The sequence below is a fragment of the Pseudonaja textilis genome, chromosome 3 (genome assembly GCF_049901715.1).
Source record: "Pseudonaja textilis isolate UNSWEBS1 chromosome 3, rPseTex1.2, whole genome shotgun sequence".
Taxonomy (NCBI): Eukaryota; Metazoa; Chordata; class Lepidosauria; order Squamata; family Elapidae; genus Pseudonaja; species Pseudonaja textilis.
The window spans coordinates 57,863,716-57,919,801 of record NC_141992.1 but is presented as its reverse complement, the minus strand read 5'-3'; the positions used below and the strand labels follow the sequence as shown (position 1 = coordinate 57,919,801).

The window sequence follows — 56,086 nt, the reverse complement described above, 5'->3', positions numbered from 1 at the left end:
GTAAGAAGTACCATGTCTAGTTCCTCATCCAAGATATTCCAAAACTTTGGCAAAAGAAAGCAAAAATAATACCAACAGTAATAGATTCCTTGGATCCAATCTCAAAATTTCTGGAGCAGCCCTTGAACACCATCAGCATTGACAAAATTATCAATGGCAAAAGGCAGATTTACTTGGAACAGTTTACATCCTGTCATGATACTTTTAACTCCATGAATATCTTTCTAGCCAAACTTCTTAGGTGTCATGCCCCTGTTGGAGACTGACTCCAAGGGAGAGGAGGAAGAGCTAATAGGGAGTGGAAGTGTAGCTACAGAGGTTGTGGAGGAGGCTGGGGAAAGGCAGAGGCCGGCTGGGCAGTCAGAGGAAGATCCAGGCCCATCCCCTCTCCATCCTAGGGCATGCAGGGATGAGAGGATCAGGGAAAAGCGAGGTCTACTCAGGAGGATCCTCCTCGTGGCTTGCAGCTGGGAGCTATGTATATAAGTTTGTAACTGCATAGTCAGAATTGCTGGAGTCAGCAGTTTAGTGTTTACTTTGAAAGAGGTTTATCTTTGCTGGCATTCTTCCCATGGACTCTCCTCAGTTATCTTCCTGGAATGTACGATTAATTATCTTGGCTTGCTTCGGAACTCTCGTCAATGCAGTTTGTTTTGGTTTTCTTTTTGCCTCATTATTTATGACTTTAAACTGTACCTAATAAAACAGTGAAGTTAAGTTGAAGGCATTACCAGACTTTAATGTATGTTTGGGGTTATTTTGAGAGACTATGGGTCATCACAACTGGTTAAAAGGACGGACATGCGTATGGGCGGGTGCTGGAAACAAAGTGTGGAAATATCTCTAGTTTGTCATTCCTCTCTGAGTTTGGCGTCCTTCCCAGTGTTTGTTCGATTTCTGTGGAGTCTTCACGCCCTTATCTTGCCTGGTTCCCTTAATTGCTTCTGTGTGATTTGTTTTTACTCTTTATAATTTATAGGCATTTTTAGTTTAAATGGCATTTCCTCCTTTTCGTAACTGTTTGTGGAGGAGTTTTTTGTCTCCAGTCAAGGATATTTGGAGCTTTGAAGCAAAGTGAAGGAATAAAAGGAGCTTCACCTATTTTTGTAACTGTGTTTATTTTGTATCCCACCCTGGTTCATCATACTGGGAATGACTTGATAGGTGGATAAAAATGCCAAATCTAATCTAAATATCTGATAGTGCAACCAACATTCACAATCATCCTGCCCATAGTTATGCCTTTTTGATATTCTGATGTTTGAGAACTATGCTGGCAGTGATATACAGCTAGTCCTCAACTTACAACAGTTCGTTTAGTGACCATTCACATTTACAACCATTGTAGGATCCCCATGGTCATGTGATTTACATTTGGATCAACTGGTTCATATTTATGGTGGTTGCAGTGTCCTGGGGTCATGCAATCCCCCTTTTCAACCTTCTGAGCAAAAGTCAATGGGGAAGCCAGATTCACTTAACAACGGTGTTATTAATTTAACAACAGACTCACTGAACAACTGTGGTAAGAAAAGTCATAAAATGGGGCAAAAGTTACTTAACAAATGTCTCACTTAGCAATGTAAGTTTTGGGTTCAATTGTGGTCATAAGTTGAGGACTACCTGTGTTCTCCTTAGATGGGTCACTCACATCAGACAAATCTCCGAAGAACCAGACTAAACCTATCCATTTATTCATTTACTACACAATGGTGGGAAAACAGTAGGCAATGGGACTCAGAAGCTATGTCTTGGCAACTAAGGCTCACCCTGAATCATTACTGGAAGAAAAACTACAACTACAGACAAAATAAAAGTATATTCTGTTTGAAAATCATATCATTATGGCCTGCTTTTATAAATAGGAACCAACAAAGTAGGGCTATTTAAAGCAAATGTTTGAACTGTGGGAAAGAATTTATCCAGACTCAAATATCACTGAATGATTTCCAGATCAAAGGAAATCCATTATCAGAAATAAACTATTGAAAGATACAGAAAAACTGTGAAAATGTAAGATGGCGGAAACAATAGTAGAACAGTAGAAGAAACTCGGATAACAACAATTGGAAATATAAAGAAAATAGCTGATGTTGACTACAGAAATTAAGACTTATAACAAGTCATAATATCAGAGCAGGCAGAGGCCAGCATTGAAACAACACATGAATTTATCCCTCGACAAGAATAATTAAAATGAAAAAAATGATGGCAAATGCAGAATTATCCAGTAGAAAGAGACTCTCAGCAATGAAAGCAGCACCTTAAAAACAGCCTGCCACCAATAATGAAGGTGTGAATAAGGAAACTGCAAGGATAAAAATGCCAAATCTAAACATCTGGGTGACTACACAACCAACCACAATAAACCACCAGACTTTCTCCATCACAATTTGTTCCCAGCCTGGTTTTCAAATCTTCCAATGGTGTAATCATTGCTGCTTTAATGGAGTCCATTCACACTGTCGCTGGTCATCATTTTCTCTTTCCTTCCACCATTCTCGGCATCACAGACTTCTCCAGGGCACTAGATCTTCATCTAATATATCCAAAGTATGATACTTTGAATATGGTCATTTGGAGCATATTGGAGCCTTGACTGAGAACTCTGGGTTGATTTGTTCAATGATTCATCCATTTAGGGGGATCTTTGGGGATATCCCTAGTATTCTGTGGAATTTTCTCTAGCGTTAAAGTTGAAATGTGAATATGTTTTTTGGGCTGCTTGTTCAAATTCCAAGTTTCATTTTCACAGAGTGTCAAAGGTAAAAACCATTGCCTACATGATTCTAATCCCAGCATGTGATTATCTTTTCCAAGGCCTTCAGAACTGCTCTATCAAGTCATGTCAATTCATTTACTGTTAACAGTTCATCCTAAAAGTTGGAAGCTATTTGCCTTTTTGAATACTTAATCTTACTCCCGTTTCTTACTGCATGTTTGATTTTCATTACTAGAATGGCCAGTGAGCAAGATTACCTGTGTTTCAATACAAAAAATAGCTTTTCAAATGAACTGGTAATGGTGGATACATTTATAAAATTCTAAGAAAATAGCAGTATTACACAGGTCTCATGATGAGCAAATTATATCCAAATATTAACCTTTTAAACTTTGGGTGACTATAGAAATTGAATTAAATCAATCAATCAATCAATCAATTATATCTTCATAGTCACCAATATGTAGTATTATAAAACTGAAGGCAATCCACATGTTTACTTTATTTGATTAACACATTACTGAGATTTTTTTTTTCATAATTTTAATTATAGAAGTACACTCAACCTGTAGTGTGCAATACGGAAGAGGCTTCTGCGTGATCAATTTTCATGCCCTCTTGTGGGTTTTTCTGGCTGGCAAGAGTTGGAACACAGAGCTTTCCATCCACTGCAACAGTTTTCAAGCATCTCAGTGTGATGCAGAATTGATCCATACAGAGAGATTGCACAAACTGTTTCAGAAAATACAAGCTATGTACACAGCTTCCTTTTGGAGCATGTTTTCATTGACCTTGAGTCCAACGGTGCTTTTAACACATTTTATTTATTGTTCCATCACATTTGGGATTTTGTCCTCAGATGGTACTCTTTAAAGGAAATTTCACTCCAGTCTCTATTCTGGGTATTTTCAGCCTATTCAGGATCATTGTTTTTGTTTCAAGGAATAACAGAATAACATAGTAGGAGCAGGGGTGGGTTTCTACCGGTTCTGTCTACCTTTGTAGAACCAGTAGCTCTGAAGAGCAGCAGACATGTCTGCTGATGTTTTTGCCCACCCACCCACCCAGGCTTTTACCTGATCTTTATTTCCTGATTTTTCAACTTCAGCTGCTGAACGAGGCACAGCTGCAGTTTAAAAAGCAGGAAAAGAGGGCTGTTTCAAAGGCTGCGTCTCTGCACACAGCATGCTGATGACGATTTACAGGTGCACGGCTCACAGCGTGCAGCGAAGCTCGTAAATCCTGAACCGGTAGTTAACCCTGTCATATCCCACCCCTCAGTAGGAGGTATCTTGGAGGTCTTTAAGTCCAATTCCCTGTTCAAGCAGGAGACTCTACACCATTCTGGACAAATGGCTGTCCAATCTCTTCTTTAAAAACCCCAATGATGGAGCATCTATAATGTCTGGAGGGGAGCCATTCCAATTATTAATTGTTCTCACTGTTAGGAAATTTCCCCATAGTTCTAAGTTGGATCTCTCCTTTGTAAGTTTCCATTTGTTACTTCTTGTCCTGCCCTTAAGTGCTTTGTAGAATAGGTTGACCCTCTCTTCTTTGTGACAATACCTCAAATATTGAAAAACTTTTATCATATCACCCCTCATCCTTCTTTGTTAGACTAGACATATCCAGTTCCTGTAACCATATGGGCCTTCAGCCCACTAATACGCTGTGTTGCTTTTCTCTGCCACTCTTTCTAGAATCTCAACATCTTTTTTGTATTGTGGTCACCAAAACTGGATGCATTATTCCAAGAGTGGTCTTACCAGTGCAATATAAAATGGTGCTAACACTCCCTGTGATCTTGATGCTATGCCCTCTGTGGATTCAGCTTAGGACTGCACTGGCTTTTTTCGCTGCAGCAGCACACTGCTGGCTGTTATTTAAGCGATGGTCCATTGCAACAGTTGCCAACCGGTGGGCCACAGCCCACCGGTGGGTCGTGAGAAAATTTTGGTGGGCTGCAGAGAAATCTCTCCCCCAGAGCACCCCCCCAAAGCAATTAATCCAGGCTGCGCAGAAACACAAGGCTGCGCTGCCCACATGGCCCGCGGGAACCCTCCCCGCCCACTCACTCCTTACCCAGTAAACTTGCCTGCTAAATTGCTATTTTTCCTTTTTGACCATCATCTGTTCTGCTGTGCCGGGAGATTTAGATTAGCTAGGAAGCAGGAAATGGTTGGATTTCTTGCTTTCTAGCTAGTTTTTAGATCTTCAGCTCTACTTCCCTTAGGACTGAAGGTTTGCTTGCAAGCAAATTCAGTGCAGACTCATGGCAAGCAAATTTGAGAGACTGAGCTAGCTGATGGCAGATAGATAGACCACTGAATGATTCTGTGAGCAACTCAATCTGCCTGCTTTGCCTGATTTTGGGTAAAAGTTGTTCTTTTTTATAAAAAAAATATCAATATTTACATGCATGGTGTGTTGTGAGTTAATTTTATGAGTTTGCTTGCAAGGAAATTTTATGTGACAGACTGTGCTAGCCAATGGCAGATAGATAGATCTCTGAATGAATCTGTGATTCTGTGAGCAACTCAATCTGCCTGCTTTGCCTGATTTTGGGTAAAAGTTGCTCTTTTTTTATAAAAAATTCAATATTTATAGAAATATTTATAATATTTACATACAAGCCATGCCCAGCCAGTCACATGACCACCAAGCTACACCCACAAATTAGGTCATGCCCACAGAACTGGTTAGTGGTCCCTGGGATCTAGAGTTATGAGTTTGGTGGTCCCTGAGGTCCAAAAGGTTGGCAACCCCTGGTCCATTGTACTCCCCTATCCTTCTTTCAGCTATTACTACTGAGCCATGTACCACCTATTCTATACCCGTTTTATAATTATAATTTATACCTGTTTATGTATTCTATATCTATTCTATACCTGAGGGTGGTAGGAAAATGTTAGAGAATATTAGAAAAAAATATTCTTTTAAAGAGTATGGATCAGGCTAATTAGCCAGATTAGGCTAATAATAGCAAAAACATTTTTTGTTTGATTCATTGACATTAAGAAGAGTCTAGACAGTCACTTATCTGAAATGGTATAGGTTCTCCTGCTTCAGCAGGGGGCTGGACTAGAAGACCTCCAAGGTCCCTTCCAACTCATTCATTCACTTTTAATTCACTTTTAATTTAATATCTTTTAATTGTGTATTAATAATTAATATATGATTAATTCATGAAAATATGATATGGCCTCAATGCTGTTTTCAAACCTATTTCTCCTGGACTTCACACCGGTGTGACATAGGCACATATAGACAACTTAATGTAGTCCAGCACTAAGTTTTAAGCTATTTACTCTGTGAAAAAAGAGAACAGGAACCTAGGAAGATAACTTGAGCACCTGGAGATCAACAGGGGACAGTATAGAACCACAGCTGGGCTTCAAACAAACAGCTACCCAGAATCTCACTCTTTAGTTATCCTTCTTTGTACATTTCTTGCTGGTGAAGATTTACCAAATATTTGAATTGCCCCTAACAAATTGAGCTTGGATTTTATTGTTTATAATTTGCTTTGCATTCAGAAAGAAGAGTTTACATTCTCATTTCTGAAACAGAAAATAAAATATCTTGCTATTAGTCATATGTGAAATGTTGCTCAAATGTTTTCCCAAACTGACTTGCAAAGAAACGGTTTCCCTGTGTCAGAATCTTCAGGAGTACGGGAATTAACTAGATAATGTTTGGCTATCAACTTCTAACTTTGGCTAATTTTTAAAATTGTAACTTTTCAGAAAAAGAATAAGAAGAATAAGTAGTTATTTAAAAATCCAATTCAACCTACATTCTAAAAGTTGGGAGGGGCACAGGGATGGGATTCTACCAGTTCGCACCTATTTGCTAGAACTAGTTGTTAACATTCTAGGCAGTTCAGAGAACCAGTTGTTAGAAGAAATTACTGGCCTTATCCTGTAAGGAAGGCAGGAAGGAAACATTCTGGTGTTGCTTACAGAAACTGCCTCTCCATTAAACCTTATTAAATTCTTGGCAGGACTAGACTTCCTGTCTCAGGAACATCTCTGGAGTTTTTTTCCTCTCCTTTGCTGGTACTTTGCTTGTGTGGAGTGACCATTCAAAGTTGCAATGGCACTGAAAAAAGTGACTTATGACCATTTTTCACACTTACGGCTGTTTCAGCATCCCCACAGTCATGAGAGGCCAGGTGAGGAGATGCGTGCCTCGATGTGAGTGATGTTGAGTTGGCCACACCCAGCCAATAGCATGACCACCAAGCCACATCCACCAACTTAGCCACACCCACAGAACCAGTTGTTAAAAAAAATGAATCCCACCTCTGGAGGGGCAGCAAAAAGTACAGGAGGAAGTCTTGCCACTTTAATTGCACTCTATTATATAACAAAATTAGAACATTACAATTACAACACTAGAAAATCAATTACAGAGATGATGAGTGCATCGTGGGAAGACTCAAAAGAACAGGTTAGATACAGATTATCATGGAGAAATTTTTTCTATGTGGCCGTTACAAGTTTGGAAACAACGATGGGACACAATTGGATCAGCCAAAAACATTATGAAATAACAGCTTTAACATAAATTCTTTATAAAAATGTTTGGGATGAGACTTAGGGAAGAAAGATGGTGGGTCTCTTAATGCGAGAATTACAAATCCCAAAGATCTTTAGTGTGTGTTGGACTTTTCTGTACAGCTAAGAATTCAGTAAGGGACTAACAATTTGTCTGCCGGAAAGAAACACGCTGGTACAGTAACCTGCTAGACTTTAGAAAGTAAGAAAGATAGCCTTATTTTCCTGTAAGTTAAGGTTTCTAGATTTTGCCCAATGAATGTTTTTGTTTAAACAAGATAAAGAACACTCCTAGATTAAGGTTTTGTGCTCTTAAGAAGAAAGTAAGTACAGCCCTGTTGAATCATGCCTAAGGCCAATGTAGCCTAACGATTTCTAAACACCTCTCTGTTGGAATATGGTGATAGCCATCAAATTGGATGGCTTTAAATTCATCCTATGAATTGGCAGTAGACTGAAAACTAGGATCCTTCTCATCAATAGATGTGGGGGAGAAACAGCAGAAGAGTGAATATGCCTTTGTCTATGGGTTTTCCAGAAAGCATTTTATGAGCTACTGTGTTTTTGTGTGAGACAAAATGCTGGACTAGACAGGCCAGCTGGTCTTATGTTGTTGGAGCTCCACATGACTGCTTGAACTCGACTGCAGACCTGCAGAAGTATTGCACATCATTTTTTCTTTTGCTTCCTCTTTGCTCTTATTTCCGCCCCAGCCTTGTTGTAGGAAAGGGATCAAGGTGACTTTTGGCAAATTAAACACTAAAAGTGCATAATGCGGCATTCTGGAAATAGGAAAGTCAAGAAGAGATTCCTTCCTCTTAAGAACAGGTAAAATACATGGCTGTTTCCAGTATCAATAACATTGCTAATTGCTGAAAAGTGGTAAATCTGTCATTACGAGGTGTTTCATATGCACTGCACCCTGAACAATGAATCAATTCAACAGAATATGACAAACCAAGTCAATTCCTAAAAGAACGCATTTCAATGAGAAAAAATGGTGTTTCGCAAGTCAGCAAAGAGAGGTGCAGTTTATAAATACTGAATATCATTAATCAAATACATTTGAACCCACCAATATTTCTAACCACAGAAGCCAAACCATTTTTTTTCTAGTGGACTGCTATTTTCAGGATTTAATGCATAATGTTAATGGATAACATTTCACAATTAAGAAGCAATAATTAATGCTTCTTTTCAAGTTCCTACGATATAAAATTAATTCCTCAGTGCCTGTGAAGTATGAGAACTTTGCATAGAATAAAAGACATTGCAATGCCAATGGTGAGTTGTCTCAACCATTGCAATGGATTCACATACTTAATATTTATTAGTGAACTGGTTATCAGCAATTTATCATTGCCGTATTTGTTAGCATCACTGCCTTGGCTCTACCTCAGATCATCACATGTTAGATTTTCTTTCCTTTTAAAAAAATGTTTTTATTGGTTTTTAAAACAAACATGAACAAACAAAACATAAAAACATCAAGCCATCTTCCATATATATATATATATATACAATGTGCTGGTTGGTTTGCAAATTGTTTTGTGCTTCCATTTCGTAGTCTTCAATTACAATTACATTGTATATACTCTCGTACTTTCAATCAAATATTAAATACATTAATATCATCATGAATCAATCATTTGACTATACTTTTATTCATTCATGTTTTACGAAATAATCATATTTTACTTAATTTGTTTTATAACGGTTCATATTATCATCCCAAATCTCTCCTAAAATCATTTTGTAGATATAATAAGAAAAGAATACATCTTTATATATTTATTATTTTTTAAGAATCTATATATTTCATTACTATATTTTATTGTCTAACCATTGATAGAATAGATCCCAAATTCTATAAAATTGTTTATCATCTTGTTCTCTAATTTCAAGTGTCAATCTACTCATTTCAGCACATTCCAATATTTTCTTAATGATTTCCTCCTGTGATGGTGTTTTCTCATTTTTCCAGTTTTTAGCAAATACATTCCTAGCCGCTGTTAATACATTTACATTCAGCTATTTCAAGTCTTTACCATATATTTCAGGTAAAATTCCCAATAAAAATATCTCTGGTTTCAAATCTATATGTTTTTTTGTCATTTTTTCCAACCACGTGTGGATTTTAGTCCAATATTTTTTAGCATCCACACATGTCCACCACATATGGTAAATGTGAGCCAGGTGTCTGATGACATTTCCAACATTTTTCGGATTTATTCTTGAACATTCTTGGTATTCTTGTCAGGGGGGGGGGGAATGCCACCTGTAAAACATCTTATACAAATTTTCTTTATATGCTGTTGACATTGTCATTTTATAATTTTGAGACCACAGTTTTTGCCATTTCTCTAGATCAATCCCATATCCAAAATTCTTCCCCCAAGCAATCATAGTTTCTTTAACTTGTTCTTCTTCTAGTTTAATTTCTAATAAATATCCATACAATTTTTTAATCAGCTTTTCATCAGTACCTGTCAAAATCTTATCTAAGTCAGTCAGTTTATCATAGAAACCTTCTGTTTTAGAGTCTTTATCATACCTTGAATGTATTTGCGCATATGAAAACCAATTCATCTTTATACCTTGTTCCTCTAGTTTTTGCATAGATTTAAGTTCACCCTTTTCATTCAACATTTCACCATATCTAACTGTTTGTTCCTTTTTGTATATTATAGGATAAGAAAATGCTTCAATAGTCGATAACCAGACTGGAATTTTCAAATAACATTGTCTTTTAATCTTCTCCCAGTTTAACCATAGAGACTCCCATATATAATGTCTTCTAAAGTACCCCTGTGTTTTAGTTCCTTTATACCACAAAAAAGCATGCCACCCCAACAACAGATCATGTCCTTCTAATGTCAACAATCTAGTATTTCTTAATGTTATCCATTCCTTAACCCACATCAAATTTGTAGCTTGGTAGTACAACTCCCAATTAGGCAAACCAAATCCTTCTCTTATTGTGGCATCTTGCAAAAGTTTTAACTTTATTCTCGCTTTCTTACCTTGCCATATATATTTCAACACAATTTTATTTAAATCTTCAAAGTAATCTCTTCCAAGCCTAATTGGAATTTCCATGTGGAAAAGTGAAAAATAAAAAGCTAAAAAAGAGAAAGGGAAAATTCTTCAGGTTCTTCAACACCTTAATCCAATTAACAGGTCTCAAATATAAAAGGATGCATAAGAGAAAAAAAGGCCAGAAAAATAAACAAAAAAGAAAAAGAAAAAAAGCCAATATGGAAGGTAGATGGAAAAACAAAAATACCAGGGAGGGGCAGGGGAAAAAAAGAAAAAAAAAGACTACTCCCTTAAAAAGAAAAGGAAGGAAATCATTAATACTAAAGCTTTTCCTTTAAAATAAAGAGCAAGCATAGAAATTTAACTTCCAAAGACAAGGAAAAAAAAAGACAAGTTCCAAAGGGCCAAAAATCCAAATAGCTATTACAAAAAGTAATCTGATGAGGGGGGGTAGCACAGCTTAGAAAAAATAAAGAGCACACTGCACCTTTTCTTTTCCTATAAGCTTCAACACCAGACTGCAGCTATTGATAGAAACCCAGAAGAGCACCTCTAATAATACTCTCCCACGCTCTTCCCTCTATCTTATCAAATAGTGATGTCCTTGAAAAGAAGTCTCAGTTCTTTCTCAGCTTTGTCTGGTCAAAAGAGAAATAGAATATTTCCAAGCCTCTAGTTGGCAGTGTTACAAAGTTTCTTTTGCTTTCACTTTCCCGCTCCTTTTCCAAGCAAAATATAATAAGAATTAATTAAAAAAAGAAAAAGATATTAAAAAAATAACTAAAAGGGAGTCTCTAGCCTAAAATATTATAAAATCAAAAAGGAGAAAAAGAATAGATAAAAGAAGAGAATAAACCAGTCCAGTTTCAAAATATAAGATCATGTGTAAAAAATCCAGTAACGAGAAAAAATAAAAATATTACTTTGACATTCCTGTTTAAAATCACCGCTTAGTCACTTCTATCAAAACTTTTACAGATTCTTCCTTTTCCTTAGGGTGTCCTTTCAAATCTTAAAATAAAGAAAAAGTTCTCACCAAACCGGCACACTCTCTCTTTCCGTTCTCTTTCGTTTCGGAGCTGTCCCAACTTCAGCAGCTTTAATGGCTGCCTCTTTGCCGCTGGCAAAAAGAGCTTCTCCTGGATCTACCAGGGACTTTGTGGTATCCCTGGGATCAACAGGATGCGCTCTTTACTTTCACCGTCTCTTCGGGACAGGTTAGATCTGATTGGACCATCCAGGAGCAAAGATATTGGCATCGATTTCAGACCTCCAAGATCGCATGCTGTATCGTCGCAATGCCAGCTCCGCCCTCTCCATGCCAGCTCTGCCCTCTCCACGCATTAGATTTTCATAGAAGCACAAACCGTATTGTAAACTGCATGTGTGAGGGACCTAGGCTGTGTGCTCTTCCTCCTCCACCCTTCAGTCTGTGGAAAAATTGTCTTCCATGAAACCGATCCCTGGTGCCAATATCTTAAGGTTCCAAATGACTCACTCACTCAAGGCCCTTCTAATCCTGGGTAATGTTTTGCCTTTCTTGTAAATGGAGTTTTCTGACTGACTTTATGATATTTGTTTTGTAAAAATCCTTAATGCCATCATTTTGAGAGAATGCCTACAAATTATGTTCTCCAAAATGTAAATAGCCCATCCATTTACTAACTTCTGTGCTAGGTCAATGAATTTTGATAAAAAAAGATCTTATACCTTAGAAATAAGTGTTGTGTACTTATACTTCTTTGTACCAACTTTAACTTGAATCCAGTCATGAATCCAAATAAGATCGATCTCTCTGTCTCTCTCTCTCTCTGGAGAGGGCGTTATTGTTCCCTAAGGCTTTGAACACATAATACTTTCTTTGCCAAGAAGGATGAAATATCTGAATGAATAACACAGGAATTGTGAGAAGCATCCTTCAGCTTTCAGATATTGTTTTAGAAAGTTAGTTGAATGTCCATGGAGATTCTCAGTCATCCAAGTCTTGGTTGTCTCAAAGGTGCTTTTTCAAGAGGCAACTGGGCTTTCTTATTTTTCTTTGAAGACATTTCGCTTCTCATCCAGGAAGCTTCTTCAGTTGTTGCCTGCTGTTCACCACAAGGCGTGCGGCCCCATTCTTAACAGGTCCATGGCCCAGGGATTGGGGATCTCTGTCTTAAAAGATGGTATTATATTGCCTTGCTTTTAGCATTTTCTAAATCAACATGTCATACCCAGGACAAGAACAAGCAGTAGCATTTTATTTCATGCCCATACACTTTACAAAATAATTTTCTCCTATTAATACTAATTAGAGGGAAAAAAATCTGACAAAATAATTGTAACAGGTTCCACAGACTATCACTGGTTGTTTGTTTCTGAGGGAAAGAAGTACGAAATCAGTTTAGTTACTTCTATTTAGCTTCTTTTGTTCCAAATTTCAGTAATTGTAAAATTAGATATATTACAAGAACGAGAAAAGCAGAAGGTTGTAGCATTTAATTACAGATAGTAACATTTCCTGTTTTCCGTTTATGGAAAGAAGAAAAGCTGCAGCTTTTACTGAGGGTTACATTGTTAGCCAGTCTATTTCTGTGATACATCTTGAATATCTATGTTAGTGAAGATATTCTTTTCAAAGTTGTTAATTAGAAATGATATAATAGCAAAAACCATGCAGGAAATTAGTTGTTTTATGATGTGAGTAGGTAATGCAGTGCTAGCGGACTGAAATATTGGATGAGTTGCTCTTTTGCTAGAAAATTGGTATAATTATTTCCTAAAAGCAGTATTCCCACTCTACAAATTAATGTGTGCTTTGAAAGAGATGTGAAATAAAGTACAAAGAAGATTCTGATTTTCTTTTTAGTAAAAAGAAGTTGGCAATTATTTTTGTGAAAATGGTAGTAGGTTAGCATCACTTTAAAATCTATAATTCAAAAATTCAAACTAATGTTTCTGCACGGCTGCTTACAGTATTGCCAGCATGGGAACATTTTGCTTTTCACTTATCTTCATGATTCCTCTACTTATGACATTACGAAGAGATTTCATTGAGATATATGATTTTTACATGCCTAGTGGCACCTTTTGGAAACTCTTTAAACTAAGTACAAATAGTCCTCGACTTACAACCATAATTGAGCTCAAAATTTCTGTTGTTAAGTGAGACATTTGTTAAGTAAGCTTTGCCGCATTTTACGACCTTTCTTGAATCGCTATCGTTGATAAGTTATTAACCCGGTTGTTAAGCGAATCTGGCTTCCCCATTGACTTTGCTTGTGAGAATGTTACAGAAGGTGATGACATGACCCCAGGACACTGCAACAGTCATAAATATGAACCAGTTGCCAAGCATCTAAATTTTGATCACATGATTATGCTGCAAAGATCCTAACTGTGAAAAATGGTCCTGTCACATTTTTCAGTGCCCTTGTAACTTTGAATGGTCACTAAATGAACTGTTGTAAGTCAAGGACTACCTATATGTTTTTCCTGCAGTCAGAGGTGTCTGTAGGGGGTCAAATAAGTTAGAATGGTTGAGTTAGCCTGAAATACTGTGTTCTAACCACGGCACCACAACCGTTCCAATACAATAAAGGAGAAAATATATTAAATTAAGACAAAATCGTACTAAAATCACCATAATATGGAGCCATACAATTGCAATGGGATAGATGTTATACTTCAATATCTATGGAAGCTAAACTTCTAATGGCTTCTGGTGTGGCTGTGGTGAGATCATCCCAGTGCCTTGAAATTTCCTGAGTAGGCATTATTGAACTATATTTTTATGAATTATGACCAATGTAAAAAGAGGCAAAGGTTGGGTTATGTGGCTGGGGCTGTCATGTTGAAATTTTTACCTCTCTCCTTGTGGACACCCCTGTCTATGGTCATTGCAGAAGGTACGAGAAGCAGCTGTACAAGCCTCAGACAAGATCAAGCTGCTTTAAGAGGTTTGAACCTTCTTTCTCTCTTGGAATTCAAAGCACAAACTGCCGTATTGTTAATTTCCTAAAATAAGTCAAACTGCATTTTTTCCTTGCCAGTTCATAACAGAGGGGAAAAAGGATTGTGTCCCACTGTGCAGGGGGAAAAAGGAATTGCATTGAAGGACTGGAGGAATGAAGCTTGAGTCTAGGCCAAGGAATTAACAAATGCTTCAAACAAGCTCTTCCTTAGTTCACAGGAAAATTAAGTGAAGAAAGGAGAAGCACATTCAGGCTCAAGCAAGATAACTGCTCTCTTTCTCAATCTTACTTCCTTATCTTCAAAATATACCTTAGATAGAAGCAAGACTCTTCAGACTTCTTGTGTATCTTAATACACGTACCTTTTATTCAATTGTAATAAATCGCTGTTAATATGCATTGATAGCTGATATTATGCATCCAAGGCAACAACTTTATGCAAATTTTACCGTTTTCAGCACCACGTTCTACTCAATTACATTGTTTTAAGTTCAGCATTGTATCTTCTAACAAGATGAATTGAAACCTCTAGTATTAAGGATTATTATTAGTACTGGTCACTTGTTTTTAACAGGAGTGAGCAGTAAGGTATCCAAGTTTGCAAATGGGAGTAAGTTCAAAAGCAAGAGCAACATTATAGCATGAATTGTTTTGCTTAATGTTCTTGCTATGCACTGCAATCATACTTTCTTTGAAGTTATTTAATTTTTCTCCTTGTCAGCTTTGTATTTGTGGTTAATAAATATGTTGAGTCCTTATTGGGCAGTTTTAAACTTTGTATATCCCATGCATAGCCTCTGTTTGATACTGGTAAATTATCTTTCTTGGAGTATCTACAAATGTGTTGTGCTATATTATGCTTTGGCTGAAAGTTTCAGATGATTACTGTTAGGGTTTCCTATCTTTTTCTCTCCTTCCACTAGCTAACTTTCCATGGCTACTGAATATGCCAGACTTTTACTTTATGTGTTTAAGTGAGATTCCCACTTTAAGAATGTTAATATGAATATAATCTCCAAAACTGAAATCCTTCAAATTTAAGCCCAAGGCCTAACTGAGCTTGCAAACATCCTCAGGCAACCTATATTTTAGTAGTGAAGCCTGAAAGCATAAATAAATGTTTAGGGTATAAACCTCACTTGACACAATACCACTTCTGAAAGAAATTTCCCAGAAATACATATAAAATAAACTATTTTATAATTCAAAGAAGCATTTGAATGCACATACTTAATATATATACAATGCAAATTTTGCTTAAATGTTTACCACTATCTAGAATTAGTATATTGCTGAGATGTACTCTACAATGGCCTATTCGCACAAACCACTCTGAATAATCACTACAGGGAGAGACAGAGAGAAAGAGAATCCAGTAAGAAGCATATAAATATTCCAATCCACAAAACGACTATAATGAAAACATAGTACTGATATCTAATAGCAGTGCTATTTTTGTACTTTTTCCCCCTGAAAATGATTGTTTTGTTATTTATTTTACTCTCAAGATTATGAATTGAAATGCAACACAGAACATTTTTTTTGCAGAGGCCAGCTTACAGAGATACAAAACTTTTATAATGCTCTTGATATTTGACTATTAGTGCTAGCCCTGAAATATATGCCTGAAATGGCTTAATTCGTTGCCAAGCCCTCTCTGGAATTCTTTGTAGATGAAGATGAGTTATGTGCTCTTTTTCTTAACATTGGAAGGGTAGAGTTTGAGGACACTTGGGACCTCCCCTATGGAAAAACTTTTTAACATTTTGTTTCATTTTATTAATACACACACATACATGTTGCAATACCTTGTAAACTGGTTATCTTAGGAAATTCTTCTACAATTGCTAATACACTTGGCATGACAGATGGCTTTAAGAACCCTCTTCTATAGTGGTTCCCACATCTGTGAAATGTCGTTTTGGTAATCCATCTGGCCACTACACATATTGTATACGCTAAACTTTCTTTTTGTAGTATTTTGTCTTCAATACGTTTAATTTTAACTGCTGACTTTTTGATATTTATCAATTTTAATACTTATATCAGTTTTCTTATTTATAAACTTTGACAATATTCGCTACTTAGATCATACATGCACTTCTATGTTAATATCTTTAAGTTCTGAGAGCCATCTTTTATGTGGGTGTCTACTATAAACCTACGGTGGTCAATCTATGGCTCTTATATCGCAGGATACTTTCTTCCTTAGTTCATGAAAACAAGACCGAAGGAATATTTTTTTCCTTTTGTTTCCTCTACACTCTCTTGATACTGGTTTAAGTTACAAGACTATTTCAACTCATCCCCAGTAGGCTGAGAAAGGATGACCGGTGTGATCTGCATGACTAGGAATTTTGAAAAAGGAGATCACTAATACTAATTCGATCGCTACACTCATCCTTTCACTCCTACTGCCACATGATCCTCCTTAACACCCTAAAATTAGAGAAGATCGTCAGCGTGTGATTGTCCCGTGCCATTTCCCCATTCTTAAAGCAGTAGCTAGCAGGAAGGGGAGCAATCTACAGATCTTCTGCGGTCCTACCCGCAAAACTTTTTTTTTTTAAACAGCATCCGGTTTCTTCACCCCTTTAAACCACCCGAGTCCATTAGAAAACCGAGAGCGAGGAACATTTCTCCCTACTTTCGCGTGTTCTGCGCATGGGCACTCCCGGCACCCAGCCCAGCCTAGCCTTCCCGGAACCGATTCCAAAAGCTACTACGAAAGCGTGATTCTCACGCCCGGCCAAGTGTGAGCATGCGCACACAACTCCTAGCTTGAAAAGCTAATAAGGGGTTGGGGCAATTGCTCCTAGCTCCTCCTTTGTCGAGAGCGTGTCGTTTTGTGGCTGTTGGAGCCGGCTGTGAGTAGGAAGGGATGCCCTTTGGCAACCGCAGAGGTGGATGAAGCGGCTGAGTGCTTGGGGAGGAGCGGGAGTAGAACTACCGGAGTCAGGAGCGGTGCCAAGGCTGCTGCTGCTGCTGCTGGGAGAAATCTTGGCTGGGACTGGGAGATGTCAAAGGAGGGGTTCGGGTACCGGGTGGGGCATTTGGCTTACTCCTGGAGTGGGGAGTGGCCATAGTTTCTCCAGTAATGCAGAGGGTTGGTTGAGCAAGTTTGGGGTGTGGTGGGGGAAGAAGGAAAGAGAAAATGGGGTGCCACGTGTTGCAAAATTTGGCGTTCGTTTGCAAGCTTTCCTCCAGACTCCTGTGTTCCCAGGAAGTCAGGTTCTTGTGGGTCCATTGTGATGTGTGTGTGTGTGTGCGAGCGAGAGAGATGAAAGAAAGGAGATGTTGTGAGAACCTAGTTGCAATATTATTGCCCAACTACCTATTAAGCATGGGGTTTGTAAGGGCATTATTTAAAGGGCCTGGGCCTGTATTCGTTTTTTTATATTCAGACACTTTTTTAAAAAAAATCTGGGATAGGTATTTTTACAAAAAGAAGTTTGCCTCATGGTGTCTGAACTGGGGATATATTTGCAAGTTATTGGGCCAAGGCCTTTTTACAAATTATTTTACAGCAGTATATGGAGATTGGTTGTGTTAATCCATTGCAATAAAAAAAACATGGCATCTTCAAAAACACATTATACTATAAATATCTGTACTTGGATAGTTTTCTCAATTCAAATTTCACTCCTGGTGGTGAAATGACCACATATGTGAACATCATTTGGCCAAAATCTGAAAGTGGTTTGTTATTGCTTTCTCTTTTTTTAAAACATTTCCCAATCTAGTCTACAAAGTGGATTTTCTGGTGGTCACCCATCAGTTTAACTAACCTGGTTTGAGCATGCTTATTTTTTTCTGAGCTGAGGTCAGCCACAATCTGCTAGGTGGTTGGCTGGACATTTTAGATTAGGGATGTCAAAACTCATGTTGTCATGGTGTTGTCAGGTAACGAATCACAACTCCCCCCGCTTTGTTAAACTAGCCATGGGCATGGCCAGTGCATGATGCATCTGTGAGTTTGACACCCCTGCTTTATATGGATAAATATTTAAATGGGAATTCTGGGTACCTCACAGTTCACCTGTGTTACACTGATGCCTCTAGTTTCCAGTTGCTTTCTGGGTACATTTCAAGATACTGGTTATCACTATTAAAGCTACTACCTGGCAAGGACCAGTTTCTTTGCAGGACTGCCTCTCTCTGAGGGAACCTATCTACCCCACCAGGTTAGATAGGTGGATGCTCCAGGCCCCTTCCTTTGAATGCTGTCACGTGGTGGCACCTTGGAGGCATGCCTTCTTTGTAGATGGCTCTGACTTTTTGGAATAGGCTCCCATTGAGATCTGCACCTTCTATCCTTAATCTTGTTAGCCTTCCTGAAGGCTGTGAAGACTTTGGTGTTCCCCAAAGCTCTTAGCTAGGATGGGGATGAACCAATGGAGTATGGAATATGGGTTTTCATGGCGCCATGGAAGGAAGGATACAAAGCATGTTTATGTTTTTTAATGATTTTGCTGTGAGCAACCTATGTCATATGTCTCATAAATAAATACATTTTAATTCTATATTACAGATCTCAAGGGGCCATCCTTGAGCAAAATATTTCACTGGAATAATATTTCAATGGAAGGAAGCTGAATTCAATTTATTATGAAAGTTAACATGTAGAGCGATAAGAAACCTGCTTCTCTACTATTTTTACCATGTTACAGATACTTATTAAATCCAATTTATCATGTTTTACATTTTCATAGAATAAGCAAACTCTTCTACAAAGATGAAGTACTCTTTGAGCAATATACTTACTTTGATGGTTATGGGAAATCGAATAGTAAAAGGAAAGATCAGAGGGATGAAAAAGATGCTCACAATACAAAATATCTATATTACATCAAATGACAGTTTTGTGAATGGCCATTTTTATTGGCAATTATTATTGGATCTTTTTAATTTTATTTCCCTCTGCTCTTTCCATTTATTGTTCATTTTCCCACAACCATCAACATAAATAAACTCAGAGTATTTGATATCTGTAGAAGCTTACTCTATGAAAATGTAAAATATGTTAAATTGGATTTAACAGGTATCTGTAACATGGTAAAAATAGTAGAGAAGGAGTTTGATAATAAATTAGCTTCTTGCAAAACACATTTGCATATATGCATGCATTTTTTGCTGTAAGCCTATTAGTTCTGTAAAGAGAATACTAAAATGAATTGTTTGTTTCTTTTAATTTTAATTTAAAGGAACCATGTTAGAGTATTCATTATAGAGAGGTCCTTGTTTTGGAGAGGCTTTTTTATTAGCTATTAAAAGATGGTATCTAAATAATATTAAAGGGATAAGGAGAATGAAGAAACTATAGATGAATGAACAAGGGATTTAAAAATTTCATGGAGGTTAGGGCATCATTCATTAAAATAACCACATATATTGCTTTAAAAGAATAAAAGCTAATGAATATCAAGAGCTGATATAACACAGTATAAATCATCTGGTAAATTTGTTGGCTATGACTTCCAGTAATGAAATAAAAGTTGGCTATATCTTCCAGTAATGGAATAAAAGTATCTTCAATTTTTCTCAATGGTATCTTACAAATCTTGTGGATTCCATCCAAGGAGATAACATTCTGAGAATTTCAGCTATATTAAGAGTTTTCTGAAGGTTGGGGCTAATTCTGATATTTTCATTGTTTCCAGATGTCAACTTTGACGAGACCCAATAATAGTTCGGACCTGAAGAGTTTCCCTACTCCCATTAAGGTATAATGCAAAGAACATCCAGCTGTTTGTGTTAGAACTATTTAGGTTCAGTTTGATGTTTTGATGTTTTCTTGTTCCATGTTATTTCTTTTAAAAAGTTATAGTTAAGCTTGGGGAGTGGGGAATCTGGTAAATTTTTGCTGTTGATTCTTTCTGTTCTCAGAGATGAGTTCTCCAGAGACTAGTACATTTTATTGAAGGTTTATGACACATAGAAATCCTCACCAAAACTGTTTCATTTTCTTTGGAGAGTGAGGAGGGGACACACACACACATGCACACACACACACACACACACACACAAGACTTAAGTTTTATGACTAAGAAGAGGTTCCCCTTCCTCCCAAGGACATTGTTTTGTATTCCTGGAATACCACAACACTGAATATTCCTTAAGTCTGGCCAACAAAATGTTGCACTTAATTTAAACATCAAGGGAGGAGGAGGATTTGTCATATCATATTATAATTTGTATATATTGTGAATAAAAGGCAGTCAATAAATACTGTAAATATAGACTTCAGCATGCTAATATTCTTAAATTATTCCTAATAGTCTTGTCTAGATTTGCAGTTGTTTTAGCCAGTAAAAGTATAACCTTCCAGGTTAACCATGCTTTGGAAAACTATTTTCAAATCTTTACTGTTTTTCTTTGAGCAGTGCACCCTCAGTCAAGCTTTGTATGTCTCATTTATCAGACTATTCGTTATCCTTTCCAGCTGCTTCATGTCTGGTTTTTAAATGTGACCAGAACTGAACGTACTCTTCCAGCAGAGATTTTTCCACTGTAAAGTGAGAGAAACAATTTCTGTGTCATGCTTGCCTAATACCTAACCACTATAGTGTACCTTAGCATCAGATGTGTTTGGACATCATGAAGACTGTAAACCTCTGGTGATTCAATATGATTAAATAGCTGAAGTTTTATAGACTTATGCTGTCTTTTAGATAACATTGCATCTTACTTATTCTTTCAATACATTTTATAACTGCAAAAATCCTCAAGCAGGTTTAATGAATTCCATCTCATGAGACAAATATTAAGGTAGAGCAGGGGTGGGCAAACTATGGCCCGGGGGCCACATCCGGCCCGTTGGTCTTTTTAATCTGGCCCGTTGAAGATTGGTACAGAATTAAGGTTTGATGTGAATGATTGAATGATTGCATTCATTTGATTTTGACTTGTAATGACAGGCATTTCGACACCAGCTGGCGGCCTGTGTGTCAAATTTTAAAAGTCAAATGAGGCCCCCGAGCCAAAAAGTTTGCCCACCCCTGAGGTAGAGTAACACAGATAATGCCTTGGTGGTAGATGGCAGAGGCCTAACTTTTTCTGTTCAACAGTTGCTTCTGGAATTAATTTTGTGTGCTCTTTGGAGTAGGTACAGGTATCTCTAGGGCTTGTAATACCACATGTATGATGGGAATCCTTGGAGTTGTAATCTAAATCTGGAGGATACTGGATTGGAAAAAGCTTGTATATCTTCAATTTGTTTTGTTTTTCTGACCAGTTGGCTGGGATGTTTTAACAGGTGAGCTTGAAAAACAAGTTTAAGGCAGAAATCCTTATACATATTTGAAACAAAACCTGTTGAATTAAATGGGACTTATTTCTCAGAAATGAGTTTTCTCACCCCAGTCTCTAAAGTGCTATTGAATTCCAGTGTTTAGAAAATTTATAATTCTTGATTCAGTTTTCCAATAAAATGTATACAAGTGGGACTTACAAAGTGAGCCCAAATAAATAGTTTTTTCATGTTGGAATTTTTATAAAACTTAATAAACACAATATTTGATTATTGTAATAGAACAACATGGCCAAGTTCTAAAATGATTGGAAAATGGGTAAAGATAAAACATGGCAATGGGCTTAAAACCAAAACCTTAAAAAAAAGAAACAGAAGGTTTTATTTTGGCTGTTTAAGAATAAACTGTTCAAACAAAGGGGGGACGCGGTGGCTCAGTGGCTAAGATGCTGAACTTGGTTGATCAGAAATGTCAGCATTTCGTCAGTTTGAATCCCTAGCACCGCGTAAGAGTGAGCTCCCATTACTTATCCCAGCTTCTGCCAACCTAGCAATTCTAAAGCATGTAAAAATGCAAGTAGAAAAATAGGGAATACCTTGGTGGGAAGGTAACAGAGTTCCGTGAGCCTTCAGCATTTAGTCAAGCCAGCCACATGACCATGGAGATGTCTTTGGACAGCACTAACTCTTCAGCTTTGTAACAGAGATGAGCACCACCCCCTAGAGCCAGAAACGACTAGCACGTATGTGCGAGGGGAACCTTCACCTTATTCAAACTAATGCAATCAAAGCCAGAATTGAAAAATCATTAAATGATTCAAAGTACATATTGTGCAAAGAGGCAGAAGAAGGTATAGATTATATATTCAGCTCATGCAAGAAGTTTTCACAAACTGATTATGAACATCATAACCCAGTTGCCAATATGATTCTCTGGAACATCTCTAAAATTATGTGCCGTTAATGAATAATTGGTGGGAATATATATGTCTATATATGAAGATTCTCAGTCATCCAAATCATTGTTGTCCCAGAGGTGCTTTTTCAAGAGGCAACTGGATCTTTTTTGTTTGGTTTTTCTTTGAAGATGTTTTGCTTCTTATCCAAAAGCTTCTTCAGCTCTGGTTCAGTTCTCATTCTTCAGAGTTGAACAAGCTTCTTAGATGAGAAGTAAAATGTCTTCAAAGGGAAAAAAAAGTCCAGTAGCCTTTCGAAAAAGCACAATTGGGATGTGGGAATATATAGTTAAAAAATAGTCAAAAACAAGTAAGTTAAAATATTGTGGGGTTTTCAAATTAAAAAAGATGATAACATCTTGGCTCACATCAGACTTAACTGTGGTTAAAAAGAAGAAACTATGGATAATTGATGAGGCAATACGCCTGGAATGGTAGAATAGAAGATTAAGAATTGAAGATCACAAAGTATCACCATCTAAAAATCAGGATTGAAAGATTGTGGCCTAAACTGGCTGTGATTGTCCCAGTGGTTGTCAGCACACTGGGTATCATACCAAAATATATTGGACAGCATTTAGAAAATTTGTGCATTGACAAAATTTCCACCTGCCTATTACAAAAGGTCACATTGCTTGGATGTGCACGTCATCCTAGGTTCTTGGGAAGAATTTGTTGTGTATGAAGGCCAACACCAGTTAACAAACTGGCAGTTATGGTTTCACATTGTAATATATTTGATAATATTTCAGTCAGGCAGATGTTTAGACTGTATTTGGCTTTTCTAACTAGGTCATTGTGAAGGACTTGATAGGTGGAAATAAATGCCAAATGCAATCAACATTTGGCTGATTGTACAGCCAACTATAAATAAACCACATAGATAGATTTTCTCCATGACATTCTGTTCCCAACTTGGTCTTTACCTCTTCCAACAATGTGCCCATTGATGCTGTAATTTAGTCCATTCACGTTATTGCTGACTCTTTCTTCTACCATTCTCACCATTGTAGACCTTTCCAGAGAGTTAGACCTCAATTTACAGCAGTTTGTTTAGTGACTGCTCAAAGTTATAATAGTACTGAAAAATGTGACTTATGACTGTTTTTCATAGTTATGACCTTTGCAGCACCCCCAACATAATGTGATCAAAATTCAGATGCTTGACAACTGGTTCATATTTATGACTGCTTCTGTGTCCCAAGGTCATGTGATCATCTGATCACCTTTTGCAACCTTTATACAAGCAAAGTCAATGGGAAAACTAGATTCTTTTTTTATTTTTTTAAAAAAATAGATTTTATTAAATTTACAATTTAAAAACACATCGACAATACATTTACAAAGTAGAAAGAAAGACGGGTAGGGGGAAAGAAGGAAAACACCCGGCCTAGCACACCGGATAAAGGCTGGTTGGGTGAAAGAGAAAGGATATAGAGGGAGAGAAGGGAAGGGAAGGGGAGGGAGAATAGGGTAGAAATACAATTAAAAACGAATGATATCTTTTTGTGACAGTCTGTAAGGATCATTTCTCTTCATCATATCCAATCTACTTCTCTTTTCCATTATGTTTAGGTTACTTTTTATCATTTACATAATTTGTCTCTATGTAAGCCAATTATACCATGAGTCCCAGTTGTCGTAAAATGTTGAGGACTCTTTGTTTTTTAATGCTATCGTTAATTTATCCATTTCAGCACACTCACAAATTTTCTGAATAACCGTTTGCTCTGAAGGTGTATGAGGTAATTTCCAACATTGAGCAAAGGCTAATCTAGCTGCGGTTAGAATATGGATTATTACATATTTTGTCTTTTTGGATAAATATCTATCAGAGATCCCTAACAGGAAGAACTCTGGTTTATAGTCTATTTGTTCTTTAGTTATCTCCTCCAACCATTTTCTGATTTTTTGCCAAAATTTTTGGGTAGTTTTACAAGACCACCACGTGTGGAAAAATGTTCCTTCAGTGCTTTTGCATTTCCAACACCTTGAGCTCATGTTAGGGTTCATCTTCGCCAACCTCGAAGGGGGTAAGTGCCATCTATATAACATTTTATACATATTTTCTTTGTACGCCGCGGATTTCGTAATCTTGATGTTTCTATTCCAGATCTTTTCCCATTCTGTTAATGTAATGCTTCTTCCAATATTCCTACTCCACGTTATCATGTTCCCTTTCACTATCTCTTGCTCTAATTCTACCTCCAATAAATATTTATAAAATTTGGAGATATTCTTTTTATTTGATCCTAATAAGATTTTATCTAAATATTGTAATTTGCTATAGATTCCAAACTCTTTGATATCTTGTTTGTATCTGCTATGGATTTGTATATATAACCACTGGTCAATTTTAAATCCCTGTTTCTGTAAGTCCTGTCGAGTTCTTAATTTTCCTAAAGGGTCTAATAAATCTTTATATTTAGTCATTTTTGTTATATCCAAATTGTTGGGATGAACCATTGCCTCCATTGTTGAAAGCCAAATCGGAATTTTTGAATAATGTTTTTTGCATATTTTTTTCCAATTAGTTAATAATGAATCTCTAATAAGGTGTCTATGAAAATACGACTGTTTAGTTTTCCCCACATCCCATAGAAATGCGTGCCACCCCCTCTGAAGATCGTGCCCTTCTAAGGCTAAAGTTCTTTTATTGAGTAAATTGACCCAGTCTTTTAACCATAATAAGTTGGCTGCCCAATAATATAATTCCCAATTTGGGAGCGCTAGCCCCCCTCTACTTTTTGCATCTTGTAAAGCCTTAATATTGATTCTAGCTTTTTTCCCTTGCCAAATAAATTTAAGAGTTACCTTATTTATATCTTCAAAAAATTTTTTTGGTAATTTAATTGGGATTGTCTGGAATAAGTAAAGGAGTTTTGGTAAGATGTTCATTTTGATCGTGGCAATCCTGCCCAGTAGAGAAAGCTTCAACTTATTCCAAGATTCTAGTTCTTTCTTAATTTGCTGTAATAGTTTATCATAATTATTCTCTTTGAGTGATTTACTATGTGGTGTTAACCATATGCCTAAATATTTGACCTTTTTTGTTGCCTGTATCCCCATGGTTTTTTCTAATTCTTTCCTCTGATTCTCTGTTAGATTTTTAGTCAGTAATTTTGTCTTATTTCTATTAATCTTTAATCCTGCTACTGAACCAAATTGTTCTAGTTCTTTTATTAGGTTATGTCCTTTTTCCATGGGTTCCTCTGGGAAGAAAACCATATCGTCTGCAAACGCCTGTAGTTTATATTCCTCTGCTTTGACCCTAACTCCTTGGATTTCAGAGTTTTGTCTTATCCGCGTTAACAGTGATTCTAAAGCAAGTATAAATAGGAGGGGTGAGAGGGGGCAACCCTGTCTAACGCCCTTTTCAATGTTTAATGGGCCTGTTTGTTCACCATTAATTAGTATATTGGCCTGTTGGATATTGTAAATTGTTGTGATAATGTTCTCAAATTTAGTGCCCAGACTCATGTTATAGATTTTTTGTATTAAAAAGTGCCAATGTAAATTATCAAATGCTTTCTCCGCTTCTAAAAACATGAGTGCAAATTGTTTCTCTGGATGAACTTCATAATATTCTAAGACGTCAATAACGGTTCTTAAATTATTTTTGATTTGGCGGGATGGAAGGAAACCATTTTGTTCTTCATGAATGTATAAATTTAAAACTTGTTTTACTCTATTCGCTATAATTGAGGTAAATAATTTATAATCAGCGTTTAAAAGTGAGATTGGTCTATAATTGTTGATATATCTGGCATCTACATCCTCCTTCGGAATTAATGAAATCAACGCCCCCCTCCATGAGTCTGGCATTTTGGCTGCCAAAAGTACTTCGTTAAACACTTCCAGCATCAGTGGCCCTACTAACTCTATTGTGGCTTTGTACAATTCTACTGGAATCCCATCTGGACCAGGGGATTTATTATTACTTTGATTCTCCATTGCAGATTTCAACTCAGACCATGTAATATCCTTATTTAATAATTCTTTGTCTCCTTCCCCTATTGTTTTATCATTCGTATTCTCCAGATAAGTTCTTATTTTGTCTTCATTGATTTCTTCTTTTTTATATAATCTTTGAAAATAGTTTATTATAATATCTTTTTTCTTCTCAATCTCATGTTGTGGTATGCCTTTCTCGTCTATTAGTTGGTGTATCAGTCTCTTTTCTTTTTCTTTTTTAAGTTTATAAGATAGCCATTGTTAGTGTTTGGGGATAAACCCCCAAGCAGAGTATGCAGCAGCAGTCAAGCCAGGCAGGCAAATGAGAGAGAGAGTGGGCCCAAGAGTTTACACACACTGGAGACAAAAACACTGTTTGTAGTTATAAAATAGTTATTTATTGCACACAGAGATTAAGAAGTGTCATTCAGTCCATATATCATTATCCAGTATATCCATCCAGTTATCAAGTCCATTAAACAGTAAATACAATGTCTTTATCTGCTAGTAAATCTTCTTCTTAAGATACCTTTCTCTCAAAGACAATGCTGAATCCACAGCTCACCAAGCAAACAGTCCTTGTGTTCAGTAGAGAGAGGTATCTTGCACAGTAGACATCTCATACAGGAGTATACAGCAGTAGGCAGGCAGACAGCAGACAGACCAGACACCAGTAACACCAGGAACCAGGAACTCGAAACCAGGATCAGAAACCAGGTGCATCCAGAAGCAGCAGGGTCTATTACGTTTCCCTTCCTACCTTTATTAGTGCCTGCAACCGCACCCACAATGACATTGCAGTTTCTTGCTTAAAGCTACATAGACACTTAATCCTAGGTTTACATATTTATTCAACCCAAACCTGGTTGGTGTATCCATATACCCAACATTCTCCCCTTTTGGGTGATATAAATATGTAATGCCTTTACATCCTAAACCCATATTTTTCACAACTCTCTAGGTGCTTAATAGTACCTTGGGCTTTAGTAAAATGATCAGCTACATTGTCCTCCGACATGCAGTACTCCAGCTGTATCAATTTACTCTGTACAGATTGTCTTACATTAAGATACCTCAAATCTGTATGTTTACTTCTCGTTTTAACTGCAATATTAGTGGCCATTTGAATTGCTGTCTGATTATCTTCATGTACTACTATAGGGTAATTTACAATTATACCCATATCCTTCAACATTTGTTTGTACATAATCAACTCAGTACACAATAAAGATAAACAGGAGAATTCTGCCTCCATAGTAGACAAACTTATATGCTGTTGCCTTATAGACTTCCAGCCTATTAATGTCTTACCCAGCATTATGGCTGTTCCTGAAGTCGACTTTCTTGTATCTCTTTCTGATGCAAAACTAGCATCTGCATAAGCACTCAATATGAGATCACCTTTTGGCTCTAAATACAATGCATAGTGTAATGTACCTTTTAGATATCTTAGGATTCTTTTCAATGCTATCCAGTGACATTGAAGCGGATCATTATTGTGTCGTGCCAGCTGATTAATACTAAAAGCAATATCTGGCCTTGACCAATTGCTAATATATGATAAGCTACCAATCAAAGATTGATATAATGCCTTATCACATTTGGGACTTTGAGTATCCATTTTGCAAATATCCTGACTCATAGGAGTCTTTACAGGCTTACAAAGTTCCATCTTATAATCTAATAGCAATTTAGATATCTTATCTTCTTGAGATATCTTATACCCTTTCTGTGTTTTCATTATATTCAAACCTAGATATCTCTTTATCTCACCTAATTGCTTGATTTTTATTTTCTTGGCTAATGATGCAATTATTTCATTTGCTTCATCATTAGTCTTAGTTATCAGAGCAATATCATCAGTAAACAACAATAATAATGATACTTTCCCATTCTTTTCTCTCTTAAATAGACATGGGTCGGCTAAACCAGCTTTAAACCCTATATTGGTCAGTTCCTTCACAATATACTGGTTCCATTCATAGCCCGATTGTTTAAGACCATAAAGGCTCTTCTTTAATAACCAACAATCATTATTATTGTCTCCTTTAAATCCATTAGGCCTTTTCATATAAACAGTATGTCTTAGTGGAGCATGCAAGTAAGCAGTTTCCACATCTAAATGGTTAACTATATATTGCTTGCTTGCTGCCCACACTAATGCTGCCCTTAAAGTTGCTGCTTTCAGACTAGGTGCAAATACTTCATCATAGTCTTTTGCACTTTGTCTAAAGCCTTGGGCTACTAACCTTGCCTTATGGATTGTGTTTCCATCCTTATCTGTTTTTATTTTAAAAATCCATTTGCAGCCGATGGGTTTTTCATTACTAGGTAATCTCACGTTTTCATAAACTTGCATATCCTTCAAGGATTTCAATTCCTTATTAATTGCTGCATACCATTTTTCTTTCTCTTTAGAAGGATATCTTTTTATCTCATCCACAGTACTTGGGATTCTATTTTCCTGGCACACTATATTAGCCTGGTATCTATCAGGCGGTCTAGAAATACGTGTAGTCCTTCTGGGTATTACTGGGCTTGGTTGAGTTACTACCTGTTCCTCATCCTCAGCTATTTCTTCCTCTAGGGGCTGTACTTCTTCCTGTACTTCTTCCTTTACATTATTTTTAAAGTTACAGGGATACTTAATGGGATTTCTGTAGGATTCAATAACCACCTCGTTATTGTTATCCTGCTCTAACTTATCCCATCCTACGTGCTCTAGAAATTGGGCATTAGCACTACATAACACCTTAGATGTGCCTTTCTCCCAAAATCTATATGCCCTATGGTTAGCTTGGTAACCAACGAAGAATAATTGTTTAGCTCTATGTTGCCCTTTACGCCTGAGTTGTGTAGGGATATGCACCCATGCTGGTGCACCAAATGTGTGCAGGTAACTCAAATCAGGCTTCCTGCCATGCCACATGGTGAATGGTATTTCACCAGTGGTTGAGTTAACAACGTTATTTAATAAATTATTAGCACACATTGTGGCCTCCCCCCACAAAGAATCAGGTAACCCAGAATCAGTTAACATAGTACGGGTCATTGCCTGCAATGTTTGGCCTCGCCTTTCAATATATGCATTGTGCTGTGGTCTGTATGGTGCAGATGTCTTATGAGCTATTCCAGCTGCCTTTAATCTACTCTGGAATTTGCTATTGACAAATTCCATACCATTATCTGTCACCAGGGTTATAATTTGCCGTTTGGTTTTTCTTTCTGCAAACTTTAACCAGTTGAAGAAATGTTGATATGTTTCAGTTTTGCTTTTCATTAAGTAGCAAAACCCATATCTAGAGTAATGGTCCATAATGCTCAGTATATACCGAGCACCCCCCATGCTGGGTTTCTTTGGACCTAAAATGTCTGCAAATACTACTTCTAAAGGTTCTTTAGTTTTGAAACCATTTAGCCTATTTGCAGGCAATATTTTACTCTTATCTTCACAACAGACATTACAACGCAAATACTTATCACAGGGTTTTAGCCTTATCCCTTCAGATAACTCTACTGTACGTTTTAGCATTTTAAAATTTACATGCCCCAAACGCCTATGCAATAAATGGATACATTCATCATGAGGCTTGATATTATTAAATACAGTCTGTGCCTCCCCTTTCTTACTATCACGTAAGACATATAATGCTCCATTTAAAGCTGCAGTTACCTTTTTGCCGTCTCTTTCCAGTATGCACTTATTATTCTTAAATGTAACTACATATCCTAGTTTATCTAATACTCTTACAGAAAGTAAGTTCATTTTTAACTGTGGTACATACAACATGTTTATATTCTGGTTTAAACATGGACAATTAGCAATACCTTCACCCTTGGCCTTGAGATGCCAACCGTTAGCAAGTGATATACGTTGTGAGCTTGTAGACATTTTTATAAACTTTGCCTTATCTCTCGTGATGCAGTGGGATGCACCACTGTCCACCACCCATAAATCATTCTTCATATCACAATTGCCAAGCATGGCCAGTTCAAAGGATTTCTTTGGCTTCTTTAAATTCTGGCTTTTTTCTTTTCTGCAGAATCTTGCCAAATGTCCTCTGCCTCCACAATTAAAACGCTTTTTAATTGTGTATGCCGTTGAAGATAACTTCTCTTCCTCCGGGTGCTTCAGCTTACATAGCTGGTTTCTTTCAGGCTTTGAAGATAATTTCTCTTCATTAGGCTTATCTGCTCTCAGCTGGTCACGTTCACACCTTCTCCTGGCTTCCTCTAATAGCCTGCCGGTTATCTCAGTTACTGATAAGCTGTCTTTTGGTAACACCTCTAATGCAGTCACAAAATCATCATAGCTTCGATCCAAAGAAGACAGTATGATATATACTTGTTGCAACTCATTAAATATAAGCTCTTTTTCTTGCAATTCTTGAAAAATGCTTTTCATACAGTTTAAATGAGTTAACATGTCTCCATTCTTCTCAAGATGTGTTCTAAACAGCTTCCGTGTAAGATTGATATGAGCTCCTACACTGTCTCGAACATAAATCCTTTTGAGATTATTCCAGCAGTCTGCAGCATTTTCCACTCCACGGATATGAATGAGTTGCTGGTCAGACAGGGTGAGACCTATGATGCACAAAGCCTGTTCATTCTTTCGTTCATAGTCCTGTATCAGTTTATAATCCTCTTCATCATTGGGATTTAAATTAGATACATCTGGTGGGTTTGTTATTATGTTCCACAAACCTTCTCTTCGTAGAAGTAAACTACATTTCATTGACCATGAAACATAGTTTGTTCCATCTAGTCTGGATATCATGGACAGACTTGGCAAATTTACTTGTGCCATTGCTCTTGTGAAAAATAACTATTTAACAAACAGTTTGTATTTACAGTAATGTGCAACTCCCACCAGCTCTCACTGCTATATCCTGGTTAGTTAGACTGTGCACACTGCTGGGCCCATAACCAATGTTAGTGTTTGGGGATAAACCCCCAAGCAGAGTATGCAGCAGCAGTCAAGTCAGGCAGGCAAATGAGAGAGAGAGTGGGCCCAAGAGTTTACACACATTGGAGACAAAAACACTGTTTGTAGTTATAAAATAGTTATTTATTGCACACAGAGATTAAGAAGTGTCATTCAGTCCATATATCATTATCCAGTATATCCATCCAGTTATCAAGTCCATTAAACAGTAAATACAATGTCTTTATCTGCTAGTAAATCTTCTTCTTAAGATACCTTTCTCTCAAAGACAATGCTGAATCCACAGCTCACCAAGCAAACAGTCCTTGTGTTCAGTAGAGAGAGGTATCTTGCACAGTAGACATCTCATACAGGAGTATACAGCAGTAGGCAGGCAGACAGCAGACAGACCAGACACCAGTAACACCAGGAACCAGGAACTCGAAACCAGGATCAGAAACCAGGTGCATCCAGAAGCAGCAGGGTCTATTACGTTTCCCTTCCTACCTTTATTAGTGCCTGCAACCGCACCCACAATGACATTGCAGTTTCTTGCTTAAAGCTACATAGACACTTAATCCTAGGTTTACATATTTATTCAACCCAAACCTGGTTGGTGTATCCATATACCCAACAGCCATCTTCCTGGTTTATTGGCGTGTTCAAAATAATTTTGTTTGGACCTTCTCAAGCTAACTTCTATTTTATCTTGTTCAATTAAATTCAGCTTATGTTTGGCTAATATTAACTGGTTTTGTAGTCCTTGGATCTTAGGGTTTTTTTGTAATTGTGTTTCTAAGTCTTTGTTGTTGTAATACGTTTTGTCGGGCATAAGTTCTCTTGTTTCTCATAGCATTATAGGAAATTGTTGTACCTCTTATAATTGCTTTCATAGTATCCCAAATATTCTGTTTTGAAGTTGTTTCATTATTATTATCTTTTAGGAAATAGTTTAGCTCCTCTTTCAGCTTATTAATATACTCTTCTTCATTTACTATTTGGGTGTTGAGTGTCCATCTTTTTTTTATTCCTCTCCTATCTCTCCAAATTAGCTGTATTGGGTTGTGGTCAGCCCATTCATTTGGTAGGATTTTAATTTCTTTTATTTCATTAGCCAAATCCAAATCCATCCAAGCCATATCTATTCTAGTCCAAGTCTTATGTGGATTAGAATAGTATGTAAATTGTTTCTCTTCAAGATTCCGTTCCCTCCATAAATCTTTTAAATTTAACTCTTTCATCATTTCCTTACATGCCGCAGAAAGTTCCCTTTTCCCCTTCTTGTTTTTTCCCATATTACTGTGGTCTTTTTGGTAGTCTGCAATGGAGTTAAAATCGCCAATCAAGCAAATGTTCCTTTTTTCAAAGCCTACTATTTTTTGGTGGAGGTGTTTAAAAAATTTCCCCTGGTCTTCATTTGGGGCATAGATTGCTACAAGTAAAAATGTGATGTGGTTTATCCAAACTTGTATAACCAGAGTTCTTCCTTTGGGATCCGACCAGGTTAATTCTGCCTTTACATCTTGTTTTACATAAATTGCAATTCCTTTTTTCTTGTGTTTATTGGCCGGTGCTGTAAAAAGTTTCCCTAATTTTGGACAAATTAGATGTCTTTCATCATTTTTTGAAATATGTGTTTCTTGAAGACATATTATATCTGCGTTATGTCGAATAAGTTTTGAAAATATTCTTTTTCTTTTTGATATTGAATTTAATCCGTTTATATTGATGGAGAGCAACTTCTTCCCCTCCACCATTTATCTACGTCTGCTTAGATTTTTGCCTAGTAATGATTCGGTTCTCTTGTTGTTGTTGTTGTGGGATTTGCTCTTCTCTCCCAGGTTGTGGTTTATCACTTCCTGAAATTGGAGAAAGTCGTTCCTTTTGGGTTCTGTGATGATATCGGTCCTCCTGTGGTCTCCTTTTAAGTTCTTCTTTAGTGGATTGACCATTCGTATCCGTGAGCTGTTGATAAAAATCTTGGGCCTGTTCTCTCGATTCTATTTTGATTTTCCTCTCTTTCCACGTAATTAACATCCCTTCCGGGATTAACCATTTAAATTGGATTTCTTTTTTATTTAAATCATTAGCTAGAAATTTATAATCTTGTCTTATCATCCTCACTTTCTTTGGAATTTGTTTTAAAATCATAATTTCTCTGCCTTTATATGATATTGTTTCCTCCCTAGACATTTTCAAACTTAAATCCCTCAGACATCTCCTAGAGAAGCAGATATGGATTTCTTTTGGACAGTTGTTGCGTCTGGCATAGCTTGTGCTATCCCTATATACCTCATCAAACTCTTTAATTAGATCATCTTTTTCCTTTCCTAACCATTCAGCCAATATTTCTGCCATCAAATGTTCCAATTCTTCATTTTTTGCTTCAGCCACATTCTGGAACCTTAAATACGCCATTGCTTTGTCCATCTCGAGGTGGACCAGTGAGTCTTCCGTTTCTCTAAGTACATTTTTAAATTCCTCATCCATCCTTTCAAAGTTAGTCTCCATGCGTGTTGTTCTACTCTCTATATCTTTTATTTTCACTTCGTTTTTCTCCATGGCTTGCTGTAGAGACCCTATCTTACCCTCCACCTTCGATATATCCGCTTTCATTTCAGCCTTCAGTTTCCCCATCTCATCTTTCAATTCGCTTATATCTGCTCTAGTTTCATTGTGATTTTTAATCATCATTTCTTGCATTTTAGATATAGCTTCCTGCAAGGATAATAGGGAAGTTTGTATATTAATGTTGGGGACATTAGGCTGCTTTTCCCCTGTTAAGGACTCCTCAATAGTTTTTTGAGTTGTTGGTGGGGTGGGTGTTAACGTAGTCGATAGAGTTGGGGTAGCCTTCCTTCCTGTTTTTAAGGCCATAGTTGTCGTGGATGTCATCTCTCTAAGTATTTGTTTTTGTTGATGCACAATTTTAGATATATTATCCCAAATCACCATTCAGTGTTTGGGTCTTGTATTTGAAAGTCTATTCGCGTATTTCAATTTAATATCTCACTCCACAGTCTTTTCCCCTATATCATAAATAGATATCTGCTACAGTATTCTAGTCTATGTAATAAGAAAATTGGTCAGCAATAGTACATCAATTAACACTTTAAGGAATTAATCTTAAATGTCTTAAGTAGCCTAAATAATTTATAAATAGTTTATATCAACAGAGTTTATCCCTCTTTACTATTAATACTTACAACAGTAATCTCTTAACTCTATAATAATAGTATATCCCCCTCTTTTTCCCCCCCCAAATAAGTAGAATTATGTAAGCTATTTAGGAGATACAATAGGGAGGCAGGGGGCAAAACAATAAGAGAAAGGGTAGGAGAGAGATTACCACAGCTTCAGAGAATCAACAAACAAAAAGCAAGGAAGTCATCTTAAAGAGAAAGTAGTGTCAAATTAGTAATATTAAGTAGTACCACGTAATAAAGAAAGCAAGTTGGGTGAGCTAAAAGTCCATCCTCCAGCTAGAGAATTCTTTTCAGCCTTCCAATCAGCAAATGTTGTAATGTGCTGACTAATCTGCAGTCCCAAAACCGTCTTTCCCAGCCTTCTGTTCGCCTCTGCCTTCTTCCTCTTGCTGCTTCTTCTTTCTTTGCTTTCCAACTATTAAATCAACATACAAATCTTCCAAAGTCCAATATAATGCTCAGTTTGTCTTCTCCACAGTATTAAAAAGATGTAATAGTCATGTTGTGCTCAGATCTGAGGATTCATAAGACTCAATCAGTGTCAGTATTCTTTCACCTCCGTCGCCTCCCTCTTCTCAAATAAAGTCAAAAAGAAAGGTCCAAAAATCAGATGAAGCCCCTCACCAATTCCGGACCTCCGATCTCCTGGTTTTAGCAATCTCCCTCTTTCCCCAGAGCTTCCCTTTCACAGGGTAAATCTGTGCTTTCCCTTTTGTGCTTAGGCTTTTCCGCTGTCCATTATAATCCTTTCATTTTCTCAACTGCTTTTCTGGCCGCTCTCCGCCCGACTTCTGAGAGGTGCTAATCACAACCAGGAGAGAAGAATTTATGCTGTCATTCTTCTGTCATTCTGCTCTCTTCAGTCTTCAAAGGATCGAAGTTATAAACTGTTTCTCTGTTCCTGTTACTCTCGGCCTCGCAGGCTGTCACTGTTTGCTTATTCACTCAAGTGGCAGACCGAACTTGAAGCCGCCATAGGATGACAGCTTACTCTTTTGCGCCGGGCTCGGGAGCTTCCCTCTTCACTGTCGGGGGGTTGCCTTCCCCCCTCTGCAGCTCGAGGTTCTCCACGTTGACACGAACCTCTCCGGGGTTCGTGTATCCCTGGGGGATCGCTCCTGGCGCCAGAAAAGGTGTTCAAAGACTGCAACAGTCTTCTTCACCTCCGTTCTCCCTGTCCTGCCACCGGAAACCTCCCCTAATTCCTTAATTTTCCGGGAAAACTAGATTCATTTAACAACTGGGTTACTAACTTATCAACCTGCAGTGATTCATTCAGCAACTGAGGCATGAAAAGTCATAAAATGAGGTAAAACTCCCTTAACAAATGTCTTACTTAACAACAGAAAGCTTGAGCTCAATTGTAGTCGTAAGTCGAGGACTGCCTGTATATCCATAGTATGATAATTTGAATCTGGCCATTTGTGCCAAGGGTTGCTAAAAACTGGTAACTTAGATTTCCCATTTTTGTATATATAATAATGTAAAATGTATGCCCAAATCCCAGTGAACCTAGGTGGTTTAGAATGGCTACATTTAGGAACAAAAACCAATGCTACTATTGCTTTGGTTGAACAAATTTAAAAGAAAAAAAGTACAAGATAGTACAATGAACTCAAAGAAAGGATATCTGGAGGGGAACCAAAAAGAAGAAGTGGCATCAGTCATCCTCATCAAAAGCCTGAGTGAGAGCAGCCAGATACTTAAAGTTCTTTGGAATAGCAGTAGATAGGAATCCATTTGAATTTTGTAGGGATTCTCATTCTAGAGGGCAGATACTGCTACAAAGAAGTCCCATACCCAGAGTCCTGACAGATAATCATTGTTTATTTGATGGAACCCAGAGCATGCCAAACCTAGATCAAACTGACTGGGAAGATATGATGGGACACAGATAATACCTGAGGTGACCATGTTGGGCTTTACAGGTGATGGATCAGTGCCTTGAATCATGCTCAGAAGTTGAAGTCTTTTGTGTTTATAGTATAGGAATGTATAGGTTATGTTATCTCACTAATGTATAAAATATATTTTGACAATGCATGTTTGATATAAATGGAGAGTATGTTTGATAGCTATTGAGCAATTGAAAGATCAAGTAATGTGTTGTAGAAGTTAATTGAAAACGTTTTAACTGTCTTCTGGAATTTGTGAACTCTTAAAGTGTGGCTATTATAGTCTCAAATTGTTGTTGCCATCCCCGTAGAATCATGGCACTAATACAAATTGTGTTGTCACTGAATATGGCTGACAACATTAGGGAGATACTTACCCCTGGTGAATATATAACATGAGATAGAGAAGAACTGAACAGGGAGGGTACAGAAACTTGGTTGTGGGTTTACTTTATATGTGCATACTGTACATAGTAATTCTGCAATAATAAACAAGTCATAATGTTTTGTATAAATTAATAAAGAACAGATTTGCCATCTGTTGTATCTCCTCTTATAGACCATAATGAGCACAGAGAGAACTAAACAGAGACCCTTTTTGTTTACTTTCAGTCACAAAGTAATCCTTCATCAGGTTCATTTATGAATGAGGCGTGTTGCCAGGCTCCACCAGCCTTCTATTCAGTGAAACCCATCCAGCATAAATCAGGTATCCGATTTGAAGATTAAACCACTGAGCTGAAATGTATTTCTTCTGTGGGTCTTGCCCTTAAAGTGTTCAATATATTGACTTTAGTGCAGAATTCTTGGCGCTGTCTGTGCTTGGTTGTTGCAGATGTTCATTAACCAATTAGGTAACATCACCAGTGCAAGTAAGTGTGGGGTTTGCTTCCTGTTTATATACAGTAGCTTGCTCTATCAGTGTTGGTAAATGCTGGAAACTGGGGAAAGTTACCGTATTTTTCGGAGTATAAGACGCTCTGACTTATAAGACGCACCTAGCTTTTGGGGAGGAAAACAAGAAAAAAAAATCTGCCTCTGTCTCCCAGCAATTTGTGTCCTTGCAACAAATAGCGAATAGCTTCAGGACAGCCTGATTTAGCACGAGCAACTGATTGTAGGTGGGATCTGCTTCCCAGAATACTGACGATCAGCTGTTCCAGTCTGCAGGGATCACCTATCACCACCTCTGCGTGCCCCATTTTCAGCCCCCGCGCGCCCTGTTTTCAGCCTCTGCGCGCCCTGTTTTCAGCCTCCGCACATCCCGATATACCCCAGAGATATAAATATAGTGAAGATAGGGGAAGCAAGGCTTCTCTTTGCCACCCACATCTTGCCCAATATTTTCAAGAATACCAGTTGCACAAAATGTACAGGTAGTCCTTGACTTATGACCAGAATTGAGTCCCAAAATTATTGTTGCTAAGGGAGACATTTGTTAAGTGAATTTAGCCCCATTTTGTGACCTTTCTTGCCACAATTGTTAAATGAATCACTACAGTTGTTAAGTTAGGAATGGAGTTGTTAAGTGAATTTGGCTTCCCCATTGACATAGCTTGTCAGAAAGTCACAAAAGCTGATCACGTGACTGTCATACATATAAGTCCATTGCCAAGTGGCTGAATTTTGATCATGTGACCCCTGGGATGCTGCAATGGTGGTTCAGTGTGCAAAAATGGTCATAAGTCACTTTTTTCATTGTAATTTTGAATGGTCAGTAAATGAACTGTTTTTAAAGTTGAGTACTACCTGTACTGCAGAAGTCCAGATAACCATTAGATGGCAGCAGAGAGTACTAAATGGTTCTCTGCTACAAACTAGAGGTCAAGGTCTATTCAATCAAGTCTTCATTTTGTATGTTCCTATCTTTTTTAGTAAGCATTAGCTAAATCATTGGGGCATCTAATGCAGAAAATGATAGCATAGCAAAAACAACTATGCTTGGTAAGATCGAGGGGCGTAAGAAGAAGGAGACAACAATGGGCAAGAGGAATGAATGTACTCATTGCTAGTGCAATGTTGGAAACATTGTTGGTTGCTGTCGGGCACAGGTCAAAGTTGTGGACAGTTGTCCATACAGTTTCCAAGAGTCAGCCCCAATGCAGTCCAGATGATGCTCTACTAATGCCCTTGAGTTTCCTTAGATAATTTGTGAAGATGAATACAGATTGCTCCTAGGCTCATTTAATATAATTTTAAAGCAAACCTACTCTAAGATAATTTAGAAGGAAAGGGGCTACAATAATTACATTGTGGTAAGACAATTGATTGCCATCTTACACATTTTTAAAAAATGGCGAGGTCATTCGGGGTTATTCTAGCAGAAAGTATCTTAGGAAAGTGCAGGTTATATAAGGATATGTCTTGCATTTCTGATTAAAACCACAGGCAGAATAAATAGCAAAAGTAACACTTGTTTTATGGCTGTCTGAGCACAACTTGGACATAGCAATGAGTTAAGCTTTTTTTCTGGTGTGAAAGAAAGCTGTTTAACCTTTGATGTGTCAGATGGGAAAAACTGATTGAAAAAGCCTGCACACTGGCTAACCCAGCACAGATAGTATAGACAAGAAATATATTTCGTGGACCAAGATTGGTCAAAACTTAATAAAACAGTCATTTCCAGAGTGGACAAACTATGAACTTGGTATGGGAAGGTATTACACTTTTTAATTTACTTAATAAATATTTTTTAACAATACATCTGCTAAAAACCTTCTCTGTTTTATGCAAATAAACCTCAGCATGTTAGTACACCTATGCAGTTCACTAAACGTTATAAGTTTAGTAGTCATTCAACAAATACAACATTTATCTTTTAGAAATAAAAATATTCAGGAATTGTAAAAAATCTCATCTGGATTTATTTTGAACGTTATTTAGTGTTATAGAAAGGCTAGAATGAAAATATTGTATGTGAATACTATAAACTGGCTTTACACTTTGTATTAAATAATGGTTTATTTTAATTTGGTTTACTAAATAAGCTCATTCTCTCGATTGACAGAACATAATATGTCCAAATCAACCAAATAATAATTCTTCATACAGCATGTTGAGACACTCATTGTCTTTTAGTTTCTGATGAATTTGTTTACATGTATTTTATCCTGCATTTAATAAAAATAAAGAAGTGATACTTAATTCCTCCAGTTTATCTACAAAGACATGAAGAGTTTGTCAATACTTGTAGAAATGATGGAAAATAAACTTAGATCAGTATGTGGAAGCTTTTTGTGCTTATATGAAGGAAAAACAATTCTTTAAGACCTTTATGATATTCTTATGAGCATTAGTAATGACATTAATTATAGTTTCAATCATAAATCAAAAAGCATATTGAGTTATCATTGTAAACTACTGCAGAACTGATTGCTGCTTTGCTTCAAAAATATCTTGTCAAAGCAAAGAATTATCATGCAGAGACTGAAATCTGACTGTTCCAGCTTCATTTTTTTCTTTCAGGAAAACTTAATTATCTTGATATCATAAGAGAATCTCAAATTCTTTTCAGTTCAGATTTGAAAAATTAAACAGAAGTAATGAAGTGCTCTCACCTTCAGATATTTTTATAAAACATAAAAAGCCATAAGGGTAATCAACTTGAAGAAATTCTAAAGTGAAAGTTTTAATTTACAACAGGATACACATACTAAAACTAAAAAGCAGGATGGTAGAAGTCTTGCACCACTCTCAGTTTTTTATTTCTATTGAAGACCTCAGAAATGTTAAGCTTTTTAAAGTAGGCTAAATTTTACTCTTCATCAGTTTTAGAAAGCATAATGTCATAGCATGTACCATATACAGATAATAAAATGTGCAAATATCTGGAAGCACTTAAATAAAAACCCAAGTTTCAATTCAAGAATCAATCATCATAGAATTCATCATCCATAATCAGGAACTAATCAAACCACAACAAAAACCACCGAGATACCTTGAAAATGGAATAGAACAACTTAATTCTTTCTGCTGAACTTCATATCCCTATCCATCCTTCCTTCACCAGGGTAACACATGAGAATTTAGATCAAATGTGCCATCTTTATTACTAGTGCTGCTCTCTTACATTGTTAATAAATTTAATCAAATGAAGGAAGCAACTGAAGTAAAGTTAATTGAATAAAACATTTTCAGAAGAGAGTTACAAATATTTATGATTCAAACAACAAGCACAAAAGGTTAAAAAAAAATGTAATGATACCACAAAGTCAAAGTAAAACATCATAAATCCAGTGAAAAAAATCTATATGCAGATAGATTGAAGACCAAAATATAAAACATATAATAAATGTAAATAAACTACAATGTTTGTAAAGTGTAAGCAAGCCAAATAAAGAAATGATAAACTATGACCAGAACATTTTGAGAAGCTGTCCTTTTATGATACCCAAATACCACTGCAGCATTTCATTCAAGTTGAATTCAGGATTTTTAAAATAGAAACAGTCTTCAAAATACAAAAATATCCATTCAAATGGACATGCAGCAAAAGTTACATTTCTTCATGAGGAGAAAGTCTCACATTATACCATTAACTTAAAAAATTCAGAATCAAGTGGCCTAAAATAAATAAATTCCCAGGCATTTTTCCTGCTAACCTTCTGGGCTTTTATGAAATTTTTATTTACTATGTAGAGTAATATTTCTGCTGAATGGATTTTTGCATCCCAAATATTTATTTTAGTGTCCTGCTGATTTTTCACACTGTAATTTGCACAGTCTCTTTTCTTTAGCTCGATTACTGGAGTTGATACAACCTGGTACAAAGCCATTCCCTCTCTCGCTCCCGCTCCCCCAACCAAACATTATGGCTTATTATTTTATAGTGACTGAACAAGAAGGTCCTATTCGTGGCTTTAACCATTGAAATTGGGAAAAATAATGGTAAAAAGACTATTCCAAATGGACTTACGATGTGCTATGTGGGAACCCTATGTTTTGTGACATTTGTACAAACATTTTGTACACTGTTTCTTTATTGTTACTTTTTTCCCTATGTCCCTATACCTTGTAAATAGTATTCCTTTGATATAACCAAAAATATTACCTTTTTTTAGTGGTTTACATTGGGAGATTAAAAAAAAGAGAACATTAAAGATTTGAGAGTACGAAGTCATACTACTCTCTCACATATATGCGTAAACAAAAGAGTGAACTGCTGCACTTTTTTTTTTTGTTGCATAGAGATAATCAATAGCCAGCCTCTTCCCATATCTGACAATGGCAAAAGGAAAAAGAAAAAGAAAACAAGAGCTACAGATCATTTCCCTGGAAGGTTTGAAGGTTGGATAAACTTTTCTCCCATGTTGTTGTCTTTAATTTCTTGATGAACTTTTTCTTGTTTAATAGCAGATGTGTTATTGGCATTACGTTTACCAAATTGTCCACTGTAAATTCCTTCTGCATATGGGATTATTATTGTTGCTATTGTTGTTATTATTAATGATTGCACAGTCAGCCAGAAGTTCAGATTGGGTTTGGCATTTTTGTCTACCTATCGAGTGCTTGCCTAGGACCTGGGATTGGCAAATCTGCATGGTTTTTTTGGAAATTATTATTATTATTATATTACCAGTACATACTACCATTACCACTACTACTGCTATTACTACTACTATTATTATATCTCTTTTAATCATTAAACATGAAACTCAAGTCAACTGAACATTTAAAAATGTATCACAAATATCTTTGACTGGTGCTGATGGTTGATACAGGTTGGTGCCAGCATCCTAGGTATCAACCAAGTATCTTCTTAAAATGTATGTTGTTCCAGTTTTTTGCAGTTCCGCTGGTGTTATTGCAGAAAGTTGTCATGTTATTATTTATTACTTACTATTTATTATTTATATTACTTGGCAGATTTGTACAAGCTCACTGCAGAGATGCTTGGTGAAGGCTCCTATGCCAAGGTTCAGGGAGCAGTTAGTTTGCAGACTGGAAAGGAATATGCCGTCAAGGTGAAGAAAGCATAACAATTTTCATTTTGATTAAGAGTGTTGTTGCTTAAAAATTCGATTTCCTCTTCAAGAACCTACAAGAACCCAGTTATCAACTATATTAATAACTAGTTCAGAGTTAGGGAACTATGGCTCCTTTATGACTTATGGACTTCAACTGCCTCAGGAATTCTGGGATTTGAAGTCCACAAGACATAAAAGTTCTCCACCCGATACTAGGTCTAATCAGTTTTTTTCCTTCAACATATTAAAATTAAAAGATTATGTCAGTGGCAACATTTGGCATCATGCAAAATTTTCTACTCCTGCAACAGGAATTTCCCTCACTTTTCTTCCCAGTGCTTCATGAGGCTTCTGAAAGCTCATCTGGAAGGCGTAGGTTGAGTGGATCTGTAACATGGTGCAAGAAGTGATTTTTATGTATCAATAAAACCCAGTCTTGTCAGGCAGACAGAATTGGATATAATGCAACAATCATTCTGCAAGAAGTTTTTCATTAAAAAAAAACTTTCTATTTTTGGCAACAGATAATTGAAAAAAATGCTGGCCATAGTCGGAGTCGGGTATTTCGAGAGGTGGAAACATTGTATCAGTGTCAAGGCAATAAGTAAGTATTAAATTATAAAACCCCTTACGTTAAAAATTCCACAAAATAAGATTTGCTGCAGTTGTTTATTCTTGGTATATGTATAGAAAGCAGAGCTCAAATAACATCCCTCGTTAAATTATGTTGATAAAGCACGAAGGGTAGACTTGAAGCAACTGCTTCTACCAAAATTGTTCAGGTCCTTTTGGCTCCTACTTATTTATTTAATAATGCATGCCTGGGAACGAGAGAGAGAGCACAAGACAAGTGAATTATTTTTCATATTTATTAACGATACCGATTAATTTAAGAAACATTAATACTGATGATTTTAGGATTAGACCAATGTGATCATTTTATTGTTTATCTGAAAACGTCAGAATATTTCAAATAACACTTATGGGGATACTTGTGCCTTTTGATGTGGTAATAAAATAAGACTTAGCATGATCACCTGTGTCTTGTTTTTAGAAACATTTTGGAATTAATAGAGTTTTTTGAAGATAGTGTAAGGTACTACCTTGTGTTTGAAAAACTGCGAGGAGGTAAGTATGTATTCCCGTTCCTTTGTCTCTGCCCCCCCTCCCAATTTTGTGGTAACATTGACCCTGCCTTAGTTTAATTATTCAAACTTTTAACAGAAATATATAGTTTTTTATCTTACATAATATAACACTTGGATTTTAGCCTATTTTAAAGATTATTATTGTACTCATGTATGAAGCTGAAATACTTATTATCCAGATAATGTTGGGATGGTTCTTAAAAAATAAATTGAAGTCACTCAGAATAATTACATTATATTGAAGTACAGAATACTTTGTGTTTTTTAGTTTTGAGAATCGGTCACAAATATAAAAAATATGAAGTTAGGAAACAGACTACATATCTCTCTTTGCAGTGACAAAATATCATATACAATTTCATGGTAAAAATTTGTACAACTACATATTATTCAAAACTTGTCTTTGATGTGGGGAAGGTTCAGGAAATGTGAACAGTCTTGATTAAACTTTTGGCCTTTCATTGCTGATTATAATAGTAATCTTGTATTAACAACTTTGGAGTAAATATCGCACTTGTTTCTGAAGAAAACAGACCTGTCTGCATGGTCTCTAACTGTTGAGCTGTGATGTGGGGGCTGTAAAATCAATTTCTCTTTTGTAATTATCTTTGCTGCTATTTTTGTTGAGATAGGAATCTGCACAATTTGGTTATCACAAATATGCCTATACTTATTATAGAGTTTGGTGTCTTCAGATATTTTGCCTAAATATATCCCTGCCTTTTTTAAAAAAAGTGCCTACCTGCCCCCTTTCCTCTATAGGCTCTATCCTGACTCATATACAGAAGCAAAAGCATTTTAATGAGAGGGAAGCCAGCCAGGTGGTGAGAGACATTGCCTGTGCATTGGATTTCTTGCACACAAAAGGTAAAAACTTACATATCCCTATTTCCAAGCTATCAGCTTTCAGGCTAAGAAAGGTTTGCTTGTATACTTAAACATGACTAGCATGAAATTAAGTTTACTTCTGTGTTTAAGCATTTTGGATGCATTTTTCTAACATAAATAGCACAAAGGTTTTGACATTGGTTGTTGGCTTTGAGGTACAGTGAGTGAACATAATCCCTATTGAGCTATTGCACAGGCATGATGATTCAATATAAATGACACTTACAGGGGATTTGGAGGAGATGAATAATGCTCATATTAACTATGCTTATAGATGGTCCACATGCCTTGTAAGCAGATATGTGGCATGATGTGGAGGAGACTGGGCACCAGATCTGAATTATGATCTTTTTTAATTAAAAAAAAACAGAATTATGTATCCAACCCAACCTGGTTACTGTAAGGTTGTAAAGATTTTTAAGTTTCCAGTTTCCAATCCATTATTACAGTCTTGAGAGTGGCACAGTATTATTCATTAATATTAGAAATTTAAAATCAATATTACGAGCATAAGAAATAGCAGTAAGGATGATTGGGGAATTAGAAATTACTTATGATGAAGAAAGACAGAATGAAATGAGAATTGCGAAGAAAAGATTCTGGTAAGAGTTTTTCAAATAGCTAACTAAGACTGTCACACAAAGTCAAGACCTGCTCCAGGATATGGGACAATGGATTTAAGGTTTAGGAAGGCAGAAATACAGCTGAATATTAGAAACAAACTTCATAAGAATATGAGCGGTTTGAAAATTGACCCAGTTATGAAGGGAGGTAGTAGTTCTTCCCCGCTAGATGTATTTAAATGCAAACTAGACAGCCATCTGCTGGGGAGTCTATAATTGTATAAATGATCATTTCTAATGACACGGATCAAAGTAATGTAAGTTTTGCTCACCTCTTTACCCTAACAGTGACACTTAATGGTACAGATGATAAATTCAAAAAATGTAAAAATATTTAAGTAAAACATTTATTTTTAAACCCACAGATTCTTTCTATGTAATCTGTGGCCAGTAAAAAAAAAATACAACTCCTGTATAATTAAATTTGAAGTGAGTAAAAGGTTCCTCCTCCTCACACATCTATAATATCTGCATGCAGTTACGAGAACACTGAAATGACAATGTAATTACAAGGTATTTTGAAGCCAGCCTGCCCTTCGTTAGTTTTTTCATACCAATACCAAAAGTAAAACACCAGTAGTTCATCCCCAGCCATCCTATATGAGATTCTTTGTCTCTAATTCTTTGTTCGCTTCACTAACACAGGTTGCTACTTGTGTGCAGTAATATTAACAGTCGGTCAACACAATGCAGTCACCCAATTATCTTCTAGTTAGAAGTGGGGGGCCCTTTTGTTTTCCAGCTGAACAAATGCTTTGGTCAAAATTCTGAAAAAAGAAATCTGTCCTTTTGAAGACCTACACATCCTTACACATTTCCAATTGCCTTAGAAACTTAGATTCATAGGTTTTCTTCTCACAGTTGTGAATACTTAACATGTGGGTGGAAATAGCAAGTCAAGCACTGACTGTATAAGTTACGCTATCACCCCCTCAAGACTCTTTAAAACTCTGCGTTAGCTTTTGAAGGAGCCAGTCACTGCTGGTATTTGTGTATTGACAACAGGAAGAGCTTATAAAGGGAACATTTTATTTTTGTTCTTTAAAAAATGTACCAGTATTACAAGTATACACACATCTCTTATCAACAGCTATAAAAATAGTCCATTAGCCGGTACTTTTCTTTTGAGTGTTAGAAATGCTTCTGAAATGCCTGGATTGTAATATATAATTTGTTGGGACTTCAAGATTCATGTGAAGAGCTAAAGGCTCCCTCTGAATTATTTTTTAATTTCATTTTTAGTGCCATTATTCTAATCCATATTATTTTTCCTGTACAATCATTTGGAAAATATCCAGGAATATTTCACAAAGTTTGAATGTAACTTTAAGATATGATTTAAGTGCAATGGAATTAGTAATTACTGCAGACACCAAAAAGCAAATATTTTCTCTATTTTTGGCAATGTTGTTTTGGACATGACTCATTGTCTTTCTGTGTTGCTTCTTAGGTATTGCACATCGAGATCTAAAACCTGAGAATATACTCTGTGAATCTCCCAATAAGGTGCGCCTATGTTTTGTAATTCTACCTGTTTACATTTCATTGTGCTTAATTTATTTCCTCGGTGATTTGACTTACTGTATATGTGTTTTTCCTTCTTCCTCCATTTTAGGTATCACCTGTAAAAATTTGTGACTTTGATCTTGGAAGTGGGGTCAAACTTAACAGTGCATGTACTCCAATCTCTACTCCTGAACTGACTACTCCGGTATGTAGGCACTTGTATTTTGAAGAATTGGCTATGATGTGAGAACAGAGGGCTACGATTCAATATGTTGTGCTGCAGAGTTGCTCAGATGCACAACCTAGCTGGAGTTTAGTTGAATTGCAAAAAATGAAACATCAAATATGTCAATATTGCATTTTCCAGACAATGTCTTACTTATCTTTTATTTGGAATTATAGATGATTCTATAAGCTGCAATTCTTAAGTTTGAAAATTATAAGAATATAGCTTCCAATAAGACCATGGAAATCTTGACATTAGTCCTAATGTAAAGTATCATTCGGCTTCATACATACAATGTTTGGAAATGTATTTTTATGCTTTCTTGCTACAGCAGTATTCTCAAGCAGGTAAACAATCTTCATATAATAAGTTCTTACAATTTATCTGTGATTTTATAAAATATTGATTTGAAAAAGCAGATTGTATTTTTTTGTTCTGAAAGACATGATGGGCCATCACAGTATCTTCATTCATGCTGATATTATATATATTCATTTGGTATGCAGGATACCTGAGAGTAAAATATGGAAAAACCCTGCAGTTCTGATACAGGAAATGCTGATTGCATGATAGGCAGATTGAAGCTGAAATAAATGTGGCATAAGCTGGATAAGATTCAGTTTTATATACTTCAGTGTGAGGAAAACGTTGTTCCAAAAGATTCCTTGAATGGATGCAAAGTTTGATAGAAAAGGGAATTATTGGGGGGAATTCAATCTAGTAAGGGAGTGGAATCGCACCAGGAAGCAGGAAACCTAAAGATTGCTGAAAATGGTAATATGCAAAAGCAGAATTACATATATATTAAGTCCCTGTGAGTATACACAGAGACTGCAAATAAATAAGAAAAATTATAAACCGACTGGTTATTTTCCTAGATCATATTTATCCTCTTGTAGCCAACAAAACTTGCACCTTTAATGCTGTATATATAGGAATACTGAACAGCCCTTTTGCAATGTATTTCAGATATTTTTTTTAACATTGAAACTACTCATGTGATTAATGACAGTTAACCTGTGAACATAGTCACATGCCAAATTCCAGAATTATGGCTTGTACATGTTAAATAAAATCATTATCCAGGCTAGGTAATCAAATTACTAGAAAGTTAAGGAGAGAGAAAATGAAGAGTTATTTTCAAAAATAAAATGTAACACAATCAAATGTATCGGGTACCTCAATCTCAACCATCTCAATAATTCCTTATCAATGCACATTGGAAGGATTCAGATTTTGCTTTTACTTGTTTTCTTTTTTTAATTTTTCAATCTCAGCAACTTTTAAGATGTGTGGACTTCAGCTTCTGGGATCTTAAAGCCGTTGAGGTTGAGAAACACTGGGGCAATATGCTGACTCTGTAAACCGCTCAGAGAGGGCTGTAAAGCCCCATGAAGTGGTATACAAGTCTATGTGCTACTGCTTTGAGATGGTTGCAACACATAGTATGAAATCCCAAGTATAAGGACTCTGGAATGTGGTTTACTGTATATGTTTCTCCAAAACTCCTAAGCCATGACCAAATATTAAAAGTTCAGGAGAGATTAAACTTTGGAAATGATGAGTGAATATGAAACAGTACTAGAATAAGTCACTTCATATTGGACAAGACATTTCAAAGAGAGTTGCAAGAATTTTAAACTATGTATTTAAAAGAGATTTTATGCATTGCCTGACCCAACCTATCCCAGAACTTGACTTGCAGAGGTTTGGGATGACAATGGGTATATTTGCATTTAATTAAAATCTGCAAGGTTAAGTTGTATCACCAAGCCAACTGTTTGTTACCACACAAAAAACATTCTGAAATTGTGTGTATATTCAAGTACTCTATACCGAGACATCTACAAATTAACATTCTCAATTTCATTTTTGCTTCCTCATAATTCTTGCTGTTGCCCAGCAACTGTGCCATAGTTTATTGCCAGGGTTGTGGGAGGCAGACCAGCAATCTTACGCTTATTTCCATCAAGTGTAAAATGCTGTCCTCACTTTAAAAAAGAAAGTCTTGGCTTTAAAAATGTTCAGTTTGTATTGTGCTACAAATATGAATTAAATTTATGCTACAGCGTGCCTAGATCTGGGAATCTCTTATCTGCCAGGGTTAGACTGAATGAGTTGCATAGTCTAAATTTCCAAAGAGATAACTGCTTTGTATCGACGAGAAGTAATAATTACACTAATAATCACAGTAACTTGTTTAGAACTGATTAGATAGGGGTGCCCAACTCTGGAATCTTTATATGCTGTATTTTATTCCAATTTCATTTTAAATCATATTTTATTCCAGTTTCATTTAAAATTGCATTTTATCCAATTCAAATCAATTATCAAATCAAAATTTGATAAAATTGCTTTTATCAAATTTTAGTAATTCATTTTTGGAATTCTACCCTTTGATACAGTCCAAGGGCCAATCGATAAAGATTGAATTGAATTGAATATATGCTGGCTGGGGAATTCTGGAGGTTGAAGTCCCCATATCTTAAAGTTGCCAAGGTTGGGCACCCCTGACTTAGATCATCCTCTCCTTCTGGACTTCTTCAGCATCTGCTAGTATCCTGCTACTAAACTGATACTGATTTAACATCAGCAGCAGAATTTCCTGCATTGGGTTTAATACTCTGCCAGCTTTGTCGGGGGAAAATAGCCACTCCAAATGAAATGTTACTAAACATATAATTTGTAATATAGGTAATCCTCAATTTATAATCACAATCGAGCCCAAAACTTAAGTTGCTAAGTGAAATATTTGTTAAATGAGTTTTGTCCCATTTTACAAACTTTCCTGCCACACTTGTTAAGTGAATCACTGCAGTTGTTAAATTAGTAAGACAATTGTGAAGTGAATCTGGTTTCCCCAGATTGTCACGTTGCAAAAACTGATCACATGACTCCAGGATGTTGCAACCGTCGTAAATATAAACCAGTTGCCAAGCATCTGAATTTTGATCATGTGACCATGGGGATGCGGCTGTAAATGTGAAAAACGGTCAAAAGTCACTTTTTTCAATGCTGTGAATGGTTACTAAATGAACTGTTCTAAGTCAACCTGTAGTGCATTGACTACCTGTAGTGCATTGACATTAACAATGGGTACTGCGTGCAAGGTTTTGGGTGGATCCGGCTTTCCAAAAAGAGTTATGTATTAATGGCACAGGTAGCCTCCCTTAATGACCACAATTGGAACTGGCAGCTCCATTGAAAAGCACTATTGTCACCAAGCAGAAAATCATATGATCACATCAGGCTAATGGAATCACTTCCTGTCCAGCCATTAAATGAGTCACTGTGGTCATTAAATGAAATATCATTAAGTGACCACCATTTGCAGCATTACTCCCAGGTTCTCCTTTAGCTCTTCCTGTTGGAAGTTGGTTGTGAAACACGTGAATAGTGGTCACGTAACCACAGGATGCTGTGAGAGTAGTCAGTGCGAGGGGGTTGGTTGTTTTATTTTACACAGTTTGAACGGTCACTAAATGAGGCAGTCATTAAGCGAGGACAACCTGTGTGGTGAATGCTTCCTTTTCTGCAACTGACTGATACAAGTTCTGTATCTTGCTAGTGTGGGTCTGCAGAATACATGGCACCAGAGGTGGTGGAGGTCTTCACAGAAGAAGCCACATTCTATGACAAGCGATGCGACCTCTGGAGCCTAGGTGTGATTTTGTATATCATGCTAAGTGGCTATCCTCCATTTGTGGGTAATTGTGGTACAGACTGTGGCTGGGACAGGGGAGAAGTCTGCAAAGTTTGTCAGGTAATCAGTATATTTTTGACATGTAATAATGTAGCATAGAGGTGGGGAACTGTGGCTCCTTTATGACTTATGGACTTTAACTCCCAGAATTCCTACCTCAGGAATTCTGGGAGTTGAAGTCCACAAGTCATAAAAGGGCTATCATTCCCCACCCCTGATGTAGCAGGTTTGATTGAGCTTCTTTAAAACTATTTGGAGATCTTCTGAGACACCTATGGACTTGAATGAAGGCAATTTTTCATGTTTTCAGTGTTTCAGAACTGTTTCAGTTTGAATTTATAAGCTCATCATGAATGTTAAGGTTTTATATTCCAATCGTGTTCTCCAGTCTTATGTTCTCAAGAATTGTACTAAAAGTATATTTCCTACAATTCCTAGTGTGACCTCTATTGCATGTAGAGGGGGAATAATACTTAAAAAAAAATTGTAATCCATTTAAAATATTTGTAAATATATTTAAAAATATTTTCTGAGGAACAGTGAAATGCAGTTTTCCTTAAAGCCAAAGCAATTTAAGTGCAAAGATATGGCAAAAAATATTTCCAAAGTTTCATCTGCATAGTGGGAGGCAATGGTGGGGACCTCTAAAGAGCTTTTAAATAAATAATATTATTTTGTGGACTGGAAAAAAATTGAAATTTTAATTCTGAACTCTCAGCCTCTGAAAAAACAAACCCAATATACTTCTTTTCCCCCACAGAATAAGCTTTTTGAGAGTATCCAGGAAGGCAAGTATGAGTTTCCTGACAAGGATTGGTCTGGCATCTCCAATCAAGCCAAAGATCTCATCTCAAAGCTCTTGGTTCGTGATGCCAAACTGAGGCTTGGCGCTGCCCAGGTTCTAGAACATCCCTGGGTACAAGGTGTAAGTGCTTCCCTCTCTTTCTATATGCCATTTGTGTATGTGAACCAAATCTTACAAAATAACATAATCAGAGAACAGAGGTCATCAAAACCATAACTGGTGGGGGGTAAAGACCTTGGCTAAAAATGTCAAAATAATTATGCTGTCTTATACCATGAGTCCAGATCCCTAATGGCTTGTGATGGTACAAACAATCTCCCAGCGCAGTACTTAACCATTCTTATTCTAGCTAAGTAAAACAGATGGATCTGCAATTGGTTTCCTAAATCTATAAATATTCTTTATTACTGAGTACTTAAAAGTTTTCCTTTGAGTAGCAAATGGTTGTTTGACACTAGAAGAACCAATTTCTGTTTATATAAGTATATCGTTCTTTAATGAATATTACTTTGGACATTGTAATTGCCAATATATAGTCAGCCAACATAACACCTTGCTGTTAAAATGTGATTTATTCAGAAAATGTTCAAAATAATGAACTGTGAAGACTGAGTATCCTTTGATTAGTGAAGATTTTCTCCAGGGTTGTTTCACTTACATTGCAACTTTTTTGTTGCTTTCAGCATGCTTCTGAAAAAGGATTACCTACACCCCAGGTTCTTCAAAGGTAAGCTTTTCTGGAAGTTTGTCATAATGAATTGAAAAGGTGATTGAACTGTTTCCAATCTTAGCGACATTAAGATGTGTGGACATCAACTCCCAGAATTCCCCATCCTGCCACACTGCTTGGGGAATTCTGAGAGTCAAAATCCACAAATCTTAATGTTACCAAGGTTGAGAAACACTGCAGTGGATCCATTTTCTAAACCAAGTTGAGATTGGCTTAGATAGCTCCATTGCAATCGAAGGAATTTTGAGAGAAAGCAGAAGGTTGTATTAATTGGTAAAACTTTCCCAGAAAACGTTGTTTCTTGGGTCTATAGAGCTATTAATTGTTCCCATCACTTCTTGTTTGGAGATGAATCACAAAATGAACTTGGTTAGAAGGAAGGTAATGTAGAGACAACTTGTGCTTTTCTAATGGGCTTCACAATTAGATTGTTAGTTCCTCTGGTATAAACTAATTTTCTTTTCTCAATTTTCTTGCAGGAACAGCAGCACAAAAGAGTTGACTCTTTTTGCTGCTGAAGCTATTGCTCTGAACCGCCAACTCTCCCAGCATGAAAATCAGCTCAGTGAAGAACAGGAAAGTCTCACACAGGCCATATGCTCCATGAAGCTTTCTCCTCCCTCTAAATCCCGCCTCGCCAAACGTAGAGCCATGGCTCAGGCTACCAAATCCAGTGACTTCCAGCCCGCTCCTCAGGCAGCTCTTTAATGTACATTTTACATTTGTTAATTCAAGGTTAGGTTTGGTTATAACTGTGGTAGGGTACTCATCACTGATCAATATATTAGTGCCCTCTTTACGACATATAAACTTTAGAAACAAACCTTGGAGGAGAATGATATAAAGGACAGCTTCTTTAGAATTTTCATTAAACGGATGAATGCTTTGAATTCTGTGAAGTTCTTAGATGAAATTGCTGCTCTGTTGCAATATAACAAACCACTTAGGCAATATTTGCACACTCCCGTCCAAAACTAGAGGATACATCTCTGTTGCCAAGCCTTGTGACTAATAGAACTTTGAATTTAAAGGGTATTGAGGGAGCTTTCAGTACTTTTACCACTCTGAGTCCCTACTTGCAGTCACACAAAAATTGTAATGGGTTTATTTTAGAGAAATGTCATTGTTCTGCTCTTTTTTTTAAAGCTTTCTTTGTCTATTAACAGTTTGAGTTAAACTTCAAAGGACTTGAATAATAATTACTCTTGGAGTTGCACCTAATGTTGTTACCCTTTATAATATTACAGAGATGTCTATTGTAAGAATGAAGGTTATTTAATCTGGAGTTTCCTTTTTTCCTTCCTTTCATTAGAAAAGGTACAGTACATGAAAGTGCATTGATAATATGACCATGTTTTTTATCTACAAGTAAAGAATGATCTCCTTGCTACACTTTGGCAGAGAAGGAAGCATGAACCGCCATTTTACTATTTTTAAAACAAGGAACGAAGCAGATTTTTTTTTAAAAAAAACCACCTCCTTGATTTATTCCCATACTGTAAGTATGGGACTAAGAGGGGGATTTGTTGCCAGCCCATTATCCTGGGTCTTTTGAGTCATCATTTGAATCATTCTGCATCTGCTATTGGAGACCATTACCATTAAAATAAGTACTGCTCCTGTTCAACTTGAAAATAGCGCAAGTGGATGACACAACATACACTCACGGGGCCTTTCCTTTTTCTGCTCACCTTGAATACTTGAGAAAAAGCACTTAATTGATAACTGTGAAATATTTAAGTATGTACCATTTTGATCAATTCTCCTATCTATGTAGGCAAGCAGCTAGATCCATAGAGCTGGATAAATCAGTATAGACTTGGAAGGGTTCTTGCTGTTGAGACCTATATTCCAATTCCATAGTCTTATTTTATATAAGGACAATAAAGCTGAAAGTGGAGGAAAGGATTTTTATAGCCAGATTTATCCATTATTGGTTGCAAATAATTGCTCATGCATTAATGTTAGGCCTCTCATACATATTCGGAGAGAAATGCACACATATACATAAATTAAGCAGTCTTACATCTTGAACCTTGGAAGACCTAGTTCAGTGTAATGTTGGATGGCAAGACAACTTAGGGCTACAAGGTCAGGTTTTTATTTTAAAATATAGTGTAGTATTGTGGTTAAGTTCTCATGTGATCACCCATGATTACAATAGACATATTTTAAACTTACATTTAGGAATTGGACATCTTACAAATCCTTTGAAAGCTATTCATCTCACAAAAATTAATTTTAAAAATAATAATTGGAAATTTAGGTCAATGCATTACATAAAGCAGGAATTATCTAATATTTGAAGAGCAGTATTAATATCGAAGGAGTAGGAAGATAAATCCAACAACTTTATAAAGATACTGAGGTTTTCCAAATTTGCCTGTCAAATAACTTCACATGCCTTTAAATATAATTTCTATATTTTGTACACTTTTACATTAGTAGCAATGATAAAAACATATAGAATGGGTGCTGCGCTTAAGGTTTTTATATATTGTACATTTAATAATGTTTTTTAAGTACTGTTAAATTATTGTTACATTTGTAATATACTCCATAGTCAATTGTGAAAGCATTTGGATAAACTCAGGAAATATCTCCATACGACATATTATTACAGTGTAATGAAAATTAAATTTGTCTAATTTATAAACTAGTTTGCTTCCTTATTGATCTCTGTAGTAAAAGAAGCACCTGTTTTCACAATCTGAAGTTTAAAGATTGTGTTATATAATGGACATTGGAACCTTCTTTTAATAGCATTCTGCATCATGTCACAGAAAAGCTAGCCAATGATTTATGCCAGAGTTAATTCTAATATTAAGGTCAAAAAGTCTTTGTGAGTGTGTGAGGGTATGTGTTGTGTGTGCATATATATGAGAGAGAGAATGAGAAACTTGTTTTTTTTGGACAGTGCTAATTCTATATTTATTGTATGGCACATTCACATCACATTTAGATAAATACAAGATAAAAATTCAATTTTTATTTTATTTAGATAAAATCTAAAATATAAATATATTTCTAGATTACAGATATAATTTTAATTCTATATCAAAGCATGCTATTTTGGAAAAAAGAAATGTAAATAAAACTAGAGTGAAATGTAGTTAGTTGAATCTTAAGGTTTCTCTTAACAGCTTTCATTGTCTCAAGAGGCTTTCAAAGCCATTAAGCTTACTTGGGTTTCTTCTTAGAACTGGGTTGTGACAATTGCATACACTGCAATGTTTCCACTTTGATTTACATATTATAGAATAATTTAGATATTGGAGTTGTAAAGATTGTTAAAAAAAAAACATAATCCAACCCTCTGTTCAACCCTGGATCTTAGACAGTGGTTTTCAGATTTGGCAATTTTATGATGTGTGGACTTCCAGAAATCTCAACTAGCAGCTCAAGTTTGCATCTAGCCCAAATCTAATTCATTGAAACTAACCACCTGAAGCAATAGAGAATAAGTCTATTACTCCTTCTATGTATCAGTCCTTCAAATACTTAACTGACCATTGTCGTATCTTGGGTCTCTTGTATATATTAAACATACCTAGAATCTTGAATTGTTCTTGATGCTATTTGGTTTCTAGATCCCTCAATATCTTGGTAGTCTCTAAATTTGCTCCAGTTTGTAAAGCTGTAGTAGCGAGGACTAGATAAAAGTTTTTGAAATGGTATCTGAAGGGCAGAGCACAGTAGAATAGTTCCTTCCTATGATATGGATTCTATGTTTTTGTAAGTATTCGACAAGTTGTTATGCCTTTTTTTAGCAAATGCATCACATTATTGACTCAAGTTTAACTTCTAATCCATAAGAACAGCCAAATCCTTTTCAAACCCAGCTCTTCTCCTTCCTAAACTTGTGCCTTCCATTTTTCCTATTCAGATTCAGAGCTTCACATTTCTCCTGATTAAATCTTTTCAAAAGCTAAGGAAAGCGATAAATCATGGTGGCAAACAGTGAAAACAAGATACCCCCTAGCATTTGAAAGAAACATGGTTCATTTTTAAAATATAGGTAGCCCTTGTTT

At 36.4% G+C, this 56,086-nt stretch overlaps 1 protein-coding gene across 3 annotated transcripts; it reads left to right on the top strand.

Moving 5' to 3' along the window:
- Positions 1-17,035: 17,035 nt before the first annotated feature.
- MKNK1 (MAPK interacting serine/threonine kinase 1) lies at positions 17,036-54,711 on the top strand. Of its 3 annotated transcripts, none has more exons than XM_026707270.2 (14): positions 17,036-17,140; positions 19,934-19,996; positions 37,073-37,169; positions 41,648-41,746; positions 42,326-42,423; positions 42,951-43,030; positions 43,481-43,554; positions 44,337-44,441; positions 46,536-46,591; positions 46,701-46,796; positions 50,386-50,580; positions 51,281-51,445; positions 52,009-52,052; positions 52,535-54,711. In XM_026707270.2, the coding sequence occupies exons 2-14, from the start codon at positions 19,934-19,936 to the stop codon at positions 52,761-52,763; spliced, it is 1,401 nt and encodes a 466-aa protein (XP_026563055.1). In that variant the 5' UTR covers positions 17,036-17,140; the 3' UTR covers positions 52,764-54,711. The 3 variants fall into 3 exon arrangements, with proteins under 3 accessions (XP_026563055.1, XP_026563054.1, XP_087785988.1); XM_026707269.2 differs by having other exon boundaries at positions 17,098-17,176; XM_087929862.1 differs by lacking the exon at positions 17,036-17,140 and adding an exon at positions 21,508-21,528 and having other exon boundaries at positions 19,933-19,996.
- Positions 54,712-56,086: the final 1,375 nt, after the last annotated feature.

Coding starts and splice junctions, on each gene's coding strand:
- MKNK1 (XM_026707270.2), top strand. CDS start 19,934: ATGTCAACTTTGACGAGACCCAATAATAGTTCGGACCTGAAGAGTTTC. Junction 50,581..51,280: donor AAGTCTGCAAAGTTTGTCAG/GTAATCAGTATA, acceptor TTTCCCCCACAG/AATAAGCTTTTTGAGAGTAT. Junction 52,053..52,534: donor ACACCCCAGGTTCTTCAAAG/GTAAGCTTTTCT, acceptor ATTTTCTTGCAG/GAACAGCAGCACAAAAGAGT.